The sequence below is a fragment of the Acomys russatus genome, chromosome 6, assembly GCF_903995435.1.
Source record: "Acomys russatus chromosome 6, mAcoRus1.1, whole genome shotgun sequence".
In the NCBI taxonomy this organism is placed as follows: Eukaryota; Metazoa; Chordata; class Mammalia; order Rodentia; family Muridae; genus Acomys; species Acomys russatus.
In genome coordinates this window covers 68,130,547-68,202,238 of record NC_067142.1, presented here as the reverse complement: position 1 = coordinate 68,202,238, position 71,692 = coordinate 68,130,547, and the positions used below count along the sequence as shown (strand labels likewise).

The window sequence follows — 71,692 nt, the reverse complement described above, 5'->3', positions numbered from 1 at the left end:
AGCTGCTCAAGGCTTGTTGGGGTCTAGCACCAAAAATGGAGTGGAGATTTGCTTCCAGGCAAAGCTGCCACATCAGAGCCCTGGCAAAATACCTACTGAGGTGGGGATAGAAGGTGAGAGGATTGGGGTGGCATGGCGGGTAGGGGGTTGGGGTAGGAGTAGAGGGTGAGAGGCTGATGGGTGGAGGCTGGAGGGTGGAGTGGGTGTGGAGGATAGGTGGGTTGGGACACAAGAGTGTTCAGCAGCCATGGCAATCAATGGGGTGGAGGGGGGGAGCCTTTCTGGTTTAGTTGAGGCTGCCCACCACTCACATGCAATGTCACTTCAAATGTGGTTATAGCGAAGAAAATATAAATTTGTTTCCCATGTTGAGATAGAAACGTTTCCACACAGGCCCGTAGTGTCCAGGAGGGCTGCCTGCCATCAGTCCCTATCCAGACAGAGTCCTTCCTTCGTGAGGAAGAGAGCATGGAGAAAGGTGACCAGATGAGAAAGCCACTGTGAGAGAGCCAGGCGAAGTTAAAAGAGCTGTCAAAATGTATTTCCTATGATCATCCAGGTAGAAAACAAGACAAAATAAGCTGTTCACACCGAGAAATAGCAGATCTCTCTTCTGCAGCCTTAAATGCAACAATGTCACTCAGTCGCAGAACAGGCACTAAATCTGTGTAATGGAGAATGATACAGAAGTGAAAAACGAGTGTGGTTCCCTGACACGAGACCGTGAAGGTGAGTAGCAAACACATAATGCTCGGCAAGAGGAGCATCATAAAAACACGGATGTGCAGGATTAAGACATGGCCTAGTTAAAGAATATATTGTTCAAGTATATGCATGTAAGAGGTAAAAACTACAACCAAAAATATTTCCTCAAAATTTAGTATAGTGGTTTTCTTTTTCTTTTCTTTTTTGTTTGTTTGTTTGTTTGTTTGTTTGTTCAAGACAGAGTTTCTCTGTGTAGCCCTGTTGTCTTGGACTCACTTTGTAGACCAGGCTGGCCTGGAACTCACAGAGATCTGTCTGCCTCTGCCTCCCTGAATGCAGGGATTACAGGCGTGCACCACTGAACCCAGCTTAGTGGTTTTTCTTTGGGAGATGGAAAGAGGGTACAGTTGGAAGCAATTCTAAGTGCAGGCGATATTTTATGCCTTGGTCTGGGTGGTGGTTTGCATGAGTAGTTGTTATTATTATTATTATTATTATTATTATTATTATTATTATTATTATTATTATTATTATTATATAAGTACAGGTAATATTTTATGGCTTGGTCTGGGTGATGAGCGCATGGATGACGATGACGACGACGATGACGATGATACAAATGGCCAGGTATAGTGGCACATATCTTTAATCCTGATACTCAGAAAGCAGAGACAGGTGGAGTTTTGTGAGTTTAAGACCAGCCTGGTCTACATGACAAGTTCCAGGCCAGCCAGGGAGAGCTACACAGTGAGACCCTGTCTCAGAAAATAAAATAATAAATGATATAATTGCATCCCATAGGTTATTCTATACGTATAATTTGTTTCACATCACTGTTACGTCACAAAAGGCTGATGAGATGACTCAGTGGATATAGGCACTTGTGGCCAAGCTGGACAACCTGAGTTTGAACCCTTGAATCCACACAGTAGAAAGAGAGAACCAAAAATTATCCTCTGACCTCTGCACATCTGCCATGACACACTTGCACAACCCTCCCCCCCCCCACACACAGGCACACAATAAACAAACAAGCAAGCAAATGAATAAAAGATTATTTTTTTTAATTCAAGTAAGAAACAGTATCTATTAGGGTTATCCAGAGACACAGGTTCAAGAGGCTGTCTACAGAAAAAAGATGTACACGAAAAAGGCTTCTCATGAGGGATTGGTTCACACCACTGGGGAATTAGAGGAGTCCCAGGAGCCGCCTTCTGTGGGCTAGAGTCCCGTGAAGTGTATAGTTCTAGTTACAGCCGAGGCCTGAGAGCCCGCAAGGGTATCGGTCCCAGCGTGACCCCAAGTAGGAAGAACCAAGAGCACGCCTAACTACAGACAATGGGTGTGCTCACCCAAGGGCCACGACAAATGTGCCCTTTCTTTGCCTTTGTGTTCTATGCAGGCCCTCGATGCACTCACTGGGTGATAGTCCCACACTGACAGGAAGAACTGTAGTCAGTTGACCCATTCAAAGGCCAGTGTCTTCTGGAACCTCTGTGTACCTAGAGACGGTATTTTTGCCAGCTATCTGTGCAATTTTTACCCAAATGACACATAGAATTAGTCACAGACTATATATATATATATGAACATTAACTTTCCAAGAAATTAAGGGACATATCAGTTAATGCAATAAAGCAGTAATTGTAGCAACAGTGAGAATTTAAGATTATGTACATTTAAGGAAAAAAGTTGACAAAGTACAAAAGGATGAGAGAGGGAATTACAATAGACAAATCTTACTTTGAAATGAGATGCAAATTTTCTTATTACTTTTAAAAGGCAAATTAGATTAGTAAGTATATTAGGGTACATTAGGTAGTGTTAAATGTTGTTAGGATTTGTAATAAAAGAACACATGTGGTTCAATATTAGAAAATCTCATTATAAAGCATTAAGTTTAGAGAAAAGCCACAGGATATCAATACATATTGAAGTCATTTGATTTGATAAAATTCCACACACATAACTTCTATTAATAAGACACAGAATATCAGAGAGCCACAAAGTACATATATTTTGACAATGAAAAATGCTTAATTCACACTTAAAAGTCAAACGCCAAGACATCTCCTCTAAAGACAGGTATAATATAAAGATGCTAGCCAGCAGTTTGTCAAGAGCAACTGTGACTCTGGTTACCAGAGTGATTTCTTTAAGAGACATTTGTATTTTGGAATAAAACTTCCTGGCTCTTATCTCCAGACGACCATCTCAAAAACTGATTGAACAAAATGCCTCCATAGACTAGGAGCTCAGTTTGCAAAGTGTTTGCCACAGACAGAAGCCTGAAGGCTCGAATATGGGGCTGTGACCCCAGTCCTGGGGGGCAGAGATAGGAGGCTCCCTGGGGCTTGCTAACTAGAAAGTTCAGCTAAGTCTGCAAGTTCCACATTCAGAAAGACCCTGTCTCAAAAAACAAAGTCAACAGTGATTGAGGGAGACACCTGACATTGACCTCTACCCTCCTCACACGTACACATATGTGCACAGGCACTTATACCCACACAAGAACACACATATACACACAAAATACATCTTTATATATATATATATATATATATATATATATATTTTTTTTTTTTTTTTCATAATCTGGTTATGACCATGGGCCTCTAATATGTTATTTTGGCGTTCTGTCTTATTTTGTTTTGTTTGAGCCAGGGTCTCTTACATGTAGCCCTGGCTGTCCTGGAACTTACTGCGTAGACCAGGCTGGCATCAAACTCACAGATCTCTGCCTGCCTCTCTCTCTGGGATTAAAAGCATGTGTCACCATATCCTGCTGGTGTACAACTTTTGGCTAGCATTTATTATATTATATAACATCCTAGGATGTGCAAATATCCTAGGAGAAAGATAAAATAAAGCAAAATTGGTTCATTCTTTAACAGGGGACCATCTAAAATAAATGTAATTAAGCACTTTTTATGTGACACCAAATAAAGCCTATAAATTAAAAAAAAAAGTAACTAAGTCAGGTAAAGTAGCACATGCCTACAGTCCCAGTACATAAGAGGTGGAAGCAAGTGTTCAAGGCCAGCATCAGCTATATGGCAAATCTGAGGTTATCCTGACTACATGACATATTATTTCAGAAGGAAGAGGAAGAGGAAGAGAGAGGTGGAAGAAAGGGTAATAGCAAAAATATGTAGATAAATATCTGTACAGCACTTGGTGACTGCTTCCTAAAAGCAACAACAGATACAAAAACCCTAAAATGAGTAACCGGGCGTGGTGGCGCACGCCTTTAATCCTAGCACTAAGGAGGCAGACGCAAGTGGATCGTTGTGAGTTCAAGGTTAGCCTGGTCTACAAAGCAAGTCTAGGAAAGCCAAGGCTACACGGAGAAACCCTGTCTTGAAAAAAAAAAATCATAAAATGAAAAACAGACCTTGAATACACACTTTTCCCCCATCATTTCAGGTCAAAACATAAAAGACCAATTCATGTAAGGAAAAATATTTAAACACAAAAGATCAGTATCTTTACATAATGAAGCTGGGCTTCGAAATCAATAACAGGTATCTTCAGGGAGTACTGAACACAGGCTGTGGCAAAGCAAATCATAAAATAAGAAACGCCAAAGGCCAACGAATAGAATGTTCAACCTCACTTGCAATCAAAGGAATCAAATTGAGTTTTCCCTACTGACTTGATGAAGGTTTCTTAAAATTATTTTTTAGGCTCAGTGTCGACAGAGGCGTTTATTGTTGGTAGTGGTCTACATTAATGCACGCTGTAGAACAACTCGGCAGTACACGTCAGAACACCTTGACTCAGGGAGCTCAGTTCTAAAAGTTTAGTCTAAAGAAACAATGCGTCCAAGGACGCCACTAGCAGAAAACTAAAACAAACCGAAACCAACACAGCTGCATTATGAAATGCTTAGGGTTTAAAGTCTGAGGAAAGGCTTCAAGACTTTTTGTTTGTTTGTTTTATGTTTTTTGGGTTTTGTTTTGTTTTGAGACAGTGTTTCTCTATGTAGCCTTGGTAGTCCTGGACTAGCTCTGAAGACCAGGCTGGCCTCAAACTCACAGAGATCCACCTGCCACTGCTGGGATTAAAGGCATGCGCCACCGCAAGACTATTGTTATTGAAAGCCACTGGGAATACTTTGCTCGGGTTTTATTTAAAGTTAACTCTTAAATATATAGGACAATCCGAACGGATACAGCCGTAGTGTTAGCTGTCGTTCTCGATGGACTGGGGATTGTGCCGCTGTGCTCCAAATATTCACTGGACAGTTTTGTTCCTGTTTTCCATAATGAGCATATTGTTTTGGTAACAAGAGGAACTTTTATTTTTATTTAAAGATAAAGCAAGCTGGAGTCGTCACATGAGCTAATTGATTGCTATGGCTACTTAGCTCTGTTAGAAGGAGCTGGACACCATTTATGTGTGCTCTCTCTCTCTCTCTCTCTCTCTCTCTCTCTCTCTCTCTCTCTCTCTCTCCTATATCACACTGTCTATAAGCAGCAGGCCAGTCTTTCTACTAGTGTCTTGCTTAGACCATTTCTAAAATAAACTCAAAAATAAAACTTCTAAAATAAAAATAAATATGCTGAATGCTAATAAAGAAAGCTACCCCTAGAAATAAGTGAAATACCCAGAGAGCTTGGGCAGGCTTTAATTTAACACTGTGAAAATTTTAAGTTGCATTGCAAATAACCCACAGAGTGGATTCTCCACATGCGGCTCATTGGAGGCAGTATGTAAGTGAAGTTCCTGGTTTAGCCACGCCCCTTAGTGCAGCTCATGGACTCATACAAACATTCACGGGTCCAAAGAGACTTGCTGACAGATTTGGCCTTCCTTCCAGGCACAGTGAACAGTGGATTCCTGCCAACTCCTCAAACATGTGGAAAGAAAAGTCAGATTTTGCCAATGGTTCAAGGAAGGAAAAGTCTGCCCTCCAAAGGCCGTGACGTTTACTACATGACTCTAAGAGTCCATCCATAAATAAGAAGGTAGATGTCTGAAATAAACAAAATATCAAATTATAATTTTCTGTACATTAAAAACAAAGTTCCAAACTATAACTTTAAGAAGGACAAGGTAAGGCCCCACTCATCTAAAATAATACGGTATTTATCTAACTGGACACTCTCCTTTGCCCATTGTTGGCCTAGACAGTGTGTGTGTGTGTGTGTGTGTGTGTGTGTGTGTGTGTGTGTGTGTGTAGTCATCACATATGTGTCACAGTACATTTGTGGAAGTGAAACAACAATTTTCAGGAATCCCTCCGTCATGTGGGTCCCAGAGATCAAACACAGGCTGGAAGGCATGTACGGCCTGTAAGGCGGGGCAGCAAGTGCCTTTACCCACTGAGCCATCCTGCTGACCCTGTCTGTACCTTATCTTTTCATACAGGATTTCTCACTGAACCTGAAGACACCAATCTGGCTTGACTGGCTAGAAAGCAAATGTTTAGCTCTCCATCTGTCTCCAGACCACCCACAAGCTCTGGACATGGCTTTTACACGGGGGGCTGGGGATCCGAACCCAGGTCCTCATGCTTGCACCAAGCACTTTCCTACCTGAGCTATCTCCCTAGTCCCAGCACCCAAGACAGACTCCACAATGTTAGCTTGCCCTGGGCTCATTCATAACCTCCCTCCCACGCAAGCTCAGCCAGGCCCTTGTTTGTAAGTACATCTGTAGTCTGGTGGTTCCCAGATGTCTATTTGACCATGCCTGACTTTAACTAAGATATCAACATCTCAAACATGGCAGGATCGATTCCAGACTCTGCCTTCCTCCCTAAATCTACTCCTTCCATCCATCTTCCCAGTTCAGTGAAGGACATCACTATCTATCTCATTGACCAAACCAAAAGCCTTTTTCCTTTTCCTTCTCTTGGGTACCAAATCCATCACAGGCCCTGACACTTCTCTTTCCAAAATACACAAATGCACGTGGAGCCCAGCCACCCCTTAAGCACATTCTTGTACCATTCCTTGGGTTTAAGCCACTGTCTTAGTTAGGATTTCTATTGTTGTGATAAAACACCTTGACCAAAACCAACTTGAGGAAGGGAGGGTTTCTTTCATTTTTAAAGCTATTGAGTCCATTACTGAAGGAAGCCAGGGTGGGAACACAGGGCAGGACCTGGAGCAGTGACCATGGAGGAGTGCTGCTTACTGACCTGCTTCCCTGGCTTGTGCCTTTCTTTCTTTCTTTCTTTCTTTCTTTCTTTCTTTCTTTCTTTCTTTCTTTCTTTCTGTTATTATCATCTTCATCACCACCACCACCACCACCATCATCAGTATTATTGTTGTTGTTGTTTTGGTTTTTTGAGACAGGGTTTCTCTGTGTAGCCTTGGTTGTCCTGGACTCACTTTCTAGGCCAGGCTGGCCTTGAACTCAGAGCGATCCACCAGCCTCTGCCTCCCGAGTGCTGGGATTAAAGGCATGCACACCAGGCTGGCTTGCTCCTTTCTTATACACCTCAGGACCACTACCTCACAACTCACAATGGGCTGGACCCTCCAATTCCAATCACTAAAGAAAATGCACAATAGATTTACCTACAGGGAAATATTTTTTGTCTTGTTTTATTTTTGTTTTTGTTTTCCAAGACAGGGCTTCTCTGTGTAACAGAGCCCTGGCTGTCCTGGACTCGATTTGTAAACAAGACTGGGCTCGAACTCACAGCAATCTGCCCACCTCTGCCTTTCAGAGTGCTGGGATTAAAGGCGTGCACCACCACATCTGGCAACCTACAGGGAAATCTTATAGAGACATTTTCTCAAGTGAGAGTCCTTCTTCTAAAATAACTAACTTGAGTTACTACTAAACTAGCCAGGACAGCCACCATGGCCTCTTATTTGGGTATTACAATAATTTCCTGTTGGTCTTAGCAGGACCTATGCTCTAGTAAGTACCTGCAATTATTTTGAACACCTTCCTTCCTTCTTTCCTTTCTTCCTTCATTTCTCCTTTTCTCCCCTTCCTTTCATCCCTCTCTCCCTCTCTCTCATATTTTTGCAGTGCTAGGGACCCACCCTAGGGGCCTGCACATGTTAGCATGCTGGACAAACACTGCTACTGAACTGTATTCCTTTCTGTTGTTCCATTGGTTGGTTGGTTGATCTGGTTAGTTTTGCTTTATTGAGACAAGCTCTCACTATATAGCCCAGGACATCATTGTGCCTCTGCCTCCTAAATATGGGGTTTACAACTGTGTAGCATTACACCCAACCCCAGACTGTTGTGTGTGTGGTGTGTTTGCATGTGTAGATGCATGTTTGAATCTGTATTGCACACATGTGTGCACATGCAAATGAAGGCCTGAAACTGAAGACCCACTTTCCACTTTATTGAGTGAGGCAAAGTTTCTCACCGAACCTGGAGCTCTCCAACTCCACCTCACCTAGCTGGCCAGCTTGTTCCAGAGGGCCCTAGTCTCTATCTCCCCAAGTGCTGGAATTACAGATGGCCGCTACACCATCCCAGCTTTTATGTGGGTGCTGAGGGGTCTGAACTCCTTGACCAGCGGAGCTGTCTGCCCAGCCCCCAGAGGGTTAAATATATACACAACCTGATGAGCCCATTTAGTGTTGGCATATGCATGTTTCAGATGAGTACTTGGTACTGGATAACCCTAAGGGAAAGACTGGTTCTTCCTCCCTCTCAGCAGGCGCTAATTGCCTGCAGCTCTTCATCTAGGGGCAGGGCCTTACAAAAACCAGAAATCCTTTGTATTTAAACCACTCCAGTGGCTTTCTATTATATATGTGAGGAAATTAAAAAAAAAAAAATACATAAAACAAAACAAGCCTGGATTTCTCATCATGGCCCACAGGCAACATGGTTCCTGCCTTATGTAGGATCCTTTCTGGCCCCGGGCTTTCTTCCAGTTTCTGGAGTGCCGGGTTCATCTTCCCTGAAGGCTGCTGCTTTTTGTTGTTGTTGTTTTGTTTTGTTTTGTTGGTTGGTTTTTGTTGTTGTTGTTGTTTTTGGTTTTGGTTCCCCCCCGCCCCCCACTGAGTCAGAGTTTCTCTGTGTAGCCTTAGCTGTCCTGGAACTTGCTCTGTAGACCAGGCTGGCCTCAAACTCAAAAAGATCCACCTGCCTCTGCCTCCCAAATGCTGGGATTAAAGGCATGCGCTGCACTTTCTAAAGGTGCCCTCCCCACACCCCTGCTAAAGGCCTCATTTGAAGAGCGCTGGCTAGCTCCAGAGACAGGAAAGAAGGAAATGGGGGGAGCAAACCCTACGCCTCCACAGCAGGCGACTAGCTCCCATGACCTCCCATTTCTTTAGGTTTTATATTTCCAAGAGCAAAGTTAACTGTTGTACTGATCTCCGGAAGAGCAGCTCCCGAGGCTAAGGAGTCATCCTCATTAGTTAGAGGCTTTGTTTTTGTTTTAATGTCCCCTAGCAGCTTAGCAGTTACAATTCAGTTCTCTCTCTCTCTCTCTCTCTCTCTCTCTCTCTCTCTCTCTCTCTCTCTCTCTCCCCTCCTCTTTCCCTCTCCTCTTTCTCTCTCTTAATTAGATGCTTTTAAAGCAAAGTTGAATTGCACAGAATGGACTTTCACTATGACATGTTCATACATGCACCCTGGGTCCGTTGATAATGTTCACACACCCCATGCCATGTTCTCCCCCAATGTCCCTCCCACTTCCCATTCCTCCTCTTCCTCTCTCCTTATAGTTCTATTTTTTTCAGCTTTCATATTTGTTGGTTGGCTGGTTGGTTGGTTTTTAAATCTAGAGTCCACATATGAGAAAACACATAGTATTTCCAGGTTTGAGTCAGGCTTACTTAACATGAGCCCAGCTCCATCCATTTTCCTTCCAATAGAATGTTTCCTTTCTTCTTTGTGACTAAACAAAACTCTACTCTGCACTATTTAGTATTTTATTTAGCCATTCATCTGTTTATGGGCACAGAGGCTGGCTCCATAATTTGACTAGAGTGAATAATGCTGTAAAAACCATGATTGTGTGGGTATCTCAATGATATGTAGACTTTAATTCCTTCTGGCATATGCCAAGGGGTGGGTGGTATAGCTGAATTACATGGCTGTTCTATTTTTAGCTTTTTGAGAAACATCCTTATTTCCATAGTAGCTGGACTAATTTACACTTCCACTCACAGTATAGAAGGTTTTTTTCCCCTTCCATATGTATACCTGTATTTCTGTTTTCTTTTAAATGTTGGTGAGGATGGCGATGACGGTGGTGATGGTGATAAATGAGGAGGGTGCATGTTTGACACATCACGTGGAGGTTTGTGGAGTTGGTTCTCTCCTTCTGGCTTTACATGGGTGCTGGGAATCGAACTCATGTCATCAGGCTTGTACACTTACTGCTCTGACCCCTCATCAAAGACTTTTACTGACCCATCTGGCCAGCCTCAGTTTTCTTTATGATCACTATTCTGGCTGGAGCGATACAGAACTTTAATGCCACTTTGATTTGACTTGATTTCCCTGATGGTTAAGGATGGTGAACATTTCTTCGTGTATTTATTGACCATCCACATTTTTATATGAGGAATTCAAAAAACAGACACCAATAGAACAATTAACCCCATAAATAAACAGGCAAATGAATTGGACTCAGTTCTCAAAAGAGAAAGCATAAGTGGCTAGCAATCAGGGTTTCTTTTAATTGTAGAAATTAAGTTCACTGATATTACCAGAAGAGAGTAAACACCAACCCATCTATAAACCCTTTGATCTACGATGATGACCTGCCTATATCATATGCTGGTGCAGTAGTGGCACAAACATTGTGGGAGTAACCACTATCTGATTGGATTTAAGGCCCAAGACATAAGATGGAGCCCATGTTTGACACTGGGTGGCCCAGAACCTAAGACTAGATAGGCCATGGGCATAGGTGAAGAGCAAATGCTATTGCTCTGCTAAAGGAATGTCACAGTATAATGACTCCTAATGACATTCTGCTATCCCTGTAAGTCAGTATCTTGCTCAGCCATCATCAGAGAGACTTCCTTCTGTGGTAAATGGGAACAAATGCAAAGACTCATAACGTGACAGCGTGCAGAGAATGAGCGACCTTAGAACACCCAGTCCCGAAAAGATTTATTTATTTATTATGTATACAATGTTTTACCTGTATATATACACCTGTAGGCCAGAAGTGGCACCAGATTTCATTATAGATGGTTGTGAGCCACCATGAGGTTGCTGGGAATTGAACTCAGGACCTTTGGAAGAACAGGCAGTGCTCTTAACCGCTGAGCCATCTCTCCTCCCGGAACCTTTTTTAATAAGAGGTGGGAAGACTATAATAGCCAGTGTGGATAGAAGATACCAAGAAAACAGTGCCTTTCAGACACAACTGGACTGATGGGCATAATGAACCTACAGAAACTGTGGCACCATGCATGGGGTCTGCACAGATCCAAGCCAAATGGGGTCCCAGCACTGCGAGGAAGAAACAGATGCAAGCCTCCACCCCACCAAGAAGCTATCTCCAACTGATAACTGCTCACAAATGAAAAGTTAGTTTTCCCCAGTGGAGTCTCATCACTGGGTATACAATCACTCATACATAAGGGCAAGCCCAGTCCTCAGTAGTAGACAGTGAACACAAAACAAACTCAATGACATCTTTTGTTTGTTTTGTTGTTTTATAATGCTTTGTCTGGGAATTGTTTGTTTGTTTTTTTGAGACAGGCTTTCTCTGTGTAACAGCCTTGGCTGTCCTAGAACTTGCTCTGTAGACCAGGCTGGCCTCGAACTCACAGAGATCTGCCTGCCTCTGTCTCCCGAGTGCTGGGATTAAAGGTGTGTGCCACCATGTCCAGCTCCTTGCCTGGGAATTTTTAACTTACTGGTTGTCTTAGTTAGAATTTCATTGGTGTGAAGAGACACCATGACCATGGCAACTCTGATAAAGGCAGACCTTTCATTGGGGCTGGCTTACAGTTTCAGAGGCTTAGTCCATTATCATCATGGCGGGAAGCATGACAGCACGCAGGCAGACATGGTGCTGGAGAGGTAGCCGAGAGTTCTACATTTTGATCCACAGGCAGCAGGAAGACTGTGTGCCACACTGGGCATTGCCTGGGCATATAAGAGATCTCAAAGCCCACCCCTACAATGGCACACTTTCTCCAACAAGGCCACAACTCCTAACAGTGCCACTCCCTATGGGCAAAGTATTCACATACATGGGTCTATGGGGGCCAAACCTATTCAAACCACCACACTGGTCTTTTGTTTATATATTATGTTTTCTGGTCTTGTGTTTTTATGCACTGTGTGTGCACATGTCTTTGCATGTATATTTGCTTCTTTCTTGTGACTTATGTTTGTTTGTTTTGGTCTAGTCTGCTTTGTTTTCTATATGCCTGTTTGTTTTCCAAAGAGAGAAAGAAGACTGAGTTGGATGGGAGGGAAGGGAGGAAAAAGGAAGAGATGAGAGAGGGGAAACTGTGATCAGAAGATATTGTATGAAAAAAATATTTTTTTTTCAAATAAAAATCCAAAACAAAGAGAGTGCATTGAGGTTCTGCAATGTGAAACCAAAATCTGAAGACTTGGGGACCTGTGGTGGACTAGTCTCCCATTAATTTAGAGATAGGACACCCGCTCCAAACTAGTAATGGTCATGAGTGTGGTCAATAGCTGAGGCAATTCCTTGGCTAATGAGCTGGTCTTCTCTGAGATCAGTCCTAACAGTTAACTCTGCTCTTGAAAATTTAAAGTCTAAAATAGAAACGGGGCCACTGGAGCTTGTCACCTGCTGTGAAGCCCCACGAAGTGCTCAATTTCTTCCTTCCCACACTTGCTCCTTCCTGTCTTTCTTTAGAGTTTATAAATTGGCCAGTAGACTTTAAATACATCCTTTAGCTAAAGTTGGGCTCTGTAATTTACAATCTACAAGGCCTTAAAAGAAACTCCATCTTAATTGCTTTAATTGCCTGTTACCTAGAGTTAAAGCACATGAGCTCTTTTCTTACCAATGACTATTGGCTACCCCAGACCATCTATGATATCTAAACTCAGAACTTATTTTAGTACATGTAGGGTAATTTAATATGTACATGTGTGCCTGCACTTGTGTGCATGAGAACACACCTGATTCCCTTCCAAGTCCTTCAGTGCCCTTTTGTATTTTTCAGCCTTCAGGCTGAATTCCTGTTCTCTCTCAGTGTTTGCACACAGTTCACTTTTTCATTCGCTCACAGTTTTTGTGAGAGAATTGGGAACTCTCTTGTATACACAACAGGGCCCTGTGCATGCAAAGTCAATAAATCTGAGTTCTAAGAAGGCATCTTTTCTCCCCAAGGAGGAGCTCATGCCTATGTCTTTCTCATGTTTTCTTCCTCACCAGAACAAAGGCTTAACCTGATAGAGGTCAGGATTCCTTTGATGAGAGCTACAGACATTTCCCTAGGGGGAAGAAACTGAAGACATGTGCACGTAAAGTTATGTATACAACCAGGAATCTTGAGATTCTGGTTAATAATCCCAGCACTTAGGAGGCAGAGGCAGGCAGATTGCTGTGAGTTCAAGGTCAGCCTGGTCTACAAAGCAAGTCTAGGATAGCCAAGGCTACACAGAGAAACCCTCTCTCAAAGAACCAAAAAACCAAAAAAAAAAAAAAAAAAAAAAAAAAAAAATCACATCCCTAGTATCAGTCCATTTTTGGTCATTACAACAAAATACTCAAGGCAAGCTAATTTTTCAAAGACAAAAGGTTCATTTGGCTCAGCTTTGGTGTCGACCATCTTGGCTGTGTCAAGAATGTAGGTAAAGGGCAGAAGCCACACAGTGAAAGACAAAGAGGTGAGGTCCCACAATCCCCAGCAAGTGTATGAGCTAAGGCCTCCCCTGGTCTTCATCTTTGCAGTCCCTACCAATCTCACCACCACAGAAGGTGGAGAGTCCCACACTGGAACCTTTAGTAGGTGGGTGGGAGCAAACAGCTAAAGTCTAACAGCCTCTAAGAGCTCCCACAGCGCTGCTGAGCCTGTCTTCTTCCAGCAATGACTAACCATGGCCCTGCTGTCAGAGACTGATAAAACAAAGCTAGCTTCTCTCCTCTGGAGTTTATTACCCCTATAAGAAAGAACAAGAGAAGCTAAAGCCTCCCCAACACCTACAGGCTGTCACACTTAGAAGTCCCTAACTGCCTCCTTCTCCCATTAGAGTAACCCCAGGACAAACACTTGTAATTTCCTAGATTACGGTCTACCTCACACAAGCTGCATTTTAAGTGCTTTCCTTGGTAGTGAGACATTCTTGGGCCCGGGCTGAGATTATGAAACAGCCAAGTCCGATCGGCAATAGACTTAGCAAGAATTTATTCGGTAGGTTATTTCCTGGGAAGATTATCATAGTGATTAATCTCATCGACTTTTTGTTGTCACTTTCAGAGGGTGACATTTTTTGGCCTTCTTCCCAGATTCTAGAGACGTCAGTTTGAGACCTGCAACACCTTCCTTCTAATTAGAAAAGAGCTTTGAAAACACTGGAGCTTTCTGGTTTCCCTTCTCCATGACAAACTAGAAAAGAAAAGGTAGAGAGAAGAAAGATGGAAAGAAGAAAGATTGGGTAGATGAGGGAAAAAAAGAATCATAAAACTAGACAGATTTTTTTAATCTTTTTTTTTTTTAAACAGTCTTTAGCTTTGGGTGAGGCAGAGTTATTTCCTCTGAACTTATTTTGTTGTTGTTTTTCAACAAATAGCATATATCTTTAAAAATTATTTTGGCAGTTGAATTAGATGAAAGGAAGTGTGAGAAATACACAGGCTTACACGTGGCACTCAGCAAACACTTTTTCTTTCCCCGGTCCCATTGCACTTAACCTTCTTATTTTACACACACACACATACACACACACACAATTGTCCTCAGTAGCTAATCTACTCTGAAAGAAAGAAAAGCCCAATGTAATATTATAGTACATCAAAAATATTACTTACCCAGTCTTTCTTTTGTTTATTTTTGTTTTTTGGGTTTTTTTGGGGGGGGGGTTGTTTTGGTTTGGTTTTGGTTTTTCGCAACAGGCTTTCTCTATGTAACTTTGACTGTCCTGGACGCACTTTGTAGACCAGGCTGGCCTCGAACTCACACAGATCCACCTGCCTCTGCCTCTCAAGTGCTGGGCTTAAAGGCATGTGCCACCACCGCCTGGCTACTTACTCAGTCTTACAACTATTTTATGCTTAATATTTAACCTCTCAGGCTGGAGAGTGTCTCAGAGATTAAGAGGTCCTGAGTTCAATTCCCAGCAACCACATGGTGGCTCACAACCATCTATAATGGGATTTGATGCCCTCTTCTGGCATGCAGACATATATGCAGATACAGAACTCGTATACATAAAATAAACCTTAAAAAAAAAAGTTAACCTCTCCACATGAGCTCAACTTTTATAACTCAAAAGAAGCTCGTGAGGCAGGCTCTGAAAAACTGGGTAGCACCCAGTCTGAAAGCCAGGAGACAGGCAAGCCCACTTGGCAGAGAAACAGCACACGTGAAGGCTCCATACGGGTTGTTTCAGAAAACTGCACTATCTGACGAGCTAGAGCGAGGGCGAGTGAGGAAAATCGGTGCGAGACAGAAGGCACCGAAGCATTTGGACTTCCTTGTAGGTCACGAAGCCTCCCAGGGTGCTTTCATCAGACTGGTGACAGGAACAGATGTGCCTTGGAAAGCAGACTGTGGCAGCGGCAGGGAGGATGACTGAGAGGTGGCATGAAGGGCAAGAGAGACGGAAAGCTAGACCAGTCAGAGCTATCGATTCGAGAGGAGAGATAATGAGAGCCTGCACTGGAGAACTGGCAGCGGGCGATGGCGAGATGCCAGCAGGCTCTGGGGACATTAAAGGATAGCGCTGACAGGATTTAGTGACTGATTAGATGGGGGCGGGTAGTAAGAGAAGGAATCGGAGGTGATTATAAACTCCTAACTTAGGAGAAACTAGGCAGGCACCGATGGCATTTAGATATGACAGGCAGTAAGAAATTGCTTTCTTGTCCTTCTCACAGCTGCCACCACCGACACTATGTGAAGGACTCAACTGTCCCCAGCTCCCACTTGACAGACTCTTGGATAGCTCAATTCAACAGACCTGGGAGAATAAGTGGAACACCCCAGCAGCTCACTGATGCCGGCTACTCGGTTCCACCTTTGCGTGGGTCTGTGAAACCCCCGGGAAATAGCAGCCGTAAGAAATACTCCCAGCCCCGACAGAGCGTAGCCACACACTGAAACCGCAGTACAAGGTGATCCCGCGCCACCGTACTACCGAAGTGCTCTACCAGAGAGAGCTCTGCAAAGGTCACCCTTAACCCAAACATGAACAGGTGAGAGGCAAGACGGGCGTTCAACCACAGGAGCAGCAGATGGTTTAGAAGAGGGAGGTGATGGTAAAATAGTGGTTGGGACGAGGTAGGGGAAGCAGACCAGGAAAAGAGCCAATCATAAAAGGCCCCGTGAGGAGCACAAGCTTAGTTGGTAGAGTGCTCCCTGAGAATGCACAAATCATCAGTGTGCATACACCTGGCATGGGCACATACCCATGCACTCAAGAGGTAGAGGCAAGAGGATCAGGAGTCAAGATGATCTTTGGCGATATAGTAAGTTCAAGGCCAAGCTGGGTTACATAAAGCTGTCTCTCAAACTCTCCCGCTCTCTGTCTCTGTCCTCTCTCTGTGTCTGACTGTCTCTCTCTCTCTCTGTCTCTCTCTGTGTCTCTGTCTCTTTGTCTCCCCTCCTCTCTCTTACACACACACACACACACACACACACACACACACACACACACACACACACACACACGACTCAAGTGTTTGAATGCTTGGCCCATAGGGAGTGGCACTATTAGGAAGTGTGGTCTTGTTGAGTAGGTGTGGCCTTGCTAGAGGAAGTGCGTCACTGTGGGGGCGGGCCCTGAGGTCTCAGAAGTTCAAGCCAGTGCTGTGCCTGCTGCATGTGGATCCAGGTGGAGAACTCTCAGCTCTGATTCTAGCACCATGTCTGCCTTCATGCTGCCATGTTTCCCGCCATGATGATAATGGAATAAACTTCTGAACTGTTAGCCAGACCCAATTAAACGTTCCTTTATAAGAGTTACTATAGTAGGGCTGGAGAGATGGCTCCGGTTAAGAGCACTGCCTGCTCTTCCAAAGGTCCAAAGCCACACGGTGGCTTACAACCATCTATAGTGAGATCTGGTGCCCTCTTCTGGCACAGATGCAGGCAGAATTCTATATACATAATAAATACGTCTTTTTAAAAAAAAGAGTTACTGTAGTCATGGTGTCTCTTCACAGCAATAGAAACCCTAAAACAAAGGTCATCTTTATTTTTTAATAGTATGTTTAATCGACTGATTTTTGTTTGTTTTGTTTTTTTGAGACAGGGTTTCTCTGCATAGCCTTGGCTATCCCAGACTCACTTTGGGGTTTTTTGTTGTTTGTTTTTTGTTTTTGCTTGTTTGTTTTTGTTTTTTCAAGACAGGGTCTCTCTCTCTGTAGTGTTAGCTGCCCTAGACTCAGTTTGTAGACCAGGCTGGTCTTGAACTCACAGCAATCCACCTGCCTCTGCCTTCCGAGTGCTAGAATTAAAGGCATGCACCACCATGTCACTGACTGCTTTTAAGCAGGAAAGCTGTTTTGTCTTGTTTTGTTTTGAAGCCACTGGTTTGTATCCAGGATTAAAGGAAAGCAGATAACATCCTAGTACCTATCTATCTATCTCAGGCTCTATGTTTGCCTTATCCAAAGCAAGAGTGGGTGAATTATGTGTACATTTTATTCCATCCACTGAATTGTGCGCTACAACCATCTTTCCACCAGTCACCCACATCGGACTATGACTTCCCTGAAGGCAGAACTGTTATTTTCACTATCTTTATTCCCTGATTGTATCTGTAACAAAGTTGGCTCCTACGTGAATGAATGATCAATGAACTAATTTTTTTTCCTGCACTTCTAGACTTCTAGAACCCACTGTGTCATTTTCTGTTCACCACAGCTAAATGTTCACCAGAGGAAGGAGTGATAGAAGTCTCAGATGATCTTGGACCTTGGACAAAGCATACATAGTTTTAGTAATTTATTAATTCATTTATTTGTGTGTGGGGGGGATGAGTAGACCTTAGTGCATATGTGGGGGTCAGGACGAGTCAGTTCTCTTTGTGCGTCCTGAGGCTGGCCGTCAGGTCAAATATATGACAGTTTCTACACAAATGAAATTTCCTTATGCAATTGGTCATCTTCTTGTAACATTAAGAGAAACTTGAAAAAGAATTAGAAAGCAAAGAACTGGAATCAGAAGTGGCGGCGTGCAATTCTCGCCTTGCATTAGCCAGTTCTTTAGTTTCAGAAAGTCACTTGTTTCCAATCTGTAAAATAAACACAAGGACACCCTCTACCCAAGCCCCGCCCACCCTCATTTTAAAAACCACAGTATTTTTATGCAACGTAATGGGGTCTCCCATAACATTTTATTAGCAGAATATGTTCCTAAGGTTACTGGTAACTCTTTAAAAGCAGAGTGTTTGACTCGTCTATTAGTGTATTTGACACATGGCCAGGAGCCATAAATAACTGCCAAAGAACGAAGAGCAAAGACGGTTAAAATTTTCCTTTGTGAAATGAACCGAGCTTCAGATATTCATGCTCCAAATTATTTTAAATAGTCACTGTAAGTGTCATTTCATTTTAGATAGCAGACGTGGCAATTAGCAGAGTGCCTGCGCAGCTAGAAACATTGCCATTCAGCCTGGGTTTTATTCGGCATAATGAATACGAATGCGTTTTGACTAAATGAATGGTTCTGCCAGAGCCGTGCCGAATACATGCCCATGCTATTGTGATACTTCTGACCCAGAGGGAAGACTTGTGCTTCCGTCTATAGAACACCAACCCCATCTACAGAATGGCACCCCCCCCCCCATACAACGCAACGGAGAAAGAAGCGCTGTGTGCATTGAGGGCACAAGCCAAACCTCCGCTGATTAGTGCCAGGCAGGGGTGGCACACACCTTTAATCCCAGCACTTGGGAGGCAGAGGCAGGCAGAGCTCTGAGTTCGAGGCTAGCCTGGTCTACAGAGTGAGTTCCAGGGTAGCTAGGACTATACAGAGAAACCCTGTCACAAAAGAAGAAAAAAAAAAAAAGGGAAAAAAAAAAACCAGAAATACAAATCTATAAAGCTTGAGCCAGACATTGGAAAGATGTTATTTTGTACACATACATATAACTACTTACTTACTAGATTAAGATGAAAATGAACATTTTCATAAAATCGGGAAGTCAAATAATTATTTTATATAAATCCAAACACCTTGCATGTGCTCTCTCTCTCTCTCTTTCAAACACACACACACATACACACATCTATCATGAAAACCAGCTACACCCAAATTAGAAACATGAGATCATGACATTTGCAAGAATAAAGACAAAATTGGAAATTATATTTTCTCTGATAATGCAGGTCCTAGATTTTAAGTATTAGAAATGTGAGTGGATAGAAATAGATCATGAAAAAGGAAGGGGACCATAATGAAGGGGAAAAGCTTAAGGTCAGTTTCAGAAGGGGGGGAGGGGTGGCGGCACACACCTTTAATCCCAGCAGTCAGGAGGCGGAGGCAGAGGCAGGCGGATGGCTATGAGTTCCAGGCCAGCCTGGTCTACAAAGCGAGTCCAAGACAGCTAAGATAACATAGAGAAACCCTGTCTCAAAAAAAAAAAAAAAAAAGTTTCAGAAGGGGAAGAAGGCAGTAGAAATGTGATATGAGGGCCAGGTGTGGTAGTACACTTCTTTGATGTCAGATTTTTGGGAAACAGAGGCAGGCGGACGTCTGTGTGTTCAAAGCCGGCCTGGTCTACATAGTGACAGCCAGAGGTACATAGTGAGACCATCTCAAAAACAAAATAATAACAATACTAAATAATAACAACACTAGAAGTAGTAGTCGTGACAGGAGGGTAGAAGGGCTGCTGGAGGAAGCAGCAGCAGAGACAGGGGAGAAAAGCCCACAAAAAACATATGTATGAAAGTATCAGAATGAAACCCGTTGCTCTGGTGTTTACTTAGGAAGACTTAACAAAGCTGGACACTGATGGCGCACGCCTTTAATCCCAGCGCTCAGGAGGCAGAGGCAGGTTTTTCTCTGAGTTTGAGGCCAGCCTGGTCTACAGAGTGAGTTCCAGGACAGCCAAGGCGGCACAGAGAAAGCTTGTCTTGAAAAAGAAGTTGAAAAAAAAGGAGGAAAGAAGTCATATTAGCAAAAAGCCAATACCGGGGGGCTGGAGAGATAGCTCAGAGGTTAAGAACACTGTCTGCTCTTCCAAAGGTCCTGAGTTCAATTCCCAGCAACCACATGGTGGCTCACAACCATCTATAATGAGATTTGGTGCCCTCTTCTGGTACACGCAAGCAGAACACTGTATACATGTTAAAAAAAAAAAAAAAAAAAAAAAAGCCAATCCCACCATCTAATGTGTGTGTGTACGCATATAATATATACATACAATTCCAGTACAATCATTCTCCTTACAAATGTCATAATTTATTAAAATTCTGGTGTGTGTGTGTGTGTGTGTGTGTGTGTGACATTTCCTTTATTCACTGGTTCCATTTCTTAGAGAAACAGAAATGAACAGTACCTCTGTATAAGAACTTAAAAGTCTAGACGGAGGAAGACCGGGAAACTCCGGGGCCATGTAAGCCACGGTCAGGCCTCATCGGTAAGCACCGCAAGCACCCAGGCAGCCGCGGGAACGCTGGAGGCACGCATCACCTCAGGATCAATCATTCCAGGTGAGTTTGAACAAGTTGGTATGAGGCATTACTACTTACAGAGGAGCCAAAGCTTCTGCCCAACGTCAGCCTGGAAACCATAGACACTGGTAAGTGAGCAGACATGGGTCAGTGCTGCAGAAAACAAGACTGGAGCTGCTCCCATCATCGATGCTGTGCGATCCAGCCACTACAAAGTTCTGGGGAAAGGGCAAGCTCCCCAAGTCATCGTGAAGGCCAAATTCTTCAGCTAAGAGCTGAAGAGATTAAGGTTATTGGATGTGCCTGTGTCCTGGTGGCTTGAAGTCGCCGGGAGAGGTAAATAAAATGCTAACATTTTCGATGTGGGAAAAAAAAAAGTCCTAATTTGACTTTGGACCTAGAGCCTAGGAGTGGTATAGCTGGTTCTACGTTGCTGCATGTATTTACTTTGATGCATTGATAAGCCACTATCCTGATTCCCACGGTAGCTGCCCCAGGTTACTGTCATCAGCAGCTTACATTCTCAGCTGCGTTAGTGTTCCTGACGTCAGCTGTTCTGACTAGGGTGAGGACTGACCTCAAGGGTAGTTTTAACTCGCATTCATTGTCAGCTTTGTTTCTTCTTTTGAGAATTGCTCAGTTCAGGTCATTAGCCTGTTTACTCATTGGAAGATTTGAGTGTTTAATTTTATTGTTTTCCTTCTTTACATATTTCCCTTCAATATTTAGTAGCTTGTCCTGTGTCAGCATAAGGACGTTGGGCACATTAATTTAACTGTTTTTTTTTTTTCAAGACAGGTTCTCACTATGTAGCTGTCTGTCCTGGAGCTATGAAGACTGGGCTGGCCTCAAACTCAGAGATCCGCCACCTCTGCCTCCCAAGTGGTGGACTAAAAGTGTGTGCCACTGTGCCAGCTTAATCAAATTCTTACCAAGCAATTCTCATATTTTCATCTCCATTTCACAGATGGAAAACTATGTATCTAGCTCAACATATTAACCTAAGCTGTATGATCCAGGCTCTTATGGTATTAATCAGCCTAGGACATGTTTCTAACTATAGGGATGTTCATTCTTTTAACTATACAAATTAGCATTGCAATGTACAATGTGGTTCGTCCTCACCCTAGTCAGAACGGCTAAAGTTAAGAATACCAACACAGGTGAGAATGTAAGCTGCTGGTGACAGTAACGTGGAACAGCTGCTGTGGGAGTCAGAATGGTGGTTTCTCGGGAAAAAAAAAAAAAGTTACCATATGATCCTAGGTCCAAAGTCAAATTAGGACTTTTAAGTTCTTCCACTGAGTTACTGTTCATTTCTGTTTATTGTTGTACAGTTTATAATTATCTAAGAAGTGGAACGAGTGCGTAAAGAAAATGTGTGGAACTTTATTCAGCCACAAAAGAAATTCAATAAGCTTTGAGAATTATGGTTACACATTGCTATACTGCTTGACTCACAATTAGTTAAGACAAGACATGATTCACTGACTGACTTCCTAGGCCAGGGGAAGGGAGGGAAAGGACAGTAACAAAGACATCATACAATCTGGTAAGAGGATTCAGATATGAGGTTATTAAACGTCTGTAAGTCACTAAGAGAAATGTGAGAACAGAAATGGCCTAGGATTAAGAGTCCTGCTGTTTTCCCAGAGGGCCTGGGTTCCGTGCCCAGGACCTTACAACCATCTGTGACTCCATTCCCGAAGGATTCAACATCCTCTTCTGTCCTCTGAGGGCACCAAGCACACACAGTAGGTATACCTATATTCATAACAGCCAATGCACATAAAACAAAGTTACACACACACACACACACACACACACACACACACACACACACACTCCAGAAACTTGGTAGAGCCAAAGAACTGCCCCTTACACAAATACACATGAGGAAGGGCAAACTGACTGGCAGGACATCTGCCAGGGTTAAGTGTTGAATCCCATTTATTTTGCAGAAATCTTCGGCTGGATCTGGGCACTCTAGGGAAAAAAAAAAAATCTACAACACAGTGAAAAAGGCATGTCATTTTGGTCAGAAGAATCCACTTAAAATTCTAATTCTGTCATTTATCAGCAAGTCACTTACTCTTTAAACCACTTTGCTCATCTATAAAACTAAGAACAAACACCAAATCTAAAGCGTTGTCATAAAAATTAAGCTGTGGCAAAGTAAATTGATTAACTCAGATGAAAAGCCATCATCATGACTCAAAAGCATTTGAGCACCTTTATTTTCTTAGGAGGGAGATAGAATTGTCCACAAAAGTATGTGTTCAACTCTGGTGAAAGGTAAGGTTACTTAGTTGCCAATTCTGTTCAGTCTAGGAAAAGCAATGGTTATATGGCTAATGTTTAAAAAAAAACCAAAACAACAACAACAACAACAAAAAAGCCAGGTATACACATTCTTAGAATCCCAGTGCTGTCAGAACAGAGACAGGCAAATCCTCAGGGGTTGCCAACCAGTCAGCCTAGCCAACTTGGCCCTCTCCAAAAAGAAAAAACATCAAGTGGATGGTGCTTGGGGACTGATGCACACCTGCATGTACACGCATACGCACACAAACACACACACACATACACACACACAAGTAATAAAGTGTGAGGGGAATGACAAAAGATTGCACTTAAAAGACCACCACAAGTATAACTTTTCATATTTTTCTTTTCTATTTGTAACTCATAGATGGCAAGAGAGTGTAACACCTGATGTTAAAAAAATAACAATATATTCAGCCATAAATTAACTAAAGGACAAGTTTTATACAACGTATGAAACATCATTATGTTACTTATAAAACCAGATGGCGAGAAGTCAGCAACTGTGACGTATGGTTTTAAGAATTCTTTGCTGAGTTGCAGTCATGGGCAATTATCACAGCTTTTCCAAAGAACCTAGAGCAGGCCAGGTGTGGTCTAGCACACCTGTTAGTCTCAGTCGTTGGGAGGTAGACTCAAGAGGATAATGAGCTGATGCCAGCCTGTTACATAGCAAGCTTGAGACCAGCCTGGGCTACACAAGGCTGCATCTCCTACAACTGAAAAACAAAACCAACAATACTGATCCAAATCCAGAGAATTTAACTTGGGGCCTTTAAGGACATTTTGGAGACAATAGAAAAGCAGTTTTAGAGGAAAACACACAGTGCTCTGTTTATAACACAACCTGGAGAGACAGTCTTCTTAATCTAATAAATAATGCTTGCCTGTTAATCAGTCTGTCTCACATAGGTGATGCTGTAGCCTGGATCGGACAGCTCTCCACAAAGGCCCAGGTGTTAAAAGCTTGCTCCCTTGCCTGTGGCACTATTGGGAAGCCAGTGGGAGGTTTTAAGGTTTTAGGAGTGGTGTCCTCAAAGGGAACTGAGAGACTCACACTCTCCTTTGTGTCCTCTGCACCCGCAATGAGGGGAAGTTTGTTTTTACCATGTGCCCTCTGCCACATACGCTATCACATCACAGGCCTGAAGCAACAGGGCCAGCCAACCTCAACGTAGAACTTCGAAATCCTTGGCCCCAAATAAGCCTTCTCTCTGTGAGTCCATTTACACTAGGCATTGCTACAGTGATAGAAAAGTCACGCAGGTAGGGCTAGGAGCAGAAGACTAATGCAGAAAATAGGCCAAAGTGCTACGCGAACTTAGGCGATTCTCAAGGTCTAATAAGGAAACAAAAGGTATCATAAATGAAAAGAAGGCAAAGTAATCACGCAGCTCAGCGTGAAAAGGTACCTGCTGCCAAAACTGACAACCTAAGTTTGATCCCCAGGGCCAAACTAGTGGAAAGGGGAAACCGACTGCCACAAGTTGTCCTCTGCCATCCACAGGTGCATCTCACCTCCATACATGGGCCATGGTACAGACACACCTCTTCCTCAAATAAAAACTTAAAAGGCTGCAAAGCAAAAGTAAAACCCAAGAGGCCAAATCGAGTCATTTCTCCACTTACTCAATGCTTTGCAGCAAGGGACTGGACAGAGTTGGTTCAGTGGTTAAGAGCGCTGGCTGCTCTTCCAGAGGACTCAGGTTCGATTCCTAGCACCCACATGATGGATCAAAACTATATGTTAACTCTAGTTCTAGGAAATCCAATGCCCTCTTCTGGCAACCTTGGGCACTAGGAATGCCCATGGTGCACATATATGTAAAACAGCCATACACATAACGCAAATAAAAAATAAATAAATAAATGCTTTGCAGCAGATAAACTACAAAATATCTTGTGCTTCTCTTAAGAAACACTTGCATTTCTTTGATAAAGAATTTCTGAGCCAGGCACAGTTGGCACAGGGCTGTGATCTCAGCTCTTGGGAGGTAGAGGTATGAGGGTCAGGAGGTCAGTTATCTTGGCCAGCCTGGACTAGGACTGTCTAAAAGACCAACAACAAAAGCCAGGCCTATACAAACACACAAAGCCTATTTACCTTCCTCAAATTTCCATTTTAAGAATCCACTTGGATGCTCAGCACAGAGTACTAGCCTAGAATTCCTGAGGTTTCCATCCCCATAAGAATAATTTTAAAAGGTTCGTGTGCCATAATTGAAAAGCCACTACTTGGAACAGCTGTGGTGGCACACACCTTTAATCCCAGCACTCAGGAGGCAGAGGCAGGTGGATCGCTGTGAGTTCGAGGCTAGCCCGGTCTACAAAGCAAGTCCAGGACAGCCAAGGCTACACAGAGAAACCCTGTTTCTGAAAAACAAAAAGAAAAAGAAAAAAAAGAAAAGCCACCTATTCTAAGGCCAAATCCCAAAGAAATGCTGCCAGTAATAGAATTTTTAATTATGACCAGCCTATAAATGTATTTTATTCTCAAAGGCTTTTTAGGCTTGCCTTGACAGGGGGAAAAAAACTTTATTGGAGTAGTATTTGTATTCAGGAGTTTTTTGTTGTTGTTGCTAACTCTGGAAAAACATTTTTTTTCCTAAATCATGATCTCAAAATCATAGTGATACATGGCTACTCATCTTTGAATGTTAGGAAGCCCTCAACTTAGATGGGCTCTTTTCTAAAAATATTTTAGGATGCTTACTCATATAGTTGAGAAAGTACTCCTCCACCCTCAAAAATATTACAGTGACAAATAAAAAGATCTGCCCACCGAAGCCTCATTTCTGCAATTCCTCAAATCCCCTGCCACCCTTGATGTAGAGCGTGGAGCCCCAAGGACATCACGCGTGCTCTCCAGGAGCTCCCTCCAACCTCCTCTTTTCTAGCATGTCATTTTCAGAGTGTAGGAGTTAAGCTGGGAGATGCCATATCAATAATGTAACAATTTAGGTGATAAAATCAGATTAGAGCAAATGGACTTTTACCCAAAATTTAAGATGTACCATATAAATTCTACTACTTTTACGACAATAACATTCATCTTAAATTCTAGATGGGAAGTCTCTCAAGCATTTAAACAAAGAATAAATATACATATATATATAGTAATATACATAGTAGTGTTCAATTTCTCTTTTAAAAACTCATGTATAAAGACGGATGAGTTTAAATTTAATCGTTTCATATAAAAAAATACCTCTGGTACTAATGCTGAAAAACTAAATTACAAAACAATACATGATCACAATTTAAATTCTTTGGATAGTCATCTTCTAAGCCCTCACATTTAATACATTTTAAAACTTCCCCAACTAAGCCACAGAAGGGTTAATACTTCATATGTAAAAATGTTGTACTTTAGAAACTTTGTAAATTTTCACAGCCATCGAACTGCAGAAAGGGGCTGACAACAGTGGCACAGTGCAACAGGAACAAACACTGCTGGAGACCAGACCTAATGTCTACTTCTCTACTGTAGAAAAATATTTTAGCATCTTCTAGTTTGATCAGTTTTTTTAACTGTCAAATAAGAAACCTTTACTTGTCATCTAACAAATGAGTCCTAAGACTTTCTAAAGGGTGGACCACAATCATTGGGTCCCCTTTATATATAAACCCAACAATGGTTTTAACTTCTATTGGAACAAGGGAACTTGCAGTAGACAAGGGTAGAATGTTCGGGTAGGAAAAAAAAATCCGAAGCTTTTCTAGTCCATAGGGAATAATCAGAATGTTACAGACGGCTGCGGAAGATCCCGAACACACATTAGTCGTATTTGATTCTCTCTGTTAGGCGCTCCTCCTTGTAGTGGGAAATTATTTGAATCAGTATGGAACAGTTGATTAGAAGGAAGAACAAACCAGCTAGCCAAATAAACAGGAAGGTGTTCTTTCCTTGAAACTCTAGGACGTAGGCAGGCGCCAGCCATAAGGCCTGCCCTATAAACCACAGCAGTAAGAGCACTATGGCTCTCCTCCAAGGCATTCTCACGAGTGGCATCACCAGAGGCAGGAGGCAGAGGTACCAAAGAAAGTACTGAGAGGTGCAGACTTTGTTAAAAGTCACAAAGATGGCCGTATGAAGAAAACAACAAAAGAGAAGATCTCTGTAATAGGCAAAGGACACGGCCGAAAGCAGGATGAACTGCGGCAGGAAGGCAGCGATCCCCAGGGTAAAGCTCCACTTGCTCTCTGCAGTCAAATACAGCATGTAGAAGTAGGGAGAAAAGTTATGGCGGATATCCCTCCTAGTCAGGTGATAGAGGTAGGTGTGCTGCAAGAACTCCCAGCCGTATTTATAGTAAAAGCCGAAGCTCAGGGCGAAGAACGTGAGTCCTGCAACGGCTACGAAGAGCAGCACCGCCCAGCTGCAGAGCCTCTTGAGGAAGTCGTCCAGCCGAGCCCGGAAAGAGTAGCGGGCTTGGCGGAGCCCCTCGTCACTGTCGCGCTCGGGCCGCAAATGGAGCGCTATGGGGAGGATGTAGGTCACCGGGTACATCTTCATGTGCACCGCGAAGCCGTAGAACACCGCGGCGCACGCGATCAGCCGTTTCTCTATTAGGTACAGGGCCGTGAGCACCAGGGAGGCGACGATGGAGTCCGCGTTGCCTCGGCTGGACACCGCCATGGGTAAGGGGTTGAGCAGCCAGAAGACGCAGTAGCCACACGCCTGGCGGCGCCCCAGCCCCTTGAGCAGCAGCAGGCGATATAAGAGGAAGGCGGTGAGGAGATCGCAAGTGATGAAGAGAAACTTGCCGAAGAGTTCGCTGAGGTAGATGTTGGGAGTGAGGAGCCAACTCAGGAGCGGGGTGTAGCGATAGGTCGCCCTCAGGTAAGGGGAGCGCCCCTCCGTGACGAAGCGCGCGGCGTCCGTGAACACGTGGTAGTCTATGTCCGTGTACCTCACGAGCAGAGTCCGGTCCTGGAAGACACCGTAGAAAACCAGGGCGACCCGGGCTAGGAAAGCCACGCAGAACACCCCGGCGGGGCGCACCCGCAGGTTCAGGAACCATTCTCCCCAAGGCCTGGTGTAGCTCATGGTCTGAGTGCGAGCCAGCCGTCCGCCCCGGGTCCACGCTGCGCCCGTCTCGCTAACCGTCCCCCTGATCACTCCACTCGGCTATCCCGAGCATCTCCACTCCTAAGGCGCTGAGGAATAATCACTTCCGGCACGAAGTTCCCCACCCCACCACCACCACCACCACTACTTCCGGCTTCCGGCCCCACGCGGATTCGCAGCTGTCTCCGCAGAACTAGTACTCTCCTCGGGATTGGCTGTCTAGCTAGCGCAGTTCCTCTGGCAGGGGAGCGGGATTTCCGGTGCCTTGATCGAGAGACTTCCGCTATCCGGAAAGCCCGGAGTGGCTGAGGAGGCGTGGTGGAGCTGGGTGAACTTTGTGTTTAGTAATCTGTGCTTTAAACATTCCCAATTCGGGTCAACTCCTGGAGGAGGACTCTTGACACCCAGTGAGCCGCGCCCCGCTGCGACATCCTGTGCAGCTAGTTTGGAGGACAGAGAGCGTATAATATAGATAAAGAAAATAAGCCTAGCCGGGCGTGGTGGCGCGCTCGCCTTTAATCCCAGCACTCGGGAGGCAGAGGCAAGCGGATCGGTGTGAGTTCGAGGCCAGCCTGGTCTACAAAGTGAGTCCAGGACAGCCAAGATAACATAGAGAAGCCTTGTCTTGAAAAACCAAAAAAAAAAAAAAAAAGGAAAGAAAGAAAAATAGTTCTCGTGTTTTCACTCTGATATGAAGGTTCTGTTTACCAGAATACGTCTAAGTGGTCATTCCTGGAGTGCTGTCAGCTCCGATCTTTTCAAGTATGTAGGTCAAAATCTACCCTAAAGGCCGCCCCCCCGTTTCCCATTGATTTTTTTTTTAAAGATTTATTTATTTATTATGTATACAGTGCACATTAGATCACATTATAGATGGTTGTGAGCCACCGTGTGGTTGCTGGAAATTGAACTCAGGACCTCTGGAAGAGCAGTCAGTGCTCTTAACCTCTGAGCCATCTCTCCGGGCCCTTCCCATTGATTTCTTGCCCAGGACTCCAACCCTCATTCTTTTTCTTGTTTCTTACCCGCACTTATAATCTGCTTTTAAGAACTTTGTACTTCTTAGTTTAGTTTTCAATTTCAGCTAAATTGTAGGGTTCTTGAGAGTAGAAAGTGTATCTTTATTTCTTTTTACTTTATTGTAACGTGTTACAGTCTCAGGCAAATGCTAACTGACACAGACTGTCTGGCTTGATCTTTCAAGTCCAGCCACCCCTAGATGAGTGTAGACGTGGCTCCACCCTGTCTAGACAGGCACCTCTCAGCCCACACTTTGCATTTAACCTTTGAATGAGCCATATTAACTGTATAGTCACATTCTGATATTTCTATCCTTTAATATGCCTTGATGTAATTACACGGTGTAGATTAATCGCTACTTAATCATTTTTTACCATGCGTTGGCCATATGTACCATGATAACACATTACCATTCAAATAAGCATTGTGATTCATAATAGTTAATTGTTAAGGACTTATTCACAATTGTCAGACCTACTAACTACTTTTTAAAATATATACATTTATATTGTTACACATATATAAAAATAAAAAATATAAAAATATATAAAACTGCATACAGCAGGAAGAACCAGGAAACAATCAGGAATTATATTAATGTTACATTCATAGTGATTTGGCAACCTTGAAGGAAACTTACAAACTACTTTGTAATGTTAAGTAGGTATCTCTACCTTTCCTAACGCAGACAATTGGAGTTTTTGGAGAGCAAATAAGTCCCATAGTGAACGGGGAGCAGAACTGGCATTGAAAGTAGGTCTGTCTAGACGAGGATCTTAATCATTGTGTGATGAACTTGCAAATAAAATGCTGACTTGGAATTCCCATTTCCCTCTCTGTTTCTCTATCTGAATCTCTTCTTTAAGTCTTTCTGATACTATCTTCCATTGTTACTCTTTATATCCCTGGTTTGTTATTTTCCTTTCTGAGTTATAGGCAAGTGAAGCTTCGTCTCCGTAGAGAACATGAGAGAGGTGTCTGAATTTTAAGGTTTCTCTGGATGGTTGTTTTAGGTGTTTTGGCAGAAAAACCTCAGCTTATTATCCCTCTATAGCTGGGCTAGTAAGTAGGAGAGATACCGAATTCCAGAAGACAAGGAAACAACTGCCTGTTCCTGAAGTGAGGTGAGTGAGCTGCAGGTAATAGCAGAACTCTCAAGCAGATACTGCTCCTGCCTGTGAAATCTTTTCCACAGGTTTTATTGTTTAGAATATGTTAATTCTCCATTTTGTATTAGTATATGCTAAATGCTCCACACTTGGTTATATTTTTTACAGACCACTTATTTCTGCATGTAAGAACTACCGATTTGGGATCTGGTTATTTCATACATCTTGTACATTTAATATGTCTTATGACTCACTTGTAGTATTTCCTAAATGTTGATTCATTAATGATGAGGGGCCCAATTTTTCACTCTTCCCTTTGCCCTTTCATCTCAAGGACCACGAGTCAGTGACTATTACCTGTGGTTGGATACTGACCCCGGCTTTCTCAGGCTAATGTTGGGTAAGAATAGTTGAGCAGTCCATTACTTTGAGACATGGGGACAGAAATGCCTGGTGATTAAAATGGACTTCCAGAGCCTTGAGGATGTGTAAACAAAACCACCCAAAAAAGTATTTCCTATAGTGTGAAAGGACTAAAAAAAACAAAAAACAAAAAAAAACAAAAAAACCAAAAAACAAAAAACTATCCAAAAGGAATAATGTCCCAGATCCAGAGCAGTTTGACTCCTGGAATTAGCTGAGCCAGTTTTCAGATTCCTGAATCTTAGTATTTATTAAATCTTGTCCTTTAAAAACTGGATTTGTAGCTGGGCAATGGTGGCACACAGCTGTAATTCCAGCACTCAGAGAGGCAGAGGCATGCAGTTCTCTGTGAGTGTGAGGCCTGCCTGGTCTACAGTTCCAGGACACCCAGGGCTGCACAAAGAAACCTTGTCTCAAAAAACAAAGAAGCTGGATTTGCAAGCCATAGAGATGGCTCAGTGGATAAAGGTGCCTGCTGCCAAACCTGACAACCTGAGTTTGATTCCCCTGACCAACACATGGTGGGAGGAAAAGTTGTTCTCTGATGTCCACAAACCTTTTCATACTTACACACACACACACATACACACACACAAAGTTTTCAGTGGTAGCATGCCTTTAATCCCGGCATTCAGGAGGTAGAAGCAGGTGGATCTCTGTGAGTTCCAGGACAGCCAAGGCTACACAGAGAAACCCCTATCTCAAAAATCAAAAAGAAAAAAGAAAGAAAAAAAAACTTGCAAAAATTTAAAATCTGGCCGGGCGGTGGTGGCACACGTCTTTAATCCCAGCATTCAGGAGGCAGAGGCAGGCGGATCACTCTGAGTTCAAAGCCAGCCTGGTCTACAAAGCGACTCCAGGACAGCCAAGGGTAACACAGAGAGACCCTGTCTCGAAAAATAAAATCTGAACTTGAAATATATTTGTTAATGTATCTTAACAAGGGAAAGAGGTGGGGGAAGGTAGATTGGGTGAAACCATTAATGATATGTTTGAGTGTAAAGTAAAGTCAGCAGCAAAGGCTGGCCTCATGATCAGAACATCTTCCAGCAGAGCCTAGTTGTGCCCTCCTCTCCCAAAACTCAGCCCGAATTCAAACCTCGATAACATGGTAGGTTTTGATTTCTAAAAGAAAATACAGTAAGCCAGGTGGTGGCGCACGCCTTTAATCCCAGCACTTGGGAGGCAGGGGGATCTCAGTGGTTTGAGGCCAGCCTGGTCTACAAAGCGAGTCCAGGACAACCAGGACTACTAGAGAAACCTTGTCCAGAAATAAACAAACAAACAAACAAACAAACAGTGAGAACAAGAGATTGATCCAGTTTATTTAGTAGTTTGTTCTGAACAGACAAAAATAAACCAAAAATACCTCACGTCTTTTTTTTTTTTTTCCTAAATACATTTGACACGGTTTAGTCTTTAATGCAGTATATAGAAAAATCATTCCTAGATACATCTGCTTCAGTAGCATTGGCCAGTACTGGGCCTGGAAGCCCAGCTAACTGTACAGCATAGGTAATGTGTTATTTTGCAAAGAAACTAGGTTAGCTAGGAAGGCTTTGTGGTACCAAGCCTTGGAGAAGGCGCAATGTCCCTGGCTAATAGCAACAGCATGACTGCTTTTCTTTCTCTGCTGACCTCAGGGAAACTCCTGCAAACTCTCACTAGCTGATGTGGGCTTCTGGAAGTGGGAGGAGCAGTAGGGAACAGCAGGAATCAAGTGAACTGCACTTTAGGGATTTGAGAAACCACCCATAGAACTGCGCCATCCTCTGGGGAAGCTGAAAGCCACATTCTGCGTTTTACAGAAGAGCCTGGAAGCCAATGCATTCCTTCTGTTTTCGTGCCAGGACTGAGACGACGACACACGAAGCACCCTCCTTAGGATCTCTGTATATAGACTTGGGCCTCTGTCTTGAGAGTATCTTGAACTCAACAGCTCATCAGTCCTGGCATTTGCATTCTAGCAAGAAGGTTTCCATCCAATGCCTCTCAAATATTACTCTTTGAGCTTCTCGGTTTTTAATTCTGGGGCCAGGGGCAACAGCTCCCACCCTGGTGGAAGAAATGGAAATGCAGAGGAGAATGGAAGGATGCTTTTGCTTGTTCACTTGCTTGATTGCTTGCTTCTTTTAGAAGCTGTTCAATGGCAGGTTGTTGCCAGGGATACGTAGCACATAGTATCAGTGGTAGATTTTCCTAGGTCTCCTTGGATGGGGCATTTCCTTATCCCATTTCCTCCTAGCTCCTCACTTGTCCTAACAGCATGGTTCATCAAACCATGATGGATGCTCCTTATGAGAAGGGCAAGGCTAGCTCTCCTTTTTCTATCAACCATCAGCTACTCTCACTGCGTTTCTGACCCTAACACAGAAAATCCAGTTGTCCTACTTCCCAAAACCAAGGCAAGATATTTGTCCCTTTGTTAAAGTCTGAATAATTCCTTTCTGTACAGTCCATATATTTGGGTATATGTACATCTATATACATATCTTTCTATATATTATCTCTGTTTTTCCTTAGATAAACATATATCTCATATCCCAAGTTTCCACCCACCTTTTATGTCAGTCATAAGTAAGACTCTGAGTTTCATTTCACTAGGTCCCTTAGTCTCATCTTTCTCATTTTCACACTCTGGATATCCTTCCCCATTGGTTGTTTTGCCCACCTGAAATCTCCCACCCCACTTAAAATCTTGACTTCCCAAGTCTATAGCTGGTACAGACAGGGAACCCCTTTCTCATCAGTCCTGGCTGCTGGTAAAGCTTCGCATATCCTGGAAAGGGATTCTGGGTCAGGGGAGTCGGACTGTGACCTGAAGAACCACTTAAGGCTGGGAGGTGGGGGGTGTTCCCTGCAGAACACAGGGCTTGTTGGAGAAGGATGCTGTTCTGAATGAGCAGGGCAGAATGATTTTAAAGTGCAACTTAGAACAAAGCCTGGGGCTGTAGAGGAAGCCAAAGGGGGTTAAGGCGCAAGTGTTCTCCTCTCACACTGCGGAGAGCTGGGCCGCAGGCAAAGGACTGGGGAGAGGGTCATTCCTTCCAGGGGAAGCAGCAGGGTGCAGAAGAAAGCACACAGAGGATAAATCACCAGGGGATAAGAAGATGCACACCAGGGCATAAGAAGATGCACACCAGGGCATAAGAAGGAGTACACTTGGTCCTTGCACACTGAATGCCATCAGGTAAGGGCAGCATTGAATATATTTGAAAGCACAGAAGCTGGCTCTCGCCTTCTGTTCTTTGTCTCAGACACTCAGTTTCTTCTGGTTCTTGTTTTGATGAGCTTAAAGATAATGGCGAGTTTTACAGCAAGGAGAGACGGAAAGATCTTCATTTTCAAGCTAGTTAGTTGAATTAAGGGAAGACCAAATGTAAAAGGAGTGTGCACAGTTGAGATAGGTTCAGCCTCGGGATCTTCTGGGATTCTCTGCAAGGCTTTGCACAGAGATACATGCATATGTGCTCCGTATAAATGTGCAGCTTGTCGCTGGTTGTCAAATCCACCTTACATCAACAGTTACGTCATTCCTGCTAAACTAACTTGTGGGGTTTCCTGTATACCTAAGTGGAGCCAGAACTCACCTGTGGCCTGGGCTTTAGAACAGGACCTGGTGCTTATAATGCCCTTCCCTGACCCCTGCCACAGTCCTCATCAGAGAGCCAGGAATGGACTGAGTCTGATCTGAAGTTGTCTCTTGACTTTGCCTGAAACTGGCCCACAGGCAGAAGAGAGTAGAGGCGACACTGACATTTTTCATTTTATGCCAAGTGTCGGGAATGGCTGATGTCAGAATGTAAGCTCCTCTGCTCTCAGCAGTGCTCCATGGGATAGCTGGCCCTTTCCAGAAGGGCACCAGGAGATGTAACAAAGCAGTGGCTGTCAGCCCAAACCTTAACAAAACACCGCAAATTCCCAGCGGCTCTGTACAATGATCTGGAAATCTGAGAAGTTGGTGCAACTTTCCTGGGGAGTCTGTGTCCTGTGACTAGTTTTAATAGATTGATGTTAAGAAAGGGGAATGACTGTGTTTCCCTCTCTTTCTTCAAAAGGTTGGATTAAGGAAATGCGGCTCTGGGATTGGTAGGGAAGGAAGCAGAGGAGCCAGGCACATGTAATCTGGAATGTTTTTAGGTATTTTCACGGGGCTTGGGCACTGGATTTATTCAAGAGAGTGTTGGAGGCCAGTACATGGGAGGCAAAGGCAGGTGGATCTCTGTGGGTTTGAGGCCAGCCTAGTCTACACAGTGAGCTCAAGGATAGCCGGAGCTACATGGTGAGGCCCTGTCTCAGAAAAAAATAATATAAAAGAGAGAAAAGAGCATTGGCTAAGGTCTTCCCATTCACAGGAAACAGGAAAAAGAAATCTTTCCAGGGCAGAACTGCCCGGAGCACAAGGTCAGACTGTTGGACAATAGTTGCAAATTTGAATTTCTGAGAATCCGGCATGGGTGCAGGAAGGGTGGTAGCTGTTCATATTTCTCAGGTCAGCCCCAGTTCTATGGCAACAGAGGCTGGGAGAGAGCCGGGCATCCTGAGAAGATCCACTTGAGAACTGGAAAGGGAAAATGAGGTGTTGACATTAAAACACCATGACAAAGCCTGCCTTCTTCTCTCTTGAGGATTTGGTAGAGAGCTCAGGAAAAACTGATTTCAGATTCCTGTGTTTCTGAGGGCATGGACTCTCTGAGAGAATTCTGCTTTAGGGAACTAACTAGATGGAAAAAGAGATGGAGGGAGCGCCCTTCTCAAGTCATCAGACGGTCTAGTAGTGGGTGGTTGGGGGAGGAGTCTGTCCATCCAGTCACGTGGCCCTCCTAATGTGAATCTCCAAGCATGGCTGAGGCCCTTCAAGCCACTCCAGCCTAATCTTCCCTCTCCGTCCCCCATCCTGGCTTAAGAGTCGTGTACACTGGTGTAGTAGTAGAGTAAGGTGCAAGGTGCAAGGGGACAGTGAGAGGACAACGTAGGACTCCAGCCGGCCTGGACTACTCACAGGCCACCGGGCTAAGGGCGAGTAGAGAGTGGGTGCTTCCGGGGCTCTCCAGCGAACCCAGATAGGATCCTTTTCCCAGGGCACTGAAAGAGGAAAAGGCCAGAGGGCTGGGGAGGAGAGAGCAGGATGTCAGACGTTGCTGATGCGCACACTAAGGGCACTGCCTTCCTTCTCAGCCTGCTCTCTCAGTGACTCCTCCAACTTGAGCTTTTCAGGGTCTCCATAACGTGCAGTGCCATCACGGAGACCACTAGGGGGAGCCACTTTCACAACTTGGTCAAAAAGACTGAAGTCGGCTATGTATTTGCCACTGGCTGACAATGAGATTGCAGGTGTGAATTCATAGCCCCAGAGGATCTCCTCCGGTAGGTAGGAAGTGCGAACTTGACAGGTGGCGCTGGTGGACTCCACTGTCCCACTTAGGATCAGCACCAGCTCAAAGTCCCCCTCCCCACTGCGGAGGGGGAGATCCTTCAAGGGGCTGGTCTCGTCTACCACGTGGTAGAAGGTCAGGGGAAGAATGAGAAAGGGGCTGTCAGAGGCTGTGTCTACTTGGAAAGTCACATTGACCTGGTTGAGCCGAATATTCTCACCCTCCTTTGTCTGGTGGGTCTGAAGCAGCTTGCCTGTCACCTGGCATCCGATGAGGAGGCTCTTTCGCATATTGGCAACTCGGATCATAAGGCAAGGCTTCCCATTGTGGGAGGCTACAACTGCGTGCTGGCTGAAACGGATAGTCTCCGCTCTCTTCTTGGGCCGGGCGATCTTTGCAAGGAAGGTACCCGTGATGAAAATTTCCAGAATGGTGGTGAGCACCAGCTGCGCAATGAGGAGCACAATGGCCAGCGGGCACTCCTCACTGATGTAGCGGAAGCCATAGCCGATGGTGGTCTGCGACTCGAGGGAGAAGAGGAAGGCTCCGGTGAGCGTGTGCACCTGCACTACGCAAGGGGTGTGGTTGGCAGGGGGTCCCAGCTCCAACAGGTCCCCGTGGGCCACAGCTACCAGATACCACACCACACCGAAGAGGAACCAGGTGCCTGCAAAGGTTGCAGAGAAGAGCAGAAGCTTGTAACGCCATTGCATGTCAATGAAGGTCGTCCATAGATCCTTGAGGTAGAGGAAACGCTTGTCAGCAATATGCTCCATTCTCACGTTGCTACGGCCATCTTTGGTCAGAACCCTCCTCCGCCGTATTCCTGGGGCCACTAGAGGCCTGCTTTCTGTCTGAGTCGTCTGACTATAGTAGACCTTGGCAACTGATGTCATCTGCAGGGAGCAAAACCACACAAAAGAGGTTATTGTCAAAATCCAGACAACTCCTAGACACCAACCAATGGGAAGAGAAACTAGCAAACATTCTTTTTTTTTTTTTTTTTTTTTTAAACATTTCTTATATTCATTTTGGGAGTGATGCTTAAGTGTCACAGCCAAGGACAATTTGCAGGCTTTTGTTTTGGGAATTGAACTCAGGTGGTCGAGCTTGTTGGGAAATGCCTTTCCCTGCTGAGTGAGAGTCATCTTGGAAGCCCCTAACCTTCCTTTTGATGCCATCTATCCTAGCAAATATTTGTAGAGCACTTGTTAAATGGCAGCCACAGTGTGAGGTGCTGATAAGTAGAAGGTGGAAATGACATCACTCTTGATAAGAACTCAGCTTAGTGAGGGAGGCACATGTGAATCAGACAAATAACCGCAATACAGTGTGATAATGCTTGTGATTTGGGGAAGAGCTGAGACAGAGAAGAAAGAGTAAGTAGTGCACAGGTTCCTGAAAGTTGGAACGAGATGAATGAGAGCTCTACTGATCACCACTGAACACACACACACACACACACACACACACCACTCATGTGGAGATGCCTAATTTAAAATAAGACCCCTCCCTTCTGATGAGTATCAAGGTGAGAAAGCCTATTCCACTGAAATCCTTCTAGGACAGTCCTGTTAAGATGCATGTACACCTTTAATTTCACTATTCTCTCTCCTAGGCCCAAGTTAATGTCCGTTGATGAGAAAATAGCAGAAGGAATCCATTTTTCGCTCCATCCATCCAGAGTCCTTCATTTGACACCATTATCATCATAACTGTTTACACCGCCTGGGAGATGACATCTGGGTCAGGGTCTAGCTGATGCTAGAGAGAACACAGACAAGGTCTGAGCAAAAGCAGTAGGCAGAAAGAAAGCAACAGGCCACGGCTTCCTGCCAGCACCAAGACATCTCCCCACAGGCTGGCTGAGATGCCAAATTGGAGGCAGCAAAACTGCCTTGACTGAGTGAAGTGAGGGTGGCCTCCATAGTAGTTAGTAGCCATGTCTGCGCAGGCTCAAATTCAAGACTGCCGTTCGTCCTGATAGTAGAAAGTGGGACAAGGCATTGAAACAGGAGACAGTTCGTGTAATACAAGGTGTCTGACATCCCTGCTCCAAAAGCAACTTTGTACTTTTCCAGTAGAGAAAAATTCAGTCACTTAGACTCTGAGCCTGGCACCTGGAACCCCTGAGAAGGATTAAGATGATTTCTGGGGCTCTGGGGCGCTTTGGCTATCAGAGCAGCCCATTACACCCCCACCTCACAGGTCCCAACCACCACACTTTGTCATTGTTCTTCACCATACTCCCTCCTTGCTTCCTCGGAGGAGCCATAAACTCCTATCCACACAGGCACTGAACTGAAGATCACCACTGGATGAGGGCCCTGAGAACCCTCAGAGGCACCGGCCTGCCCCTGCCCATTTTACCAGCCTGGCAACCATTTGAAATGCTTATCTACGGGAGACTGCTACGCAGGAAGACCCCAGCACTCTACACTGCCCTATGGCCTTGGTTCCTTTGAAGCAAAAAAGGAAGCTCTATAGCTCTGAATAATTGCAGCTCTGTAACTTACATAAATCCCTGCTCAATACTCAAGAGTGTTGATAATAACAACCACCTACCACAGTGTGTGTGTGTGTGTGTGTGTGTGTGTGTGTGTGTGTGTACCATTGTAGCATCTGCATGAAAGAATGTTTGACCCTCAAACTCTTAAGGACATGAAACCCAATTTAAATTTTTAATGAGATATGAGATATAAACTATGAAATATGTGCCACACAACAGATATTATATGGAAAAGTTTATTATGTGAGCATGAGGACAGAAGGAATGGGGGTTACCCCAGAAAGAGAGAAAAAGACAGAGGAAGAGAAACAGGAAAGAGAGAAGAGTGGTCTTGTCCTTTTATATAGCCCTGGGTAGGGCCACGCCCAGTGACAAGTAGGCAGCGACATCACAGGTAAGCATCTGGGCCAGAATCCTAATACCTAATACATAAGATTTTTTGAGAACAGTTAGGAAACAAAGGGCCTGCACAGTCAGAGATGAGAGAATATAATTGTAATTTTCAAAAATAAAAATATTTTATAAGGCATAGACAAACAGATGATACTGATGCTAAGGAAGATTCTCAAATAAAATATGAAGATTATATGTAACTAGACAGAACAAGAAAAAAAGAAGTTGTTGGTAAAACTCACTATGAGCTTACTAAGAATATCAAAATAAGCTAATTTCCTTCTATGATGAGGTTACTAAATTGGTAAATCAACAAAATACAGATAATGTGTAACTAAAGCTTTTAACAACAAAAAAAAAATCTATCATATCTTTGGGGATAAGATAGAGAAAAATGACCAAAAGCGTAATATAATTAGGTGGTTTTAAAAGTTCAGTGGTGCTGGGAGTTGACCCCCAATAGCTAAAATTCATTTTCTATTGATATAGTGGAGAGATTTATCCTTGATCTTGCCCTATTCAACGATCTTAACACAAATTTCATTCAAAAACTAGAGAACACTGTGGCCATCCATTATGTGGATGGCACAGTTTGCAAAGTTTGGGCAGAATTGGAATCTAAAAAGAACCAGATGAGTGAGCCAAATCTAAAAAAAAAAGTTTAAGATTATGAAGATGTAATTTAGTCACATTACCATGATGGGGAAAAGGAGATTTAAACATTTTAGCAAAAGCAAAACAAAACAAAAAATCCAGCATGAGTTACTCATGTACTTTGGCTGCCAAGAAACAATACAATCTTGAACTAGTTGAACGAAGTCTCTAGAATATGAAGGTAATTGGCTCCACTCTGCTCAGTTCATTCCACGTCTTCAGTATTCCATCTCAAGCAGCAACTAAGATATGAAAAAAATTCAGGGCCAGATCACATGGGAAATGGTGAAAGGAAACAGACGAATATTGTCAAGAGAAGAAAAAATCTGAAAGAAAGAACAGATGTGTACAAAATAGTTGGCCTGAGGGGCCGTCATATGAATGAAGGTTTGGATTAGTTTTCTGAGTTCCAAGAACAAGCAGGGATAGTGAGTTCAAACTATAGGGAGGAAGACTCCAGAGTGATACTGAAAAAGAACACTACGGACTCAGGATGGTCCAGACACTAGGGGTCCCTAGGAAGGTGCAGAACATGGGGCCCCTGCATGTTCAAGGAGAAGTTGTATAGAAGATCCATCTTCTTCTTTCAGACGAGACGAAAGCTCTGTATGGAGGTAGAAAGATTAAGCTTCCAGCCACACCTTGGGAAACATCAGGATGCCTGCCTCCTCCTCCTCCTCCTCCTCCTCCTCCTCCTCCTCCTCCTCCTCCTCCTCCTCCTCCCCCTCCTCCTCCCCCTCCTCCTCCTCCTCCTCCTCCTCACCTCTATCCCTGAACTTTTTGTGGTGACAATCGGGAATCTTTCATTCAAGTCCTAGCTTTGTATTAAAAGGAGGTTCAGAAACCCTGTCTCGAAAAACCAAAAATAAATAAATAAATAAATGGAGGTTCAGCATATCAGGAAAAATGGAGGCTCTCAAAAATCTAGCTTATCATTCTCAAAACAGTAGCCTATGGTTACTTATTACTTTATAAAATATGCGTTTTGACCCCACATTATGAGGTAGATAGGATGGATATCATTAGAAACAAAGGCTCAAAGAAAATAAATGACTCCAAGCAAATTAGTGGTAGAACAGAAGGCCAAGCCCAGGTTTTCTTGTTCGGGGTCCAAACTGGTACCCTGTACTGAGGAATTTCATAGACAGAAAAGACAAAAGTCTGGAGCTTTGAGGGCCCCGAGTCAAGGCTATAGACGCATGGGCTCTAGAGATTTTTGGCTACCAACTAGCTTTTTTGTTGCTTCTGGCTGTTGTGTTTGCCGCCTCCGACTGTTGTGCCTGTGTTGCCAGCCCTTATAACTGCCACCTCCAGCTGTGATCCAAAGTTCCCAGCTGTTTGCCACCTCCTACAGCCAGGCCACTTTGTTCTCAGGGGTGGCCAGACTCAGAAACAGATAAACAGTGAGTACACTCCACCCCCAAGCTGGCCGGGCCTCTGGGGAAAGGAAGCCAGCCAAAGTTCTGCAAGTGGCTTGTTGCTGCCCTACCAAAACCACACATCCTTTTTCCTCTAGAGGGTGCAATTTCTCCAAAACAGGGCCAGCCATGCACTGGGGTTGGCATTCTAAAGAGCAGCCTGAATAGTGAGACTAACCGGGGCTACCTTTGTCCTCTAAGAAATGAGTTAATTCTTTGCCTAAAGCAAAGGTCAGTCCTGAGGACAGTGATGTTCGTTCCTCCTGCAAATACCATGCCTATCTCTGTTTTATTGTCAGCTCACCCTAAAGCTGGGTTTCCTTACCTACAAGCACTTTTATTCTATGCCAGTCACTTATGCTTCAGAATGAATGGGTTTATCAAAGCCTTTCTCAAGTATTTGATTTGTTCACGAGACAAGACACAGTTCTTGTGACTAAAATTGGCCAAGGTTCCCCATTGTCTTAGGATAAACCGCAAGCCTTTGGCATAGCATTTACAGTCCTCCATGGTTTAGTTAGTCTCTGCCACCTTCTCCATCTCCTTCTCCTCCTCCTTATTCTTTTTCTTATTCTATTCTTCTTTTCTGATTTTTCTTCCTACTTCTCCTCTTTCATTCTTCTTTTGTTTTATTTTCCAAGTAAGGGTTTCTCTGTGTAGCTCTGGCTGTCTTGGAACTAGCTCTGTAGACCAGGCTGGCCTTAAAGAGATTCACCTGCCTCTACCTCCCAAGTGCTGGCACTAAACACATGTACCATAACCCCTGGCTATTACTTACTTCTTGGCCTTACCCTTGATGGACTTCCATGCATCCGCAGACTTCAGCTCTGCAGAAAACCCCACTGTCTGACTCTACCTTCGGATCTGCTTTTGCACTGCTCAACTCTCTGGGTGTCTGACAACCCCCTGCCTACCTTACAAAACCTGGACCAAATGTTACTGATGCTTTTGGATGCCTTCCTAGTTCTCAAAGAAATTGTTTTTCTCTGTACCCCTGCCCCACCCCCACCCAACACCCCGCACACACTCCCCGACCCCGGTCTCCCACTGACATGAGTTTTCTAAGCAGGCACTTGCCTGCATCCCACTTTATAACACCATAGCACTTTGAAATGTTTATTTGCCATTGTTTGCCATCTGTGAACTCTTAATTGAAGGCCTTGGAATATGCTTGCATCTGTCTCGCCAGAAGCAAGCACGTTTTTTAAGACTGAGGAAGAGATGACTGAAAGCAATGTCTAAACAGTTCTAAGTGAGGCTGCCGCCTTGATGCACCTTCCTGGAGACCTTGAGGAGGAGCCATGACAGGGAAGAAGGGGATCCGAGTTTATTCATGCATGTCTAGTGCTGCAGATGCTTGCAGATCTTTTCAGAACATGGAGGAAAGACAGCTCAGGGACTTCAATGCCTGCCCTTGTATAGGTCAGCTGATTTTTTGCAGGAGCTCAGTAAAAGAGTGGGTCTTTTAAGTTGCTGCAGTTGGGGGCTGGGAGAGAAGTTGAGTCAGCAGACGGCTTGTATAGCATGCATGAGGCCTTGGATTGATCCTCAGCACTGCATAAACCAGGCACAGCTGTAATCCCAATGCTCGGGGAGGTTGGACACAGGAGAATCAGAGTTTCAAGGTTATCTGTAGCTACATAGCAAATCTGAGGCCAGCCTGGGCTATAAGAGATCCTGTCTCAAATGTTTAATTGAGCTGATTAGCACTAACGTGTATTATGTTATATTAGGTAGTTAGAAAGGGATGCCTCAACTCCACAACAGAGACAGCGGGTGGAGGGGCAGGGGATAAACCGTACCACTTCCTGAAACCTACCACAAGGGAGAAAAGTCTTTTCAACCCCAAAAATAGAGCTCCCTCTGTGGCAGAAGCAGCCCAAGTGAAAGGAGCTTCGGGATGCGAATACTAACCTTGCTCACTTCCTAAGGCAGACAGTTTCTCATTCTTCTCCAAGCTACCCCTCCCCTTTGGTTCCCTAAATCATTAAAGGTGCTCCCATTCTCTCCCAGCTGCACACCCTCAAAGTCCTAGAGCCAAGCCAGGCTCCCCTTCCTCCTCATGCTGCGCTGTGCACGCATTCGTTGTGCTCCCTCCCGTTCATTACTGTCCTCAGGGCCTTAGTGAGCCCCTGCACCGCCTACTGTCATCGCACATCTCCACTGTTTTCCGTACTCAAACTCATCCTCCATTGCTACTGTCTTACTCTTAATTACACTTCCGACTAGGAATCAATGAGGGCTGATCTGGTGTTTTCCAAAGCCTATGTACATTTCCTTCTCATGGCATTCCCCAGAGAGAGTAAAACTAGAGTCCTGAAGCCAAGGATAGAGCACAGCTGAAAGGTGAGTGCCTGCCTACTGTGCCCAAGGCTCTGTGCCTGATCCCATGCACGGAAAAAAATTTCATAGTCCTTAGTTTATGAGTGAGGAAACTGAGGCGCAGCAAGATGTGTAACTCTGTAAATCACGGAACTGGGTTCCTGATCAGATCCTCAGACTCCAAACTCACCCACTTTTCGACACACTGTATCTGTCCAAGATCCTTCCCCAGTTAGTTCAAAGACAGTATCTCATTGTACACCAGAGAGAGGCCAGGCTCAGGCTAGCACCTGCGCTGTTATGTGATCTACTTATAAGCCACCTTCCAGGCCTACTGCTCCTCTCCTGGGGCTCATGAAAGCATTTGTTGCCCTGCTGTTGAAGCCCTGCTGTGCTCATACAGGTCTTCCCTTCATCTTCTTCTGTCTTCCAGGTGTTCTGAGTTCAAATGACTCCCATTCCTTAGAGCTGTCCCTGAAAACAACAGCCTATTCCCGAGTTCTCATGTGTATGTATCTATTGAGTAAAACCAAGTTTATTGAAGGAAACACCTAGGTCCACTGTATCTTGGTTCTATTATCTTTGATTCAGATATCAAATATTCTTCCAAGAAAACACATACATTGAAGGCCCTGGTCCCCAGTACAGCATGCTCAGAGGTACAGACTTGGCATATGAGTGATCAGATCATGAGAGAACTAATCCATCAGTGGGTTGATTAACTGGTGGGTGATTAACAATTAAGAGGTGAGGCCTAGTTAGAAGTAGGTCACTGGGGGCATGACCTGAGTGATGTATCTTGTCCCCCAAACCTTCCTCTGTTCTTCCTTGTTGCCCTGAGGTGAGCAGTTTCTTCCTCCACACCCTTCCACCATGATGCTTCTGTGCTATGCCTTACTGCTGTGGCAGGTTGCCTGCATTCCTTCTTAAGCAAGAGCCAGAATACCCTCCACCCCACCCTCACCCCTAAGTTGCTTTTGCCAGCTCTCTGCCCACAGCAACAAGATGTGTAACTGCTACCATCCCAGCGACACAATCTGTGGGCAGATCATCTTTTGCCATCTCCAACCTGGAGAGGAGGTGAGCTAATCCGCAAAAGGATGAGTAAGGTCCTGCCTGGGAACAGAGTATGGCTCTGCCTGCTGGGAGAATGCACTGGACTGGGAAGTGCCAGTGCCAGCTCTGCCACAGACTCTCTGTGAACTGGGACAAGCTGTCAGCCCTCTAGGCTTCCACATCTTTCATTGTGGGAGAACAAGGTTGTATTAAACCTCACTGCCCCAACTCTAGCGCACACAGGTTTGCACCCAGAGACACCGGGAGCCCCAGAACTCACCTCACCTATGCTCCAGGGACTCGTTTGCTAAAGATCTTAGGCAAATAATATCTCAATGCAATATAAGCAAAGCACAGTGGGAGAAAATGAAACGTTTACATTGCTTAAGACCAAAAGAGCTCTGAAAGATGTCTAGTGCACAGCACCTGTAGCTCATCCGTGCACACATTCCTGTCCCTTGTCATTCAGAACTCACTGCCAGGTCAGTCTGAAGGTGCTGTGCTAGCAGATGGAAGAGGGCACTTCCTGCTCTAAAACTCCCCATCTGCTGGAATGGTGGCACACACGTGGAATCCCAGCATTCCAGAGGCTGAGGCAAGAGGATGGTGAACTTGAGGCCAGCCTGGGCCTTACAGAAGGGACCTATCTCAAAAGCAAACAAAACAAAAACTTGGCCATCTGGCTAATGTGGTCTGGTCCTATTCCTCCTTCTGGAGAAAGCAAACAGGCACTCAGACTCTTCTCACTGCCCGTATCATCTCTTTTGTATATACCAAATGCGACTTAAATAGTGATCTTAGGGGCCTCCTGGAGGAGAGTGGCCGGGTCTGAAAGAAGTATTTCTGGGCTTCCAAGTGTTCTTAGTAAAAGAGAGGAAGAGAAGAGAAAAGAGAGGGCTAGAAGAGGAAGGGCAGTAAGAAAAGCCCTGAGGGTTATGTAAGCCCTCAAGGTTAGAAGAATGGACCTGGATGTGTACTCTTGTAAAGCTTAATGTCGTTATTCACCATCTCTCTCTCTCCTCTCTCTCTCTCTCTCTCTCTCTCTCTCTCTCTCTCTCTCTCTCTCTCTCTCTCTCTCTCTCATGTCCATTCCCCAGGGAAAATAAACAAACAGAAACGGAGCCGGAGGCACACAGATCTCGAGGTGAGGAAAAAGGGGGCTGTGTGTGTGTGTGTGTGTGTGTGTGTGTGTGTGTGTGTGTGTGTGTGTGTGTGTCCAGGGGCCTGCCTTCCCATCTGAGTGCCCCACTCTGGGGCCTCCTTCCCCCGCCCCCCCTGGCCCTCCCATCCTCTAGCCCCAGCCTGACACCAAGGCCCTGGCCCAGGAAATAATAGGCTTTTCTTCCCTTGTGTCAACGTTTGGAAAGTTCTCATAGTTTGATCAGAAGGAAGGATTAAAAAGCCTTCAAAGCCCTTCCTGGGAGCCTGTGACCCCTTGCTGGCCCTTCTGACCCCTCTCTGTGCTTTCCAGTCAAGAGTGGGAGGGACAAAGAGATGGGGCCATGTCAGATGTTCTCCTGTGTTTAGACACCACTACTGCCCATCACTGTGGGCTGATCAGTACCACTGGCCCTTCCTCCAGCTTGTTCCCAAGATAATGCCATCTGACCCCCTTCAGGAAGGGAAGCCACATTCCTGCAGAGAACCCCAGAGGGTGGCATCTCAGAGGACCAATTGTCCCTGGCTGGAGAGGGAGGATGACCCCATGGCACACTGCCTTCTGTGTACCTGCCCTCTCTGCCTCCCACGTCACCTCCAGCATACTTCCTCCCTGAGCTGTGGTCCAGCCACGGTATCTGCTCTTAGCTGTTTTCTGGGTCTACAGAACTGCACATCCTGAGCTCTTGAGTTAAACTGGTCCTTTGTGAGGACTTGGCACTATGTAGAGTTCAACTGAGGACAGAGCTGTACCACTGCTGCCTCACTAGCCTCAGCGCCAATGGTCCGGAGAGCCTCCAAACCTGACTCCATGTGAATCTTCACCCCAGAACATTTGCTTAGAGATGCTAACCTCCTTCACCTTAACGGAAGAACCATAAAATTCAAGCAATCCCGTGATTTAGCAGGAAACATTGGGTAGGAAAAAACCCACTTCCCCCACTGCTGCCACCACATCCCTGCCAAGGAAGGCTCTTCTGTATGCCAAGCTGTCCCTGGACTCATAGTTCAGCTAAGGATGACTCTTGCCTGTGTCTCCCAAATACCAAGACTACAGTTGTGCAGCATGACACCTGGTTAATGCCGTGTTTGGGAGACGAAGCCGGGGCTTCCTGCCTGCTAGGCGAGCATTCTACCGACTACGCCCCAGCCCCAGCCTATATTTTCTATCAGTAAGAGATGAGAAGGTGGGACAGTTCCCAGGGACACCGAGGGAAAGCTAAAGGTCTAGACTGAGTTGGGAAGAAACTGGATGATAAACGACCGTCTGTTCAGGAACCCTCCTTCCTGGGTCCCCTCTGTCTTAGATCTCAAATCCAACTTCTGCAATCAAACTCATTTAGATATCAGACAAACTTCATCTCAGGAAGATCACCCCCACCCGTTTTTGCTGAGCAGAGGGGTCTGGCAGACCTACTGAGGGTTACAGAGAAAGCAAGAACTACAAAACTGCCTGTCTCCTATGCTGCAAATTTAAGTCCTGGCCACCAGGGGGCAGGGCCCTCTAGTCTGGCAGGCTGCCCTCACAGACTCTCTCAACAGCTCTACCAACACACCAACCCACTCCTTTTACATTAGGTTGAACTGCATGTAATCGCAACTTTAAAATAAACAGATCACACGTTGTCAATATCAAATGGTCCAATAACACTAATAATTCAAGCAATAGTGGCAACCACCTCTAGAGCGCAGAAGTTTGCCTTCGAGGAAGCACCTAAACAAATTTAAAATCATTCCTTATGATGGACACAGCCATGTTGGGCATCAGCAAAGGCCACCAGGAAAGTCTCTCCAAGGTCAGAGGTGACATTCCATTTGCTAAATCCAAGGGCGTCTTCTCAGTTCTCAACCCCAGCAATCTCTCTTCAGCATTTTGAGACTGAAGACAGGCGGTCCATTCCTAGCGCACTCTTTGTTTTTTTGTCTCCATTGCCGTGTGCTGGACACCCTGACTTTTGTAGAGCTTGTAGGTTTTAAGACTCTAGGCAAAACTCCTGAGTTCCTAGGCTTTCATATCCTTCCTCTGCAAAAGCAGCCTGATGGCGTGGGGGTGAGGGTGGGGAGGGGCGGTTTGTCTGAGACCGTGAATAGTGCAGTACTAAACACGCAGCCCTGTTCCCGTGTGACGTCGCGGCTTCTAGGTTATCTCCGCCACTAACTTTAAATGTATATGATCTCTTTAAACATTCCTTTACATGGGTGGTACAGCGCACATGTGGAGCTCAGAGGACAACTTGTAAGGATAGCTTCTCTTTCCACCACGCAGTTTCCCAGGTATCAAACTCAGATCATCAGGCTTGTCCGCAAGCTCCCTTGCCCACCTGCCCTCTGTTTCCTCTTGATCTCTCTCTTTGGGCGAGGTTTCTTCCCTCCCTCTTCATGTTGGTAAAATTTCTTGTGCATCACCACCCCCACCTCTTCTCATTCGTAACAGTGCTACCCTCCCTGTCTCCACTGCGCCAGGCCCTCCTGTGCGCCCACCTCGCCTTTACCTTGTATGGCAAAGTACTTACAGGTTCCCTCTATCTGGAGCACCCCAACTTAGAACGTACAAACCCATGTCCTCTCCCCAAGAATCCCTTGTGCGTTTGTTTTCCTCTTGTTCAGAGAATTGCCATCCACTCACTCGGTGCTCAAACTGGATATCTGGCCTCTCTCTTGCCCCTCAGCCCACTGGTCACCAGGTCTTATCAATTCTGCCTTTTTGTGAGTCTCCCCATTCTCCGAGGCTCCCAGCATTCAGCCTTGTTTTCTCCCTGGTCCCTCCTACCCCAGCATTGCCCTACCCCCATCCCTCAGCCTCCACGGAGCCCTGCAGTGCCCAGTCTGACCCATCACTCAGCTCAGGCTTGAGATCGGTCAGTGAATTATGTGAACTTTATGACAAAAAAAAAAAAAAAAATGCTTGACACGGGACCGCAGAATCCCTCACTGCCACCCTCTGTCCCCCATCACTCTGGAAGTCTCCCCTCTGCCTCCTTCTCCCCACACTCCTGTTTCTGCTGTGGAGAACGCTGCCTACCCTCCCCCACTTGCCTCCTCACCTTTGCCTCTGCAGCTCTCTCCATGGAATGCCACCTCTGCCCCCAACTCTCTGCCGCGCCACGCTTCTGTCTAACATGTTTTCATTCCTGAAGGCCCTGCTCTAGTCCTTGCGCTGCTCTCTGTACCGCCATGGAGGCTGCTCCAGGCTCAGGTGGACAGACTTCGCCTCCCTCTGTGCTCCCGAGACATTTGGCCATAGCCATTTGAAGTCAGAGACTTTCTCTCAGGCATTTGTTTAAGCTAGTACTTCTGAAGTTCATCGAACTGTTTGGTGTATAAGATCTTAAATTTGACATATCAGGGTTGATTCTGGGCTGTAGATGTCAACTATATAGCCAGTCTGAGCCACTTTCACGCACACGCACGCACGCACACACACACACACACACACACACACACACACACACACACACACACACACACACACAGATATACATTATTTTCTTTTTTTTTTTTTTTTTTTTTTTTTTTTTTTTTTTTTTTTAAAGATTAATTTATTATGTATACAGTATGCATCAGATCACATCATAGATGGTCGTGAGCCACCATGTGGTTGCTGGGAATTGAACTCAGGACCTCTGGAAGAGCAGTCAGTGCTCTTAACCGCTGAGCCATCTCTCCAACCCCGATATACATTATTTTGTTTTCTGGCTGAGCCTCAGAATCTTCCTAGCATAGCAATATAGAAATCCATTTTCAAATGGAGTTAGGCTAACAAATAGAACTTTTTTTTTTTTTTTAATCCCAGTGCCTCCTCCATGTCACAGCCAACTCTTCCTGTTCTCTGTTGCTACTGTTTGTCATTCTGGTCTTTGTCAGTTACAAGTTATGGGAACCTCAGTCAATCTCGGCATCTCTCCAGGGCTCACTTTCCTCATCTAAGGAGGCAATACACTGTGATTGTGTGCTCAGGATTACAAGAGATAAATGAAGAATGTGGAATCTGCAAGGCCCTTATGCAGATAAAGACATCATTATTGTACTTTGCAGATGAAGAAAAAAAAAAAATTCCCCCGAATTAGAGGCGCTAAGACTTGGAAGGGTGAGGTGACTTGCTGACATTTATCTAACAGCAAGTCAGAAGCTCTCTCCAAGTCTCACGGGATTTTTACTGATATTGCTTCTCCACACCCCTGAGGGCTTGCTGCCGCGCAAGCTGAACCAAGGCGTTATTATTGCTTTCTCTAGGGTAACATCGATGGGTGAGGTAGCATTTACTGTAGCCTCCCAATTCAACGGGTTTCCAATTCTCTGCTCTGTCCCAACCCCCACCATTCCCAACAGGAGGCTTCCTCCAGAAGCTGCTCTGACTGCCAAGCGACTGGGGGGGGGCAGGGGAGGAGGCCGCGGAAGCATGCAGCAAGGGATGCTGAGCAGAACTGAGCTCCCCAATGACTGCTCTCCAGCCTCTTACCACCCCCTCACCTAAGTCCAAACTCAGAGGCTCCAAGAAGCTATGTGGAGATGCTGGGAATTGAACCTGGGTCCTCTGGAAGAACAGACAGTCCATTTAACCACTGAGCCCCCCCCCCACACCTAACCCCCCACTTTGAACTGATTCTTTCTTTTTCTAAGATTTGTTTATTTCCTTATTATTTACTTATACAGTATTCTGCCCGAATGTGTGCCTGCATGCCAGAAGAGGGCACCGGATCTCATTATAAATGGTTGTGAGCCACCATGTGACTGCTGGGAATTGAACCCAGGACCTATGGAAAAACAGACAGTGCTCTTAACCGCTGAGCCAGCTCTCCAGCCCTTGAGCTGATTCTTAATCTGTATTTTATTTTTCTTCATTTCTGTATCTTCCTCAGTGCCTGCTATTTATGGACTTACAAGAGTCCCTCAGGGGCCAATGGGATGGCTCAGTGGCTGGAGGTGCTATGAGTTTGACCTCTGGGACTGCATGGTGGAAGGAGAGAGGCAACTCTCACAGATTGTCATCTGTCCTCCATGCACAGACACCCATGCACACATGATTAGCACTCCATGTTACGTTTCCCTACCTTGAGCTGTCTCTGAAGAGTGTGTACATTGCTTTATCCTGGCACATCCTCCCTCTTAGCTGCCTATAGAATCTCTGGACGCTTGCAGGCCCTGACTCAGTCTCTCACTGCCCCTCCCCCGCCCCAGCCTTGACTCTGGACTGAGAAGCTGTGCTCTATCTAGTGTCCTGGACCTTGTTGCAGGTCTCCCTTAGCCTCTCCTCCTCAGAGTCACCTCTGCCTTCTGTCTGAGGGTGAGCAGATGGAGAAACTGAGGCTGCAGTCGGTATGTTGTTCATCGGGAATGCCTCAATGCCAGAAATCCAGTTCTTCATAGAAGTTTTCCATCCAGTTTTTCATGGTGGGAGACAGAGAAGCAGTGCCAAGGCCTGACCTAAAACTGCTGAAGTTTAATCCTAGATCAAGGGTCATCCAGGCAGGTCAGTGCCTCTAGGACAGTGTGACTGACGCAAGAAGGGAGAGTCTTGAGAGAAAGGGAGACAGACAGGTTGGGGGCAAAGGGTTGAGGAGAAGCTGAGGGAACTGTCTCTAAAGCTCCCAGAAGGAGAGATGAGACAATGTCCCTTATAGCCTGACTTTTGCTCACCTCCCAAGCATCAATATTCACTGTCTTTTATCCACCCCTCACACACCCTTTATCCACTAGCCATACCAAACATCTCTTGCTTCAGGAAAACATTCCAACAAGCAGTTCTTGGCAAAATGGGGCCCTTTCCAATCCCACCTTGCTGGCTAGTTTCTTCTGGTTTGAAAGTCACCGTCTCTGAAACACCTTTCAGAAGGCCTTTAGCCTCCCCCCTTCCCCAAACCCTGGGCTGCACCTCCTCTCTGTTCCTGCAGTACCACTGACAGCTCCACCCCAACCTACCCCACATGCTAGCATTTTGCTGATTGCCCCTTCCCAGGAGGCTGGTGACAGCATTGCCTTCATGTGTTAATGACATGGAAACCAGACTTGGAGAGTTAGCTGGCCTGCTCAGGACAGTGTCTAAGAGCGCTGCCACGGCAAGCTGAACCCAGTCTGTACTTATCACCTTGCCCCCAGTCACAGATGTTGGTGCTGGGAGGCCTCTGTGTACATCCAGTTCAGTCCTCTCCAGTTCTAAAGGAAGGAGACCCAGCTTAGAAAAGAGGAGCAACTTTCCCAAGGTCACACAGCTTGCCAGTGAGGCACACTGCTTTACATCAGCATCAGGGCAATAGCCCTAGCCTGCATCCCACCTTCTTCCTTCCTCCAGGATCTGACCCTGGGGTCCTGAGGTGACAGTTGATTTGCACTTGAAATATTATCCATGGAGCTCATTCCCTGTCCTCACCCAGCCTGGGTGTGTTTGATCTGACTCTGCCGTCCATCAGGGATCTGAGCCTCCCTAACCTCCTGCAGCAGCCAACCCAGAAACTGTAAAAAGTGAAACAGAAGTTAGTGAGGTCCCCAGAGAGAACAGGGGACACCTTGGATGATGGATGCTCCCTCTTCAGGCTTTGAAAGTAGCCAAGGAGTTCCTCTGAAACATTTAGAAATCCCACCACCCAAGGGGGCTCTGAAAGTCATTTGAACAATTCCTTAGGCCACTCAAACTTTGTCTACTAGGTGACTACAGGGAGATCGTCTTACCAGAGGCATGACTGTCTCTTTTCTTCCTTTTCCTCTGCCTACTAATACTTCAAGTGGAGGGCATTCTTCTTCCCTAACCCTAACCCTAACCCTAACCCTAACCCTGCTGTTGCTTAAACAATTTATTCTTTTCTTTCTTTCTTATTTATTTATTTATTTATTTATTTATTTATTTATTTTTGAGACAGGTTTCTCTGCATAGCCCTGGCTATCCTGGAACTCTCTCTCTCTCTGTAGACCAGGCTGGCCTCAAACTCAGAGATCCGCCTGCCTCTGCCTCTCAAGTACTGAGATTAAAGGCGTGCACCACTGCACCATCTGGCAAGCAGTTCATTCTTATTTGCACCCTTGATGGTAATGGACAGCCAAGAGTACTCTAACTATGACTTGTACTCGGGGAATTGAGCCACCGCCTCCTGGGTAGGTCCTCTCGCCTCCATCTCCTCCTCAAGGCTACTGTTCCACATCTGGAAAGCAACCTCTGAGTCACAGAACGGTCCCAGGAGGTCAACCTTCACCCCAGGAGGCAGGCTCTCTGCTGCCTCCTAACTCTTCCCCATATTCCTGAGAAGGATGGGGGCGGGGTGAGGGCGGCATGCAGATTCTGAATAGATGCAGAGCTGCATCGAGAGCAGGGTGTCCCATTGTGGTCCCTTTCTCTCAGCTAATCGAGCCAGCACAACAGGAGGGGCTGGGGGCAGGGTTCCTTCACCCTAGAGGCAGAAGAACACAGCTAGAAGGGATGGATGAGGTACAGAGAGCGGTGGGGAACATGACTCAGGCTGAATCCAGTAGACAGAGGGACGCTTCTACATAAGGGGGCGGGGAGGAGGGAGCAGTAGCAGCATCCTGCAGTCAGTCCCCTTGTGCAGTTCTTAGGTCAGGGAGGCATCATGGAGGTCAGTGCGCAGTAACCACTTTCAGCTTGCCTTCTGCTGAAGCTACTGCAGCTGAGACCTCATGCAGCCTCCCAGCACCCAGTGCGCCTCAGAAGTCAGCTCAGCCCTGGAGTCCCTGAGGTGCCAGAAGGCCTTTCCTTCTCCCCTCTCCCCTTTATGGCAGGCGACTACTCCAAGCAACTAGAGAGATGCCCCAGATAAGAATACTAGCAGAGGCGCAGACACCCAACTCAGATGCTGTACAGCCGGGGATGCGCTGAGAAGGGCAGAGCTGAGCACCACAAAGACCTGCAGCCAGCAGTGGTCGTCTCCAGCTCTCCAGAGCCAGTAGCAGGAGTAGGGCTGATGGCAGAGCAGGAAGCAGAAAGAGGTAGGTTCTCCCTGCTCAAAGTGACCTTCTGAAACCCTTTCTATTCCCGGAAGCCTAGTGAAGGTCCCTCCCTGTGCCTGCTGTTCTTTACTCCCAATGGTTACCATGCTCGCAATTTCTTCCTGAAGAAAAAAAAAAAAGTGAGTGAAAGACAGCTATGGTAAAATTCCATAGGAGCAGGGGACCGTCTGAGTAGAACCAGAAGCAGCCAGTAAAAAAAAAAAAAAAAAACGAAACTAGAGACAGGAGACCAGCTCCAGTCTTGTCACCAGCTGCTTAAGCACCTCATCTCACCTTCTCAGTCTTGCTGAGAAAAGTATACTTGTCTCCTCTACCTCTCAGGGCCATGAGGGATTGCGATGTTCCGGAGTGCCCTAGGGAAATGCTAAGGAGAACACACCAGCGCCTGCGCCATGGTTGGGATGTGTTAGCTAGCCACATATATATATATACCTGTATGGTTGACTCAGTGCTGGGGTGGGGGCCCTGGTCCACCAACCTTACTCTGAGCCTGGGGTAGAGGTTAGGAAAGTTGTACCCGAAGTTTGTCGGAGGTTGTGGCCATGGTTAACGTATAAGCAGGTACAGTCTGGGGCGGCAGGACATTCCCCGCCCCAGGGCCACATTCTTGAGGTCACAACAAGTGCAAACTTGTTAAAACCTGTGTCAGAGCAGCAGAGGGCAGCGAGGGGTGGGGAGGGGGATGGTAGTGAATGAGTTGCCAGCAGCTGCTGGAAGAGAGTGGAAAGGAAAGGGGTGAAGTGGGGAGAGGAGGTGTGCAGGCCGCATGTGCTGATGGAAGGTAGTGTGAACATGTGGTCCCCGAGCCCGGTTCACATCTGCTTGGCTGTGGGGTTGGAGCAGGTGTGGGGCTGCATAGATGAGTGTTGTGCCTATGTGTCTCTGCATATATGAGTCATATAGCCACGAGCTGGGATAAGAAAGGGGCTGGGCAGTTGCCGGTCCAGACTACACATATAGAAGGAGGCATGGGCAGGCTGTGTGTACCCTGTTCTGTCATGGGCCTCTCAGACCTGCATTCCAACTCCCTCCACACACCGCCCCCACCCCTGTGGTGTAGGCTTTGCCCTCCACAGTCATCCCTGTCAGATGCCCATCTCCACAGTCTGTCCAAAGTGGGGGTGTCGTACTGCCCACATACTTCCCCCCCCATCCACTCCCCCATGCTCTCTGGGCACTCTGGACACTGGGGCGGGTGAGGGGTGGTGGGGGGAGGCTCTGAAAGCAGGTGACTGTTTGGGGGAACTTGGGGACAGAGCCGCCATTGTGCCCGCCCAGGAGCCGCCTCAATGGAGCTCTCTGACACAAAGGGGCTTTGACAATGGGCAGAACATTAGTATGCAGAGCCAGCCCCTCAGCCCTCTCACTGTCCCACAGCCCAGGGGCGGGAGCTGGGGGGCTGCTGGCAGTGGGAGACAGGGTGGGGTTAAGGCTGAGACTGGGGAGATTTTTAGCCCTAGCAGCTCCCCTGGGGTCACCAACCAAGAGCCAGGAGAAGATTTGACTAAGGCCTCCAAACCCACCACTGGCCAAAGGGGACCAGCTAAACAAGGAAGGCCTTGGGAACAGGAGTTGGGAGAGGGGCTATGGGTGGGTCTGAGTCCATCCACGCCTACTGCCGTTTTGCCCTCTAGTCAAGGGAATTGTGTGGGTAGGATTGCGAAGAGCAGCGTGAAAGAGCAAGGTCCCACGCCGGAAGGCCAGAGCCACAGCTGGTGGAGGCTCTGTGCCAGGCTTCAGGAGCGGAGAGATCCGAACCTCTGAGATTCCAGATGCTCAGAGTTAGGGGGCTTGGTCTCCGGTCTGCTGCTCCCTTCCTTGCAGGCTGTCCTCCTATTCTGTGTGCATGGGTAGGTGGCTGGCTGTGTGGATGTCTGAGGTTGATGTCAGGTGTTGTCTGCTGTAGCTTTATTTTGTTTTTGAGGCAGGGTCTGTCACTGAACCTGGCGCTTGCTATTTCTTGGTTGATGGAGATCTGTACTAAACAGCCAACACTTCTCCCGCTGAGCCATCTCCCCAGTCAAGCGCTGCCCTTTATAAGATGTCTACAGCTGCTGCTGTGGGGACAGAGAAAGCTGGTATGGTGTCTAAGACCAAGAGCCACTGCCATTTGTGCTCTTCCAGGGAGATCAGTCTGAACCCACAAAGTAATACCAGCTGCCCAGCTAAGGGGAATTAACCACAGGACCAGCAAGATGGGGTACTCATCCCAAGGGTGTACCTCTGTTCTCAATTCAAGCCCATCCCAACACACACCAGCTAGGTCTGGGGCAGGGGGCAGGGTTAGGGCTCTGAGGTCCTGGTTGGTGGGAGTGCTGAGGAAGAGAGTAAGAGCCTGGCAAGAGACTGCAGGCAGCATGCAGGGAAAAGGGCACCATCGGAGCTACTGTGTAGTTTAATCAGATTTCCTCTGGCCCGGACCAGTGAGCTCCAAAAGAGAGAGGGTAGGGGCTGCTTTACAGAGACAGAAAAAAAAATCTCAAGCTTAACAATGTCTTCCCCCGGGCTGCAGAGATGGCACAGTGGTTAAGAGCACTGGCTTCTCTTTCAGAGGACCTGGGTTCAATTCCCAGCAATCCCATGGCAGCTCACAGCTGTCTGTAACTTCAGTTCCAGGGAATCTGACACCCTCACACAGACATACATTCAGAAGAGGAGGAAGAGAAAGAGGAAAAGGAAGAGTTAGCACCTTTCTAGTGTTGTGTCTGTCATCCTTTGCACTTTAAACAATAGATGCTTATTTATTCTCTGTCATAGGAATTGAGCCTAGGGCCTCATACATGCTTGGCAAATACTCTGGCTCTAAGTTATATCTCAGCCCTTATTTTCTCTTTTATTTTGAGACAGAGTTTCAATAAGTTAATCAGACTGACACTGAATTCACTGTGTAGCCCAGACAGGTCTTGAACTTGCAATCCTCCTGCCTCAGTTTCCTGAATGGCAGGATTAAAGACACACACCACCACACTGGCAGCAAATGCCTTTTAAAGGCTCCCTTTTATAGAAGAGAAAATAGAAGCACGGGATGTTAAGGACTTACTTAACCAAGGTTGCATATCTAGTGGATGGAGGAGCTAAGTAAGGTTCAACCTCAAGCAGGTAGCACCTCTCAGAGCTCACGAGTTAACCACTGCCCCCATCCTGTCAGTCTAGTGAAGACCCTGTTGAGGGACATTAGCCAAGATGTCCAGATTTTTTTTTCTGAGACAGAGTTTCTCTGTGTAGCCCTGGCTGTCTTGGACTCACTTTGTAGACCAGGCTGGCCTCAAACTCACAGAGATCTGCCTGCCTCTGCCTCCTGAGTGCTGGGATTAAAAGAGTGTGCCAGATCTTTATAAATGTCCCCTGTGGTTCCTCAAACTTACAATTCTCAAAGGATAGGTCAGAGACCCACAAAGTTTCCTGAGGTGCTTCCAGGGGCTTTCTGAGGTCAGACCTATCTTTGTCAAAGTGCTAATGGGGCATTATTTGTTCTTCCCATAATTTCAATAGTGATCAGCCAAGTTTCCCAGGGGGTACGTGGCACGCAATATTGCAACATATTAAATGCAGAAGCAAATAGAAGGAACCAACAGCTTTTTACTGAGCTAGACATTAAAAAGGTTTGTGTGAATAAAAGGCAGTGTCACCCCTACTAATCATTGTTTTATGAAACATAGCTATTTTCACTTAAACTCACATCACTAGGCACTGAGTTGGGTTATCACTGTTTTAAAATTAATTATGAATGGTCTTAAGTCTCCTCAGCATTCATAATGCATATCAGTAGGTACAACCCTTGCAAATAATGGTCTTTGGAGTCTAAGCATCTGCTACTTTTAATCTTGCTAACGCTGTCTGTCCCCACCAGATGAAATGGTTGGTCAATGAGAAGTCATTCTTGAAGCTCCCTAGGGAGTTAAGTAATGGGGTCTCACACACACAGTACTGGAGAATGCCCACTTAAGTCTTTAAAATCAGGGTACCCCTCCCAAATGAGCAAGCAGAGTCCTGCCTAGATTCAAGGTAGACAGAGATTTTTTTTTCATCCCTGGGACCAAGCTTTCTGCTGAGTGTCCAAAGGCCAATGGAGGGAAGTCTTGTCTTTGCTTCAGGAGGTACTCAATATGACAGGGACATAGGTGTGTGTCCTTGAGGAACTCACAAGCAAGTAAGAAAGACAGAATATCCCCTCTAACATTTGCCATGTATGAGGTATCCTGGGAAAAGTCAACACTGAAAAGATAAAACAAGATGGTTGAGCAGAAAGAGAAACAAGCTCATGGTAGTTTTCAGGTAGGTGGACCCTGGAATGGCTTGTGATGGCCAAGAGTGGGTGGAAGTGTGTACCCAGGGACTAATGTCCCTGAATGTGTCCCTCAGGATCAACCCTGGAAAACACAGTCTCAAGAGATGGGGGTTTGGGAGGGAAGGTAAAAAAGGCGGAAAGTCACCTGAATATTGTGACCGGAAATCTCCATCTAATGGTAGGTAACAGGGGTGTAGGCATGGAAAAGGCAAGGTAAAACCCAGTGCTTTATGATGACCATACCAAACGTGGAAACAACAAAGGGAAGGAATCAAGGCCAGGGGCCAGAGTCAGAAAAGCCGTCATGGACACCATCACTAGTAACTATTGATGAAGTTGACAGGCTGATCAGAGGACAGACGTCGAGACTGGCATACCAGCCAACTGAGAAGGAAGAGATACTAGACAGAAAGACCAAGAGCCAGGCTGGGAATGAAGCTCAGCTGGCAGAATACAAAGCCCAGGGCTCCACTCCCAGCACCACATAAAACCAGGCCTTGGGGTAGCTGTGCTGACACAATACCAACACTTGAGAGGTAGAGGCGGGAGAATCTGAAGTTCAAAGCCATCCTTGGATACCCAGCAAGCTTCATAAGACCTCTCCCCGCCACACGCACACGAAGTGCTGGAGAGATGGCTCAGTAGGTGAGGTGCCTCAGTACACAAGCATGAATACTTGAGTTTGGGTACCCAGCACCCACATAAAAAGCCGATAATCACAGTACTGGGGAGAACAGAAGAATCCCTGGGGCTTGCTAGCCAGTTAGTCTGGCCAAAGTGGTGAGCTCCAGGTTCAAGGAGAGATCCTCTCTTAAAATACAAGGTAGACAAAGATTGGGGGAGACACCCAGCCTCAGCCTCCGCCCTCTACTCCCATGCCCATCTACATACACACGCATCCACACATGAACACACAGGTACACCACGCAAAAGAGAGGAGAGACCTTGCTATGTGTGTGGGTGGGGGGGGACCAAAGTGCATGAAGATACATAGAGATACCCCAGAGATGGAGGGGTAGAAATTGTTATCTTTGGCTAAAAAGCAGACGTCAGGAGTGAGAGAGATTATCCGGGGGAGGGGAGGCATACAACAGATCAGTTATTGAATCTGAGTTGAAGACAGGAACTGTGTTTGGCACAGACTTCATGGGCAGAATGGGCCATGAGATGAAGGCCCTGCTTCTGGTAGCAGCCAGTTTGTTGGCATGAAATGGGAACCCCATGTTTAACTTGTCAATAATTCTTCTGCCTTCCCAGATCTAGGGTGAAGTCTTCAGAAAACCACCATGCGGGGCTGGGACTAGTCCCAGAAGCCAGGAAAGATGACAGAGTAGAAAGGATTGGAGAGGCCAGAGAATGCAACAGCCAACTCCACCTTTTACATGCCACCTCCTAAGTGCTTTACAAATATTGACTCTTCTAATCCTCACAACTATTGTTAGGCCTAGTGAACGCATGAGGGGAAACTGGGTGGCCACTAAGTGGTAAAGCCCGGGCTCCAAGGTTGTGCTGTGGACCACTGTGTGTGTATCTCTCAGAGTGAAAAGGTGGCAAGTTAAAGGTTGCACTGACATCCGTGAGAAGCCCATAGACACTTATCACAAAAGCTCTATATTAAAGTGCTTCACAGCTCCTCTCAGAAGCCTTAATGATGGCCTTTTTCATTTGGGGGCTTTTTAATCATAGGGGACAAGGTGACATGGGTACCTGAGTGCATACAAGCCATATGTGCAGGTGGCCAGAAGAGGGTGTCAGATCCCCTGGAATTGGAGTTACAGATGGTTGGGAGCTGCCATGTGGCTGCTGGAACTGCCCCAGCACCCAGGTCCTCTGCAAAAGCAGCAAGGGCTCTTAACCACTGAGCCATCTCTCCAGGACCTGGGGTTTTGTTTTTAAACACCAGAAATGTGTCTCCTTTTTTTTCCCAGGCACCATTTTAAACGCCTTTCTTTTTATGGGATGTCTTTCCTATTGGAGCCTAATTTCTTTCCTTGGTTCTGTGTGTGTGTGTGTGTGTGTGTGTGTGTGTGTGTGTGTGTGTGTGTGTTAACCCAGTCATCTGAAGCCCCCACTTCTCCAAGCTTCTTCTGCAGACCACACAGCTCTAAGCTCTCTCCCACATTCCAGAGACAGCCCCTCCTTTCCCCACCACCTCAAATTCAGGCTCCAGGCTGGCAGACACCCACAGGAAGGTTGCTCCCATAATCCTTTTCTCTTTGCCCTTTCAAGGTTCTGAAGGGGGGGTGGTGGTGGGAGGAAGGGTGGAGAGGGGCCACCCAGGACGTACTCTCTCTATGAAGAATGGTGACCACATGGACACTAGTCTCTGATGACAGAAAAAAAGACCTTGGCCTCAGACTGAGGTGATGAGATGAATGAAAAAACAAACAAACAAACAAACAAAACAAAACAAAAAAAAACAGTCTCTGGAGTGGTTGTAGCAACTGCCCTTCATTCTGTGCTAAGATGTTTGGAGTCCAAAGCTCCCCTTTCTGGCCCGTCTTCTTGCAGCTTCATCTCAATGGGTACTTCATCACTTCTCTCTGCCCCTTCGAGAGCCTCACTACTGTCCTGGACAGCTTGGTCTCAGCCTGGACAGTAGCACTGACCAGTCAGGCAGGAGAAGAATCTAGGCCAGGGGAGGAAGAAGAGAGAGTGGAGCTTTTTTTTTTTTTCTTTTTCTTTTGTCCTAAGCAACTTCTTAAAGGAAAATTTAGGGACTTGTGTCTCTTTCCCTCCCCCACCAGTGCTTTGGACCTCAACCTGTCTTCCCATCTTGTGTACATAAACCCAGCCTAAGATGGCCAGAAATCTCCTTTCTGGAAGTGGACCTTGCTATACAATACACCCCGCAAAGCCTTTGAAACTCACATCCCACCAGATCCAGCACAAAGGTAAAGAACTTCATATGAACCCACCCAGACCTAAATGTCCCAGCCTCCCTGATCCCTAGGGGGAAAAAGCAGAGGAAGGCCCCTGGGTCTTCTGCCAGTCACTTGCCTTCTAGCCCAAGCTAGCGACGACGCTGGAGTGAAAATGAGCTCACGCCTAGTGCAGGTGGGGGCCACAGAGAGAATCTGGGAAATGCCAGATTTTCTCCTACACGTATATGTGTGTGTGTCCCCCAAAGATATATGGGCACATGTTGGAGAGATGTTATCCCCTGTCCCAGGTAAGGGAAAGCAGTAGGATTCTGCATTAGAGCTACACAAGGAATGGGACCATGCCCCCCCATCACCCCCCAGTCAGTGGAGGCATTGCCATTTGATATCCACTGAGACAACTTGGCTGCTCTGGGCTCTGGATGGGGGCTGAGGGGGGGTGGATGGCTCAGAAAACAGCAGTTCCTTTCAGGACCCAGGTTGGCAAGGGCTTTGGGAGGCTGGACTGGCCCAGATCACCCCCCCCAACTCCCCCTCCTTTCTTCCCTCCCTTGCCACCACCACCAAAGACAGGGCGGCGGGTGGGTGGAGAGATTGGCACTGCCTGGGTCAAGCCTACTGCCTCTGCAGTCCAGCCCCAGACCCTCTGCCTGGCATGATGCCTTCCCTCCCCTTTCCTCCCGTCCTAAAGAACCAGCTGTGAGCCAGGACACCTGGTTCCTTCTGGACTTGGTCCCCATACTCAGTCTACACCCCCGGGGTACTGACAAACTCTATGCTTTGGCAGAGGATGGAAACATCATCATTCCAGGAACACATTCAAAACTCCTTGGAGATCAGGGAACAGTGTTCAGGATGAAACGCGATTGAACTCATGGTAACTGCCGGCTCACGGCGCCAGTCTCTCAATGCCCACTCTATGCCTTCCACATAACACCCCCCCCCCAAACAGGAGGCTCCCAAATCGTCTTTCACCATCTCCTGCCCTCTTGGACTACCTAAAGTAGCCTATCCCATAGGGAGAAAAAAAAAATTCAAACGTCACACAGTTAGGGCAGTCCGGCCAGAACTCTCTTGTCAGAATTTGTATTGATGAGCAGCCTAATCCCGCTTTAAGCTTCGCCCTCTCGAGGGTCCAAATATCTTTGTTTCTTTACACCACCACCCTTTGGTCAGCCTGGGCACTTCAGTTACTGGAATGAAATCCCAAGATACCAGAAGTCCTGCTCCCACCTTTTCTTTTTCATTTCCAGTTTTGTCCTTCTAGCCATTCTGGTCCTCAGCTCTCCTCCCTAGACTCAGTACTTTCCTAATGTGCTTGCCCTTGGCTAGTCCCTCTGTTGGAGGGAGAGAAAGAGTGGGAGAGGCATCCCTGGAGGATGGACTCATAGGCCCTAATCCACCCTACTCCAAAGGAAACAGCCCTCTTCTTCTGACATCCTCCTTGTGAAGCAACTTGAAGGGTGTTGGTAGGCAGGGGTGTCCCGAAGTGGGAACCAAGTTGAAATGGAAGGAAGAGGGGGGAGGCGAGGGGAGGGTTCCAGGCGCACTAGGCTGACTGTATCTTCTAATCTAATGCTTGTTTTTCTCCCCATGTGTAAACTGGTCATCAGAACATCGTCAATGGGTGTCACTGTGTGAGTGTCACTGTAAGGGGGAGGGCTGGGAGCAGGAGTAACCTGTCCCTGCTGGGAGCAGGGGACACTGTCTCTATGCCTGTGTGTGTGGGTGCAATCACTCTAGTAACTGGATAAGCGCCATGTAACTGCAGGTCTGCTAAGTGAGGAGGAGACACCAAGGAAGCCCCTTTCTTTTATAGAAGGCCTGAGGTGACTAGCCAGAGCAATGTCCCTTGATGAGGGGCCCTTCCCAGGAAAGTCCACTTGGAACTGCCAAGGCTCAAGAAAAGAGACCGGATTGTACAGCGGAGGCCACCCGGCCTTAGTAGGGACCAAAGAGCTAGGGCTCCCCCACCCCACCTCACCCCACCCCACGCCACCCCACCGATGTCTCTAAGTGGATAAGACCCCGGCCAGGGCGGCAGCACTTCTTCATCAGGACCAGAGTCTTACCTTGACTCCGAGGTGGAGTGGCTGCTCTGATGAAGTGCGGGGCACTGGGGCAGATGAACCGACGGGGCGGGCAGGAGTGACGGGCGGAGCTGTGTGACCGACAGGGCTAAGACTCTTAAACCCCGAGCTGGGATCAGATAAGGGCTTGTCCGGGGGCCGGGGCCGGGGTCGGGCCGGCCGAGGGCAGAGTTGGGCCGTGCCGGGCCGCCCCCTCCCTCTGCAGCTCCGGAGCCAAACTTTGTGTGAATGGAGGGGCCCGGCGGGGGCCGGGAGGGCGGGGGCTGAGGGGGAGCTTGGGGCTGGCCAATGGCAGAGCGGAGCGCCAGGGCCGAGCCCGGGGATTGGAGAAATTTGGGCAAGGGGCGGGTCGTAGGGGCTAGGAAGCGCAAACCTAGACGGACTAAGGTGCAGAAACACCCAAAGACAGAGACCCAGACAGAGTCCCGGAGAAAGAGAAATGAAGAGACGATACGCGAAGCGATAGAAGCCGAGCTGGCAAGATGACAGGAGGAGAGAAAAAGAAGAAAAGCGAGGCGGCCGTGTCAGAATGGAGGAACCGGGACGAGGGCCGCGGGGGCGGGACTGGGCCCCAGTTAATGAGTTGGAAATGAATTCAGGACGGACTGTGACTAGGACCGAGACTGTGGCAGACTTGGCCCGGGTTCCTAGGGATGCAGGGCTCTGGCATCCCGCACAATTTTCAAGTTATTTGCTCTTCCCTGTGTAGAGAGTGCGGTGCTGGGTGCAAAATGAGCACCTGCAGTCCGGTGCAACGTGTAGGAGACACCCAAAGCTATAGAAGAAGAGGGAAGGGTCGGTCTATTTAGGGGATTCCCCACAAATGTTCAAGGAAAGAGATAACATCTACTTAGGTCCTGGGGATGCAGGGGGCCCGGGTCCAAGGAGGTGGCAAGAAGGACACTTGTGGCAGAAGTACTGCCTATGTGAAGTCGTGAGGGGGACACAGAAGTACACACTGGCTTAGGAAATAGCATAAAACTATTCCCACCCACTAGAGTACCCTCACCAAGGATTGCTTCATTACCCGAATCTATGTTTTGAGTGATTCGTATCCACTCTCTCATATATGGCACGCATTGAATAAGAAAATAATGACTTCCCACTTATTTTTCATAATACACACTGAATCAATGACTTGCATTACTTACTGTGTTAATATAAATTCAGGATTGAAAGCAGAGAAATTATATTTTTTTTAGTTGAGATTGACTCCCTAAAATTCATAAAATGAATAAATGAGCCTTTCGAAAAGCCCTCATTGGAGCTGAGGGTGTAACCGAGTGGTAGAGTGCGTGCATGGTCCGGCGTTCCATTCATCTCCACCACAGAAAGAAGAATGGGAGGGAAGGAGAGAGAGGGAGGGAGGGAAAAGCAGAGAAGCAGGCAAGGAAACCCTCTATGGCCGAGGAGAGGGCTAGCTAAAGGCTAGTTCTTCGAAGCAAGGCTTGCTCAAGAAGTTTAGGGGAGACCCAGACATATGGTTGCTACATGGTCGGGCCTGGACTTTCTATAGGAAGTGGAAGGCAACTGAGAGTTCTTGAGCAGAGGTGATGAGACTATGCAGAAGCTGGGGGAGATTAATCTGGAAGTACACAAGCTGGTTTGAATCTGAGGGGAAACGGTAGGCAACTAGATTAGATAGACAGCAATAGTGTGAAGAGAGGCTGGACCAGGGTACCAAAATGGCACGCGAAAAACACTCCGAGGGACCAACTCTCACCACACTGCTTTCGGACCATACAAACCAGGAGAGCTACAGGGGTCACTGGATCCCAAGGAGCAGCCAGCCCCTTGAAGGAATGGGTAAACTGAGGCAAAGATGATGAGGCAGGAGCTGACAGGGTGGATGGAGGTCAGAGGGAAGAAGACTCAGTCAGCCACCGCTGCTGCCAAAGTAGCACTGAAGCCACAATGACAAGATTGCTCTCGCCCAGGACCGTGTGGTGGAAAGCTAGACTGGCCCAGAGTGAAGCAGGTTTGCATTTCAAGGACTAGAAGGAGAAGGACCCTTAAAAAGTCACAGTGGGTGGGTGAAGAATGGATCAAGAGAGCAGAGTGTCAAAGAAGCAAGCAAGGAGGACAGAGAGGAACTTAGGACAGTGGCAGGCGGTGCAGAAAGAGAAGCACTGGGTTCGATAATGAGAAAGCCATTGGTGGCATTTGAGTACAATTTCTTTTTTTTTTTTTAATTTGCTTTCATTTTATGTACATTAGTGCTTTGCCTGCAAGTACGTCTGTGTGAGGGCATCAGATCCCCTGGAACAGAAGTAATAGACAAGTGTGAGCCACCACAGGGTACTGGGAATTGAACCCGGATCCTCCAGAAGAGCAGTTAGTGCTCTTAACCACTGAGCCATCACTCCAGACCTGAGAACAATTTCTTTTTTCTGTTTCCTTTTTCCAAGCCAGGATTTCTTTGTGTAGCCTCGGCGTCCTGGACACCAGGCTAGCCTCGAACTCACAGAGATTCACCTGCCTCTGTCCCTCCCCCTCCCCTCCCCCACCTAGTGCTGGGATTAAAGGCATGCGCCACTGCCGGAGAACAGTTTCTTTTTGAGAGCACTTTTTTTTCCCTTTGGTTTTTGTTTATTTATTTATTTATAATGGGTTTTTTTGTTTGTTTGTTTGTTTGTTTGTTTTAGACAGGGCTTCTCTGCATAGCGTTTTAAGCCAGGCTGGCCTAGATCTCACAGAGATCAACCTGCCTCGGCCTCCCTAGTGCTGGGATTAAAAGCGAGCGCCACCATGCTAGCTAAGAGCATTTTCTTTCTCTCCTTCTTTCTTTCCTTCTTTCTTTCTTTCTTTCTTCTTTCTTTCTTTCTCTTTTTGAGACAGGGTTTCTCTGTGTAGCCCTGACTGTCCTGGACTGGCTTTGTAGACCAGGCTGGCCTTAAACTCAGAGATCCACCTGCCTCTGCCTCCCGAGTACCGAGACTAAAGATGTGTGTCACCACTGCCCAGTTTCTGAAGAGTGATCCAAGAGGGAACCAGATTACAAGGTGCTGCATTAAAAAGTGAGAAAACGTTAACATTTACCCTTTTAATGATCTTGTTTAGGGAGGAGAAAAATCCAATCAGAACCAAAGCAACGGACCAGGAACCATCTTCCTGCTTGTTTTGTTTTTAAAATTTCTGCTCTCTTTTGCTCTTAGAGATGAGTGGCTACAGTAAGATGGTCTGAAGATGGGGTGGTTTAGACCTGTGATCCCAGATGCTAGGGGAGCAGAAGCAGGAAGGTTGCAAGCTCAAAGCCTTCCAGAGCTACAGAGTGAGTTCAAGGCCAGCTTGAACAACTTAGCAGGGCCCACAGCCTTGATGTTCAAAGATGCAGAAGACCATGGGCCCGAGCTTAGGCTACAATATAAGACGAAGAACAAACACAGAGAAGAGAAGCCAGAGAACTGTTGCAGTTTATGAAATCACGAATTTATTATTTTTCCAAAAATGTTACCCAAGCATTCGGCATCAATCCCCACCCACATGCCCATGACTTTAATCCACCTGGGTGTATATTAGAAATGTGGTACAACAACATAGAACGAACCATCTTGTTTATAGGACTGCTCTTTTTTTTTTTTTTTATTCCAAACCACAGTGACTATGTCACCACCATCAAACTAGAAACATCCAGCAGCATCCATCCCAAGCTCTTGATTCTTCCTCACTCCAACGCCGTTCTCTAACCAACGCACCTCCTTTCTAACCCCGCTGAACACACCTCAGCGCCCATCCTCACCTCTCCATCCCATTCTCACTGCTGCAGTCTGCAGTAGCAGATGCGCCTCTCAGCAGGGCTCCTAGAGCAGCCATCTAGCTGGTGTATGCCCTCCAGTCTTTCTACACGCTAATGATCCTTCAGCTCGCGAATTCTTTTGTGTAAAAACAATTTAGGCAAGCAAGATGGCTCAGACTGAAAAGGCACTTGCTGCCTAACCTGGCGACCTGAGGTAGATCGCCAGGACTCACACGGTGAAAGGTAAGAAGCAGCTACCAAATGTTGTCCACACACACACACGCGCACGCAGGCACAGAGAGAGAGAGAGAGAGAGAGAGAGAGAGAGAGAGAGAGAGAATGAAGCACACGTCTTTAATCCCAACACTCGGGAAGCAGAGGCAGGCGGATCGCTGTGAGTTCGAGGCCAGCCTGGTCTACAAAGTGAGTCCAGGATGGCCAAGGCTACACAGAGAAACCCTGTCTCAAAAAACAAAAAACAAACAAACAAACAAAATAAATAAGAATGAATCCACATTCTTCACCATAGAACAGGAGAGTCATTATAACCTGACACCATTCTACTGTCGTCTTCCTTTGACCCTCCACATCCAAGCCTTCCTCCTCTGACACCCATGGTTGGGACTTGTGCTCTCTTTTGTATCTTACTCCTTTCTCCTTGGTCACACAGACTGGGTGTTGTGTAAATCTCTACTTTCCCCCTTGTGTTTGCCATGGAGCGCAACTTCCATTCCAGTACCTGCAAGGGATTTCCACCCTCACATGACAGCCCCTCCCCCCCGACAGAACCCATCCCCTTCTCCCACCCCGACTTCCTCTCACCAAGTTTGGGAATACTCACAGCATCCTTGTTTCTTTTTTTTAATTAAAGATTTTATTTATTATGTATACAGTGTTTGAAAGCCAGAAGAGAGCATTAGATCACATTGTAGATGGTTGTGAGCCACCATGTGGTTGCTGGGAATTGAACTCAGGACCTTTGGAAGAGCAGACAGTGCTCTTAACCTCTGAGCCATCTCTCCAGCCCCCAGCTTCCTTGTTTCTGTGTAGCTCCTGCCAGGCAGACTGAAGAACTGACAGTGTTGGTCTTCATGTCCCATTCTGTGGCGTGGCAATTGAGCCCCCAGGTTCTGTTAGGTCCTCCCTAGTTGTATCTCTCCAGGGTGCAAGCTTTCATGTCCACAGCCAAAGTCATAAAGATCACCACTTGCAGGAGCCTGACCTATCCCTAACCCTTCTCTCCAGTCTCAAAGGAAGACAAACTCTTTTCATTAAAGAAGCCCTGTATAAAATCTAGAATGAAATCACTGAATACATCTTTAATCTCAGCACTCAAGTGGCAGAAGCTGAGACTCTCAGGGAGCTCGAGGCTAGCCTGGTCTACATAACCAGTTTCAACCCTGCCATAGCCAAGGCTACATGGCAAGCCCCTGTCTCAAAACTAAAGACAACAACAAAAAAATTTTCAGCAAAAGCCTGGCTCTTACTAGACCAGGCTCCTTTGCTTAACATTTAAAGATCTCGAAGGGATGGTAGAAAAAAAAAAAAAAAATCAAAGGACAGGACAGAAAACAGATACCCTGAAGAAGTCATCTCTGGATAAGTTCCTTCCAAATAGAAAGAGGAATCATCTGCTGAAGTTCAGAGTAAGAGTGAGGTGGCATGGGATGGAACTGGGCAATTAGAAAGAATTAGACATTCTAGAACCACAGGGGTGTGGGGCTGTGGTGGGCCCTGTAGCACTGTGATGTTCTCATTTTAAGAGTGGTTTAAATCGTTACCATTCTTAAATAATCACTCTTTATTAGCAACTATATCCTCTGTATATATGGTGTTAGTTTTTAATATTTAACTTTTTGCCAAAAAGAAATCCTGCAGCACACTACCAGCATAGTAGAGCCATTGGTGATGGGTGTTTAGCATATTCATGTTTCTGAGCATTTACTATGCGTGATAAATTTGATTTTGCTTGTTTTGTTTTGATTCATTCTGTTTGAGACTCGGTCTTACTAGATAGTCCAGGCTTGAGATGTTCCTTCCTCAGCTTCCTAAATGCTGGGATCACGGGTGTGCACCACCACACCTAACTGTGCATGATAGATCATGAGATGGGAAAGCCCGGAGTCGGGGACATCAGGTGACTGGTCTGTACACACTGATATGCCCAGGAAGTGTTAAATTTGGTATTTGAATGCACCTGTTTGACCCCAAAGCTTGTCAAAGGATAATAGTAGGCAGCACTTTCCCAAGTAAAGGTTATGGCTCTTGGCCAGATGTCAGTATGAACAAATTTGCTGAGGCACGATGTTCACGGTCGACTGTACAAGAGGACAGAGGAACGCTTTTTCTTGAAGACCTCCTTTTCTTTCATGTAGTAACTGTGTCTTCCTTCTTTGACTCATACCTCTTTGCAAAGTTAATCCCCTCACCATTGGTCTCCTTTCTTCTTTCACCTCACTCAACACGGGGTCAAGTCCCCCACAGAACAGAAGAAGACTACCGGTGACAGTCCTTTGTAGAGGGAGAATCCACAAGTGAGCATGGAGCGAGGGGTCTTTCCTAGGAAAAGCAGGTGAGTGAGGGTGAAGGGAAGCAATGAGGTTTGCTTGAACTGAGAGGCGGGGCAGATCCTCAGAACTGGGGGGACTTGGCTAGTCATCAGGGCTGGTTGGAAAGAATGAGACATGAGCCCCAGGGACTCCAAGGAACATGTGTCTGCTTGGGTCTCACAGTACTAACAACAGTACTCCAGTAGAAGTCAGCAACTCATAGCAGGACGATGGGTCACGGTGGAGGCCATGTCACTGTTTAGGTAAGTCACTACCTTTATGTATATCTAATTACACAAGCCCATGTTTACACGACTTGCTATAAATGACTAATCACATTACGGAAGGACTTTGGAAGGCGGTGAGGGAGGGAGGGAGGGAGGGAGGGAGGGGGAGGGAGGGATGGGGGAGGGAAAGGAAAATGGTTTTTACCTATAAAGTTTATCTCGTACCTTTCTAATTGGGCCAGCTGATGGAAATTCTGTTAACACTCAAATACACTGTATAGAGGGGAGGAACAGAAAATCAAGAAACCTCCAGAAGCCCGGGATTGAGAAAGCTGTGTCTTATCCCTGATTCTTCTCTTGGGACCCTCTTCTCATCTGCAAAATGAGGGCTACTTCCAAACCACCTCTAAATGCTGGACTTTATCTAGTCCCATAGACCAGTAGACAAAATAGACTGATTCTTCTAGGGCTACATGCACCTTGAATTCACCTATTTTTTTTTAGAGACAAGGTCTCAATATGTCACTCTGGGTGAACTTGAACTCGCCATACAGACCAGGGTGGCCGCAAACTCACAGAGATCCACCGGACAGCGCTTCTCAAGAGTTGGGGTTAAAAGCATGAACCACCACAGAAGACCCCTTGAATTTGTACCGATTGTTATTTGGACTAACTTGGCCTTCCTGCTCCTATAAGCTCACATCCTCAACCGCCTCCCGCCTTCCCCTTCATACTTCCTCCCCCATTTCCACGCTTTTGCCCAAGAAGTCTCATGATCTTGTTCAAGGAAGCCTTCCCAGATTGGCTGACCCCATAGCTGGCAACAAACGGCAACTGCTGCTGGGGTGAGCAGAAGGTTCCGCTGCACTCATCTTGTACCCAGACTCTGCTGGGGAAAGGAGGGCAACAGCAGCAACAAAACCCAAACCCTACCTCTTCCATAGCCTACCTACAAGAACTGAGACGAGCTGGAGGGTTTTCAGGTCACACCAAAATGTGTGTGCATGTGTGCGTGTGTGTTTGTCCTCGCCATGCAGGCATGTGTAGGGGCCATACACTGTCATGCCCAGCCTTTATGTAGATGTTGGGGAATCCAAACTCAAGTCTCCATGCTTGCTCAGCAAATACTTTGCCCACTAAGCTATCTGCCCAGCTCTATACCAAGGTTCTTTAGAGACCAGCAGTGTGGCCCCAGAGGTGGCCTTTGTGTCCTCAGTGTCCTCTATTTCCTATCTTTGTTTATTACAACTCCACTGGCATGCTGGGTTTGATTCCTTGCAGAGCTGCTTTTGCTCTTGATACATAAAATCTAGAATCTCACCTTTTTTTCCCCCCCCTGTACACTGACAGCTTGTGAAATCTTCTTTCCCCCGTCTCAGTTCAAGCTAGATCAACAAGGAATCGAGATTAGACTTAATGAGGGAAGTCCAGGACCTGAAGGATCTGGAAACCAGGTGAAAGAGTGCTGTCCTCTGTCAGCTAGATTAGGTTCAGGGCAGCCAGGAAAGAGTCAAAGGACTAGCTGACAACACCTAGAGGGTCCCCGTCAGCTCTGTGACTCTCCCTCCAGAAAAAGGGCCCGGCTCTATGCAAACATGTTCTTGCCCAGGGGTTTGGTTTCTTCTCTCTGAGTGCCTGGCACAGTGGGACCAACCTGAGCAGTCACTTGGCAGAGCAGAGAAGAGCAAGCTAGCAGTCCCCAGGCTCAGGTGACAGGCCCAGGCCCAGGAGACAGGGATGTTGACTTGGGCTTTAACAGCACTGTTGATGCCAATCTCGGGCAAAAACCTGATATTTCCACTTGTAACAATAAGAAGCAGCCAAGAGGATTGAGGAGAGGTCAGTGGACAAGGAGCCCCCTGCAGGTCTCACCCAGTGATGCCAGAACAGAGGAGGGCAGCTCTTACTGGACAGTGGTCCCACGAGTCCCCTGAGATGATGATGATGACAACGACGACAATGGCAGCAGCAGAGGTAGTGGCAAGGAGAAGGAAGAAGAAGAAAGAGGAAAACACAATTTGTCAGACTTTAAATAAACAACCCTCAAGTAGTAAATACTCTTTACTGTGGTTTTGATATGAAATGCCCCATTCCCAAAGGCTCAGGTATTGGAGGCTTGGGCTTTAGCCTGAGAGGAGAGGAGACTTTGTTGATGGGATAACTCTGAGTAAACTGTAAGGAGGTGAAGGCTGCCTGGAAGAAGTAGGTGACAGTGGCATGCTAGCGACAATGGTTCTCACCCTTCCTAACACTGCAACCTTTTTAATACAGTTCCTCATGTTGTGGTGAGCCCCTCCCCCAACCATAAAATTGCTTTGTTGCTACTTCCTAACTGTAATTTTGCTATGGATATGAATCATAATGTAAATGTTTTCTGAAACTAGAGGGCTCATGGGCCAAAGGGGTCATGACCCACATGTTGAGAACCGCTGCTCTAGAAAAAACCAGAATGCCTCCTCTCTATTCCTTCCACACTCCTCGCCTCTCCTTTCTTCCTTTTCCTCTGTGCTCCCCTTCTTCCCTTCTCTCTCCCTACTCCCTGCCTCTCCAGCCTCTGTGAGGTCTGCTTTTCCCTGCTGTCTACCATGATGCTCAATCCCATATCTCCAAGAAAAATGGAGCCAGACAACTCTGGACTTGAAACTTCTGAAACTGAAAACCAAAATTAACTTTTCCTCTTTTAAGTATGGCTGTGTA

General features: G+C 46.3%; 2 protein-coding genes across 2 annotated transcripts; both read right to left on the bottom strand.

The window, feature by feature from the left end:
* Positions 1-26,447: 26,447 nt before the first annotated feature.
* On the bottom strand, positions 26,448-27,949 carry Pigm (phosphatidylinositol glycan anchor biosynthesis class M). Its single transcript, XM_051147892.1, has one exon. It carries the CDS (start codon positions 27,807-27,809, stop codon positions 26,538-26,540), a length of 1,272 nt encoding a protein of 423 aa, XP_051003849.1. The 5' UTR covers positions 27,810-27,949; the 3' UTR covers positions 26,448-26,537.
* Positions 27,950-34,578: 6,629 nt separating this feature from the next.
* Positions 34,579-62,690, bottom strand: Kcnj10 (potassium inwardly rectifying channel subfamily J member 10). The gene is made up of 2 exons (XM_051147897.1): positions 62,466-62,690; positions 34,579-36,653 (listed from the first exon to the last, which is right to left on the bottom strand). Exon 2 carries the CDS (start codon positions 36,651-36,653, stop codon positions 35,514-35,516), a length of 1,140 nt encoding a protein of 379 aa, XP_051003854.1. The 5' UTR covers positions 62,466-62,690; the 3' UTR covers positions 34,579-35,513.
* Between the last annotated feature and the right edge of the window lie 9,002 nt (positions 62,691-71,692).

Excerpts from the sequence above, each read along its gene's own strand:
- Pigm (XM_051147892.1), bottom strand. The coding sequence starts at position 27,809 with ATGAGCTACACCAGGCCTTGGGGAGAATGGTTCCTGAACCTGCGGGTG.
- Kcnj10 (XM_051147897.1), bottom strand. The coding sequence starts at position 36,653 with ATGACATCAGTTGCCAAGGTCTACTATAGTCAGACGACTCAGACAGAA.